General features: G+C 41.2%; 2 protein-coding genes across 2 annotated transcripts; one reads left to right on the top strand and one right to left on the bottom strand.

Moving 5' to 3' along the window:
* Positions 1-28,148: 28,148 nt before the first annotated feature.
* LOC111882800 (protein transport protein Sec24-like At3g07100) lies at positions 28,149-34,263 on the top strand. The gene is made up of 14 exons (XM_023879175.3): positions 28,149-28,322; positions 28,900-30,025; positions 30,111-30,249; positions 30,489-30,679; positions 30,826-30,933; positions 31,037-31,240; positions 31,327-31,558; positions 31,656-31,805; positions 31,924-32,080; positions 32,195-32,322; positions 32,417-32,739; positions 32,855-33,043; positions 33,189-33,425; positions 33,821-34,263. The coding sequence occupies exons 2-13, from the start codon at positions 28,928-28,930 to the stop codon at positions 33,414-33,416; spliced, it is 3,147 nt and encodes a 1,048-aa protein (XP_023734943.1). The 5' UTR covers positions 28,149-28,322; positions 28,900-28,927; the 3' UTR covers positions 33,417-33,425; positions 33,821-34,263.
* A 2,097-nt stretch (positions 34,264-36,360) lies between these two features.
* On the bottom strand, positions 36,361-51,543 carry LOC111882801 (protein SPIRRIG). Its single transcript, XM_023879176.3, has 18 exons — positions 51,000-51,543; positions 50,200-50,269; positions 50,018-50,103; positions 49,742-49,877; positions 49,588-49,644; positions 49,324-49,488; positions 49,056-49,247; positions 48,852-48,917; positions 48,231-48,345; positions 47,068-48,149; positions 45,795-46,494; positions 44,511-45,671; positions 42,728-44,357; positions 39,348-42,542; positions 38,945-39,238; positions 38,353-38,659; positions 38,136-38,282; positions 36,361-38,048 (listed from the first exon to the last, which is right to left on the bottom strand). Exons 1-18 carry the CDS (start codon positions 51,140-51,142, stop codon positions 36,858-36,860), a joined length of 10,737 nt encoding a protein of 3,578 aa, XP_023734944.1. The 5' UTR covers positions 51,143-51,543; the 3' UTR covers positions 36,361-36,857.
* Positions 51,544-65,318: the final 13,775 nt, after the last annotated feature.

Raw genomic sequence — 65,318 nt, forward strand, 5'->3', positions numbered from 1 at the left:
TCACTCTCTCAAATGTATAGTTTATGTCTACAAAAACTTATATTGTTTCTCTATCTACCTTTGGATGTTCAAAGTCTCTAGATTTCCAAATAATCATTTTCTCAAAATGTTTGTATTGATTGTATTTTAAGTCTAATCAAAGAAGATACTATTTAAAGAGTATTTTATTCTATTCTTGTTATTATACTTTTGAATTCATTTTTTCCTACAAATACTTTGGTTATTTACTATGATTATTTCATTTCTAGTTATTATAACAATTAATTCTACAAGATTTGAGATTTTTGTTAAAATACTTATAATTTTAAACAATCAAGCTTAATTAAAATTAAAACTCAATCAACATTTATATTTATGGTATCTGATCCAAAAAAGAAATTTTTGGGTGGTAATAGTTATGTGTGTAGAATTATTTCAAATTTGATTAATTTTGGTTTAAAATTCTCTAAGAAAATTTTGAGTTTTAATAAGTATGATTCAGAGTCAAGACCAATGATTGGTGGGATTAGCATAAGACGCGCATATAAGGACGTAAGTCGCGGTGGCGAACCACAATTATCGTCGGGATGACTCCCCTCTGTTCATCATTATTAAAACAAGTAAGCTTTCTTATAAAATCTTAAAACAAAATAAATCAAATATGAGTAGGCTTTCACGCATATTATCCAAACAATATATTCCTGGTAAAAGTAGTAATGAACAACCAGACTATGATAATAATCAAATAAATTCTATCGAATAAACAATTTGTAATGCTCTGTTTCGAATCGTTTCCTATTACGAGGTGGTGATCGAGGAGTGGGTATTAGCTGGCTTAGAACCCTTGAAGAATTAAGTTTGGGCTCATTTGGAGGTGGATGGTGTATTTTGGATGATGCGGGTGTTCGATAGTATTTTCGGAGAGGATCCAGCAAGTGTCAACACTCAGAGTCGGCAGAAAAGTTATGCCGACAATCGTCGTTCGAACCTGGAATTCCAGGTCGGGGATACGGTGCTCCTGAAAGTGTCTCCCTGGAAAGGCGTCATTCGGTTCAGGAAACGGGGTAAGTTGGGACCCAGGTACATTGGACCTTTCAGGGTTGTAGCCCGGGTGGCAAGGTGGCGTATAGGTTGGATATGCCAGCCGAACCCAGTCAGATTCACTATACTTTTCACGTCTCCCAGTTGCGGAAGTGCCTGGTGGACGACTCGGCAGTGGTGCATTTTGAGGATATTCAGGTGGATGACAGCCTGAACTACATTGAGCGGCCAGTAGCTATCCTCGACAAGAAGTTGATGGATCTGAGGAACAAGAGGGTGGAGCTGGTGAAGGTGCAATGGCAGCACCGCAAGGGCTCGGAGTAGACCTGGGAGCCGGAGGACGATATGAGGGAGCACTACCCCGAGCTTTTCCTGGATTCAGCAGCAGACTTCGAGGACGAAGTCTAAAATAAGTGGGGGAGATTTGTAACACCCGGTTCCTAGTACGTATTTTAATTAAAGTAAACTCATGTTTTGCTCTGGGACTCGGCGAGTTGGAGGCCCAAATCGTCGAGTAGACTCGACTTTGGATCGGCATGATAAGTGACCTGCTCGACGAGCCGGGAAACCGACTCGACAAGTAGGACTGTCTGGATGAAACCCTAATATTTAGTGTTTGCACCCTATTTAAACAACTTATAACACCCCAACACAACCTCACTCATTCCTCCCAACCCAGAGAAAGCCTTAACTCGAACCCTATGCTTCTTTTAGGTGTTCTTAAGCTTTTTGGTGCTTTTGTGTGCATTTGAAGTTGGAAGAGAAGCAGGAAGCTTGGGAGCTCAAGTGGAAGCTAGTAGATCCAGAGGTTTTGCTTCATTCTTAGTTTATTCAAGGTAAAAAGCTTGAACCTTGGCCATCTATCTCTTAGATCTTGTTTTGGGGCTATTTTCCTACCCTTTTTATGAGTTTTGAAGTTATAATCAGATTTTGTGAGTATGTTTGCAGTTACACTTCAGATCTGGAACCATTGAGGGTTCCCGTGGCAAAAAGGTGCCAACTTTATGGCCATGGGAGACCCATGCTTCTTATATACCTATTTTTATGTCTTTTGAGCCAAAAACCCCCATGCATGGACGTCAAAATTGGAACTTTACGTATAAAATGGACCCTATGAGCTCAGATCTATGGTTTTTATGCATTAAGACCCATTATAATCGAATGGATAGTTTTGGACAAAGAGGGACTCGGCGAGTCGCTTGGGTGACTCGGCGAGTCGGGTCGCATTCTCCCCCAAATGTCTTATGGAAATGGTCTTTGGTTGAGTAGAAGGAACACTCATCTTGTTAGGGGTTTGTTATGGACTTTAAGATCAAAGGACTCGATGAGTTCAAGAAGAAACTCGACGAGTTCAAGAAGAAACTCGACGAGTTCAAGGCAATGTCCCAACCACATAAAGACGGACTCGATGAGTTCAAGGATGAACTCGGAGAGTCATAGACTGAACACCTTCATATGGATGAAGAGGAACTCGACGAGTTCAAGGACGAACTCGGCGAGTTGGTTGAAGACGGTCCGATGTGTTGTTGAAGGGACGGGATGGTAGCATTTTGTGGACATGGGGACTCGGCGAGTCGAGTCAACCAGATGTTGAGTTTGACCAAGGTTTTGACCTTGACTTTGACTTGGACTTTAGTGACCCTTGTAAGGGTTATGAGTATTAATTGATAACTTAGAAAAGTTGTCGTTTAGGGATTGAGGTGTCGAGGAGAGTCGATTTTCACACCGCGAACAGTGTAGGCACTACACGACATTGAGATGAGTAGTCTTCTAGTAGAAGTGGGTCTAAGGCACCAATGTCGACCCACTAGTAGTTGATTACAGTTGATATGATTGTCTTTGTGATAATTGTCTGGTTTACTATTACTTGATGTGTTATATGTGCTAGTATGATATGTTCTACGTGATAATGGTAGTAGGAGGGGAATAGTCCCCCAATTCAGTCGTTAGGACCGAAGGGTAGGTTAGACACCCCAGATCTATCTGACAGCATGATTATGATATGTTACACCCCAGAATGGCCTGACATGGGTAGGTCAGCACCCCAGAATGGCTTGACATGGGTAGGTCAGCACCCCATAATGGCTTGACATAGGTAGGTCGGGCACCCCAGAATTGCCCGACAGTATGTATGATGAATGGTATGTGGTATGATGAGGGAACTCACTAAGCTTCGTGCTTAGTTTTTAGTTTTGGTTTCAGGTACCTCTTTAGCTAAGGGGAAGGAGTCGGCAGTGTAGCACCTGGTTTTCCGGTATGTGAATTTTATTTGAGCATTGCCCTAATTTAGCCTTAGACTCGGCGAGTCATAGGGTCCGACTCGCCGAGTAGGGACGGGACTCAGGACGCGTTTTAAGTAGGCGACTCGACGAGTCCATATCCTGGACTCGGCGAGTCACCGCTGCGGGATGAAACCCTAAGTTTCAAGGGTTTGCACCCTATTTAAACCCTCATTCCGCCCCAACTCGTCCCCATTCACCCCAGAACTCCCCCTACATCGTTTTCCCCTTGTTTTCTTGAGAGTTTGAGGTGCTCTTGGTGTATTCTTGAAGGTTTTGAAGTGTAAGAGGTGTAGATCAAGAAGAGGAGAAGGAGATCAGCCATCCTTGTGTCATTCCAACATTTCCTTTGAGGTATAACCCGTTTTCCCCTTGATTCTATGCTTAAAACTTCATTTGGGTCCTTCTTGGTCATTTTCCCAAGGTTGCATGTTCATTATATGTTGTAATGAGGCGTTTGGCCTTTGGATCTATGTAAGATTGAGCTCCAGGAGCTCAATTCTGTTAGCTTTTTGGCCCCATAAGACTTGTTAGCCCTAGATCTACCATTTTGGGACATTTTGAGCCTTATAATCCTTATTGGTGGATATCCACACGTAAAGTTGGAAACTTTACGTGTGATTCGTGTCCTAGAAGCCCAGATCTATGAATGGCATGGTCTGGAACCGAGCAAATCGGTATATTTAAGGAGTGCATGGCGACGACTCGGCGAGTCGCATAGGTGACTCGGCGAGTCTGGTCGCGAGTCATAGAATTGGTCCCTTCTTCATGTGTCGAGTTGAGCCTTGAGTCACAGGGGGTGACTCGGTGAGTTGGGAGCTGAACTCACCCATGTTAGGACTCGGCGAGTCAATGCCCTGACTCGGCGAGTCCAAGGCAATCTTCATAGCTCAAGAACAGACTCGACGAGTTGTTCATACAACTCGGCGAGTCTTAGCATAAAGTGTTCATCGGATGAAGATGAACTCGACGAGTTGTTCATACAACTCGGCGAGTAGGATGAAGGACTTGAATATGGTTAAGAAGGTGAACCCGTCGAGTCGTCGCCTAACTCGACGGGTAGGATCGGGATTCAGGGCAGTCGTTTGGGCAGGGACTCGGCGAGTTGGAAAGCCAACTCGGCGAGTCGGGTCAACTGAAAGTTGACTCTGACTTTGACTTAGGGCATGGTCATGGGTAAAATGGTCATTTTACCTAAAGGACAATTAGCAGTGTTTGATTGAGTATGTCGTGGAAATTGCAGCCGGAGGACTCCCGGAGCAGCAGCAGTCAGTTAGTTCCCGATCAGTTCAGCAGCTACTTCGAGGTGAGTTACCTTCCAGTAGCGGTGGGTCTAAGGCCACAATGCCGACCCACCAGTAGGAGATGTATGGTAGATGATTGTCTTTGTGATATCATCTAAGTTTGCTATTACCTGATATGTTATATACTAGCATGATATGTTGTCTGTGATAGTAGTAAAGTTCGGTCGTTAGGACCGAAGGGTAGTCAGACACCCCAGATACGTCTGACAGTATGTGATGATATGTTTGCATGCTGGCTTGTTATGTTATATGTGATCATAGTAGTAGGGGTGAAATAGTCCCCGAGGATCGGTTGTCAGGACCGATGGGTAGTCAGCACCCCAGAATGGCTTGACACGGGTAAGACGGCACCCCAGAATGGCCGTGTGGGTAGGTCAGCACCCCAGAATGGCTTGACACGGGTAGGTCGGCACCCCAGAATGGCCGTACCGGGTAGTCAGGCACCCCAGAATAGCCTGGCAGTATATATGTTATGTGTTCGTATGGTATGCGGTACGTTGGGGGAACTCACTAAGCTTTGTGCTTACGTTTACAGTTTTGTTTTCAGGTACCTCTGCATCGAAGGGGAAGGAGCCGGCGCGGTAGCGGCACGTCATATACACACTCTTCGGTTTCCGCATTTATGAGATTTACTGGGATTGTACTCTGATATTTGATGGGATGTACGGTTTGGCTTTTGAGAACATGGTTGCTATGTGTTATGGTGTGAACAAACAATGTTTCTTTCATTTAGACAATGTTTTATTTATTAATATTTTCTAAAGTAATATTTTAAAAATGAAATTTTCGGACGTAAAATTTGGGTCGTTACAAGTTGGTATCAGAGACCGTGGCGGACGACAGAGACCGTGGCGGAGATCACCGCCAAGTTTCGGGAGAGGGCTTTATTGGTGCCCCAGTATGCAGGTGACGAGGATATGAGGAGGACTCGTTACCACGATATGCTACGAGCTGACATTCGGGAGCATGTTAGCTTTTCGGCTTGCCCTACCCTGGACTCCATGATTGCCAGGGCTAGGGAGAGAGAGATAGATTTAGAGCACATCCGGAAACGGAAACTTGAGGATGGTCAGGCATCAGGGGCTTCGGGGAAGAAGCCCAAGGGATCAGATGGGAGGCCGAAAGGCCAGTCGGGACCGAGCCGCTGCAGGAAGTGCGGCAGGCCGCACGAGGGGGCGTGCAGGATGGGATCGTCAGGCTGCTACAAGTGCGGCAAGTTTGGGCATATCAGCAGGGATTGCACTGCTCCTGCGACCGTTATTCAGACATCGGAGATGCTGTGTTTCCACTGCAACCAGAGGGGCCACAAGAAGGCCAATTGCCCCATGTTGACAGCTTCAGCGCCGGTGAAGGCGCCAGCTCCAGCGACCCTGCGGATCACGGATGGCCGTCAGGGCAAGGCAGAGGCTCCAGTGGTGAGGAGTCGGGCATTTCAGTTGACTGCCGAGGAGGCACGCGCCGCGCCCGATGTGGTGACGGGTATGATTTCTTCCTTCTATCTTTTATTTTTCGTTGTTATGATATTGATATGTGCTCTGTGTGTATGCATGTGTATTAGGATCGTTCCATGTGAACGGCATCCCGGTTCAGGTATTGTTCGACTCGGGTGCATCCCGATCGTTCGTTTCTCTTGCTCTTAGCAAGAGATTTCATGAGACTTCAGGCGAGTTAGATTGCCCGTTAGAGGTAGAGATTGCCGATGACCGATCGGTGCGAGCATCGAGGGTGTTTCGAGATTGTGTCCTGCGACTGTTTGAGGAGTGTTACCTGGTAGACTTGGTTCCCATTCCATTGCGTGGGAACAAGGTGATTATTGGTATGGATTGGTTGAGCCCTAATGGGGCAGTGATAGATTGCGCGCAGCAGCTAGTGCGAGTCAAGACCCCAAGTGGGGGAGAGTTGGTGATTCATGGAGAGCGGCCGCAGTGTGGACCCACTGTATGTTCAGCAGCGAGGGCTAGGCGCTACCTTCAGCAGGGATGCGCGGGTTATGTCGCGTACGTGATGGACACCCGGGAGGCGGGTAAGGCGACCGTGAGCGAGGTCCCGGTGGTTCGAGATTTTGCTGATGTTTTTCCGGAGGAACTACCTGGGATACCTCCGGAGCGACAGGTGGAGTTCAGGATTGACCTCGTTCCCGGTGCGGCTCCGATAGCCAAAGCACCGTATCGGTTGGCTCCTCCCGAGATGCAGGAGTTGTCTACGCAGCTGCAGGAGCTGCTGGACAAGGGATTTATTCGGCCGAGCAGTTCGCCCTGGGGAGCCCCGATTCTGTTTGTGAAGAAGAAGGATGGGTCGCATCGGATGTGTATAGATTATCGGGAGCTGAACAAGGTAACGGTGAAGAACCGTTACCCGCTTCCGAGGATTGATGACCTCTTTGACCAGCTTCAGGGCGCATCTTGGTTTTCCAAGATTGATTTGCGTTCGGGTTATCATCAGATGAGGGTTAGGGAGGAGGATATGCAGAAGACCGCGTTTCGGACGCGCTATGGCCATTACGAGTTTGTGGTGATGCCGTTTGGGCTCACCAATGCTCCTGCCGCGTTCATGGACCTCATGAACCGTGTATGCAGACCGATGCTGGATCGGTCTGTGATAGTCTTTATCGATGATATCTTGGTTTATTCCAAGACCCGGGAGGATCATGAGGAGCATTTGAGAGAGGTGTTAGAGACCCTGAGGAGGGAGAGCTTGTATGCCAAGTTCTCCAAGTGTGAGTTTTGGTTGCGCGAGGTGCAATTTCTGGGGCACCTCGTCAACCAGAACGGGATTCTGGTCGATCCGGCCAAGGTCGAGGCCGTGATGAGATGGGAGGTTCCGAAATCCCCATCTGAGATTCGGAGCTTCCTAGGATTGGCAGGCTACTATCGGAGATTTATCCAGGATTTCTCCAAGATAGCCGTGCCCCTGACGCGGCTGACGAAGAAAGCCGTGGTCTTTCGGTGGGGACCCGAGCAGCAGGCTGCATTTGAGACGCTGAGACAGAGATTGTGTGAGGCGCCGATCTTAGCCCTGCCAGAGGGCGTAGAGGATTTCGTGGTTTATTGCGATGCGTCCATTTCTGGATTGGGCGCGGTGTTGATGCAAAGGGGGCATGTCATTGCTTACGCTTCGAGGCAGCTCAAGCCTCACGAGGCGAACTACCCGACGCACGATTTGGAGTTGGGGGCGGTGGTATTTTCCCTCAAGATTTGGCGACATTACCTCTATGGGGTTCGGTGTACCATCTACACGGACCACAAGAGCTTGAGGTACCTCATGGACCAGCCGAATCTGAACATGAGGCAGCGTCGGTGGTTGGATGTGGTGAAGGATTATGATTGCGAGATCCTTTACCACCCGGGAAAGGCCAATGTGGTGGCCGATGCGCTTAGCCGCAAGACGGCGCCGATCAGGGACGCCTGTTTGAGGATGACTGTGGTGACTCCCCTGTTGGAGCAGATTCGGGAAGCTCAACAGGAGGCTATCAAGGAGGAGCATCGGAAGAGCGAGTGCGTAGTAGGTCAGGTTCCCTCCTTCGATTATGATAGCCGAGGGTTATTGACACTACACCATAGGGTGTGGGTGCCGTATCACGGGGGCGTGCGCCAGATTTTGATGGAGGAGGCGCACAAGTCCCGATTCTCCATTCATCCCGGGGCGACGAAGATGTATAGGGATCTTCGTCTAGACTATTGGTGGCCCTGCATGAAGCGGGATGTGGCATGGTACGTCGAGCGGTGCTTGACCTGCAGGAAGGTCAAGGCCGAACATCAGAGGCCGCATGGCAAGATGCAGCCGTTGGACATTCCACTGTGGAAGTGGGAAGATATCACGATGGATTTTATCACAAAGCTTCCCAGGACCGCACGTGGAGTGGATTCGATTTGGGTCATCGTGGATAGATTGACCAAGAGTGCTCACTTTATTCCGATTCCGGAGAGCATATCGGCCGAGAAATTGGCCGACATTTATATCAGGGAGGTCGTGGCACGGCATGGGGTGCCAGTATCGGTGATCTCAGACAGGGATGTGCGTTTTACTTCCAGGTTTTGGAAGAGATTCCATGACGAGTTGGGCACTCGTCTGCATTTCAGCACCGCCTTTCACCCGCAGACAGATGGACAGAGTGAGCGGACCATCCAGACTTTGGAGGACATGTTGCGGGCGTGTGTTCTGGATTTCGGTGGTAGCTGGGATACCTATCTTCCTTTGGCTGAGTTCTCCTACAACAACAGCTATCACGCGAGTATCGACCGCCCTCCCTTCGAGATGTTGTACGGACGGAGGTGTAGGACCCCGATATGTTGGGGTGAGGTTGGTCAGAGAGTTATGGGAAGCACCGAAGTGGTGCTCAAGACGACTGAGAGGATACAGCAGGTCCGGAGCAGGCTTCAGACTGCTCAGAGTCGACAGAAAAGTTATGCCGACAAGCGTCGATCCGATTTAGAGTTCCAGGTCGGGGATATGGTCCTCCTGAAGGTGTCGCCGTGGAAAGGCGTCATCCGATTCAGGAAGCGGGGCAAGTTGGGCCCGCGATTCATCGGACCGTTCAGGGTCTTAGCCCGGGTGGGCAAGGTAGCATATAGGCTGGATCTACCAGCCGAGCGTAGCCAGATCCATAGCACTTTCCATGTTTCGCAGTTGCGGAAGTGCCTAGTGGACGATTCTGCAGTAGTACCTTTGGAGGATATTCAGGTTGATGACAGCCTGAACTACATCGAGCGCCCAGTCGCAATCCTCGACAGGAAGTCGAAGGATTTAAGGAACAAGAGGGTGGAGCTAGTGAAGGTGCAATGGCGGCACCGCAAGGGTTCAGAGTGGACTTGGGAGCCGGTAGACGAGATGATGGAGCACTACCCCGAGCTGTTTCAGGATCAGGCAGCAGACTTCGAGGACGAAGTCTAAAATAAGTGGGGGAGATTTGTAGCACCTGGTTTTCCGGTATGTGAATTTTATTTGAGCATTGCCCTAATTTAGCCTTAGACTCGGCGAGTCATAGGGTCCGACTCGCCGAGTAGGGACGGGACTCAGGACGCGTTTTAAGTAGGCGACTCGACGAGTCCATATCCTGGACTCGGCGAGTCACCGCTGCGGGATGAAACCCTAAGTTTCAAGGGTTTGCACCCTATTTAAACCCTCATTCCGCCCCAACTCGTCCCCATTCACCCCAGAACTCCCCCTACATCGTTTTCCCCTTGTTTTCTTGAGAGTTTGAGGTGCTCTTGGTGTATTCTTGAAGGTTTTGAAGTGTAAGAGGTGTAGATCAAGAAGAGGAGAAGGAGATCAGCCATCCTTGTGTCATTCCAACATTTCCTTTGAGGTATAACCCGTTTTCCCCTTGATTCTATGCTTAAAACTTCATTTGGGTCCTTCTTGGTCATTTTCCCAAGGTTGCATGTTCATTATATGTTGTAATGAGGCGTTTGGCCTTTGGATCTATGTAAGATTGAGCTCCAGGAGCTCAATTCTGTTAGCTTTTTGGCCCCATAAGACTTGTTAGCCCTAGATCTACCATTTTGGGACATTTTGAGCCTTATAATCCTTATTGGTGGATATCCACACGTAAAGTTGGAAACTTTACGTGTGATTCGTGTCCTAGAAGCCCAGATCTATGAATGGCATGGTCTGGAACCGAGCAAATCGGTATATTTAAGGAGTGCATGGCGACGACTCGGCGAGTCGCATAGGTGACTCGGCGAGTCTGGTCGCGAGTCATAGAATTGGTCCCTTCTTCATGTGTCGAGTTGAGCCTTGAGTCACAGGGGGTGACTCGGTGAGTTGGGAGCTGAACTCACCCATGTTAGGACTCGGCGAGTCAATGCCCTGACTCGGCGAGTCCAAGGCAATCTTCATAGCTCAAGAACAGACTCGACGAGTTGTTCATACAACTCGGCGAGTCTTAGCATAAAGTGTTCATCGGATGAAGATGAACTCGACGAGTTGTTCATACAACTCGGCGAGTAGGATGAAGGACTTGAATATGGTTAAGAAGGTGAACCCGTCGAGTCGTCGCCTAACTCGACGGGTAGGATCGGGATTCAGGGCAGTCGTTTGGGCAGGGACTCGGCGAGTTGGAAAGCCAACTCGGCGAGTCGGGTCAACTGAAAGTTGACTCTGACTTTGACTTAGGGCATGGTCATGGGTAAAATGGTCATTTTACCTAAAGGACAATTAGCAGTGTTTGATTGAGTATGTCGTGGAAATTGCAGCCGGAGGACTCCCGGAGCAGCAGCAGTCAGTTAGTTCCCGATCAGTTCAGCAGCTACTTCGAGGTGAGTTACCTTCCAGTAGCGGTGGGTCTAAGGCCACAATGCCGACCCACCAGTAGGAGATGTATGGTAGATGATTGTCTTTGTGATATCATCTAAGTTTGCTATTACCTGATATGTTATATACTAGCATGATATGTTGTCTGTGATAGTAGTAAAGTTCGGTCGTTAGGACCGAAGGGTAGTCAGACACCCCAGATACGTCTGACAGTATGTGATGATATGTTTGCATGCTGGCTTGTTATGTTATATGTGATCATAGTAGTAGGGGTGAAATAGTCCCCGAGGATCGGTTGTCAGGACCGATGGGTAGTCAGCACCCCAGAATGGCTTGACACGGGTAAGACGGCACCCCAGAATGGCCGTGTGGGTAGGTCAGCACCCCAGAATGGCTTGACACGGGTAGGTCGGCACCCCAGAATGGCCGTACCGGGTAGTCAGGCACCCCAGAATAGCCTGGCAGTATATATGTTATGTGTTCGTATGGTATGCGGTACGTTGGGGGAACTCACTAAGCTTTGTGCTTACGTTTACAGTTTTGTTTTCAGGTACCTCTGCATCGAAGGGGAAGGAGCCGGCGCGGTAGCGGCACGTCATATACACACTCTTCGGTTTCCGCATTTATGAGATTTACTGGGATTGTACTCTGATATTTGATGGGATGTACGGTTTGGCTTTTGAGAACATGGTTGCTATGTGTTATGGTGTGAACAAACAATGTTTCTTTCATTTAGACAATGTTTTATTTATTAATATTTTCTAAAGTAATATTTTAAAAATGAAATTTTCGGACGTAAAATTTGGGTCGTTACAGGCAGGGTGGCAACATATCACACACATATGATTTCCGCTTTGAGAACTTTGGGATTGTACTTTGACATTTTACTATTTGATGTTATGGTTTTCAAGACTTATGATTTGTGACTTGATGTTTTGAAATGATAGCAACGATAGCAACGATGTTTTCCGTAAACTATTGTTATAAGTAATGTAATTAAACAAAAAAATAAATGGGTCTCGATTTTGGGATGTTACAACAATAAAACATGAAAATGGTCAACATATACAAACGTTAGATGAAGATAGGGTTAATACATTAATTGTTTCCATTATCAAAAACTTTGTTGGAGATCCTATTACGTTTCAAGAAAAAACTTCTAAAATATTAATGAATTTCCATTATAGAAAACTTACTGATTTTAGATGGTATAAAGATAATTATCATGTTAAAGTCTTTTCAATAGGGGCGTGCATGGGTCGGTTTTGGACCCAAACCCAACCCAACCCATAAATGGTCGGTTTCTGGTTTTCAGAACCCAATAGGATCGGTTTCTGTTCGATTCGGTTTCTTGGGTTATGAGGTCGGTTTGGGCGGTTTTTCGGTTTCTTGGGTTCAACTCATACACTGACAAGAAGTTAAATACTTCAAAAAACACCAAATTGAAGTTAAATACTTTAAGAAACATGATTCTTATAACCAAATAGTCTATTATAAGTTACAACCAAAGCCCCAAATAGTCTATTACAACAAAAACACAATCAAGTATGGGTCGGTTTCTTGGGATGGATGGATCGGTTTCTTGGGGCGGTTTGTCGATTTTAAGTATGGGTCGGTTTCTTGGGTTGGATGGGTCGGTTTCTAGGTAAAAACCGAAACCGAACCCGACTTTTCTGTTTCTATAAAATTCAAACCCTAACCGTCGGTTTTGCTTCGGTTTCAGTTTTTTCGGTTTTGGTTTCGTCGGTTTTAGTCGATTTTTTGGTTTCTTGGTTTGGGTTTGCTCACCCCTACTTTTCAAGACCTAACTGCAAAGAAGCTTATTGGAAAGAACGCCTTATTGCTGGCCTTCCAAAATTATTCGCAGAAACTAAGAGAAAGCTTTAATAATCCAATTCCTTATCAAAATCTAACTTACGGAGATCTAATCAATTATATCAATAAAGAATGATTAGCCGTTTGTGCAGATCTTAGGTTTAAAGAAAAACCTAAAAAATATAGAATCAATAGTAAGAATGAATTAGGAAAGTTCTGCCAACAATATTGATATCAACCCTTAACTCGACCATCTACATCAAAATCAAAAAATTACAAGAAAAATCTTTGAAATATTTTAAGAAAAATAGAAAATATAATAATTTAGAAAATTATCATAAAAGAAAAGACTGCTCTAAAAAATATTACAAAATGTCATCTAAAAAATCTAAATGAAAATCAAAAGACATTATTATTTGTCAAAAGACCAAAACAGGACATGGTCATGACAAGCACAATGTTGTCTAGGAACGTACTACGCACACATATAACTAAATAGTATCAGAGGACATTACTATCTCAACATTAACAACAACATAAATTCAACCCATATTTATTAAAACATCATCATCATACATTTATTAAATATAATAGAGGGTTTTAACAGAAATCTAAAAACATTATTGATTTCTTCGATGCGATGATTGATCTTTTCCAGTTTTCCTCGGTCAAAAGAATAATTAGATACAATATCTAGTGCCTCATTGGCTTCTTTTGCTATGAGTTGAAAGGCTCTCCTAATGGACCTTGGACCTTCAGCTCTACCCTGGCGTCCATCGGTATCCACAAAGTTGCAGGTGTTTGAGCTTGTATTGCACTTGTTGGGTTCAGAAGTGGGCATTCAACCTTGATGCGGCCCATCTGGTTGCAGTGGAAACATGTAACACCCCAAATTTCTAAAGTTCAATGAAGGGCCAAAAATGTAAATTTAGGAAAGGAACTCGACGAGTAGGTCCGCTTACTCGCCGAGTCGAAGCAGGATTCTGTTGCGTTTTAAGTGGCCAACTCGCCAAGTCGGCGGCTTGGACTCGACGAGTTGGTGTTGAAGAGAGAAAACCCTAATCCCGGGGGTTGTGCCCTATATAAAGCACATTATAACCCACCCTCAGCCTCTTTGCTACCCTTTTGAGATCCAGAAACCCTAAATCGTGAGTGAGAACCCTTGGAAGCAATTTGGAGCCTTGATAAGTGATTTTGGTGGAAAGGGGCTTGAAGATCAAGAGGTTTGCTGCAAAGGAAGGGTGTAGATCCGGGATCTACTTCAGTTGGAGCTTATATTGGAGGTAATAATCTGTTGCTTGGGCTCTTTTGCATTTAGATCTATTATCATGTGAGATTTAGGGCATTTTTGGTATGATTAAGAGCTATTTCGAGTTAGAGGCTTAGATTTGAGGTTGCTACTTCAGATCTAGGCTTGTTATGGTCCACAATGTCATAAATTTTCAGTCATTGAATTGTTGGTGAAGCCCCTTTGTCTAAAACCCAAGCCCTAGTGTGTTTTGGGCCTATATATCCTTGCTATCACGTAAAGTTTGCAACTTTATGTGAGGGTTAGATTGTAGAAGGGTGGATCTATGGATTGGAGCCCTACATGGCTCGAAAAGCCTTTGAATGGATTGAGAACTGAAGAGACTCGGCGAGTCACATGGGTGTACTTGACGAGTTGTATGAACATGTGCATGGACTCGACGAGTTGGAAGAACAACTCGGCGAGTCTATTGAAGATTTCCTTGGACTCAACGATCCTGTTCATGGACTCGGCGAGTCTGGTCGCATAACCCAACCTCTTTTGGTTTAAGCTTTGGATTAGTGAGTCGGTTGGCGACTCGGTGAGTCGGACAGGATGGAATTCCGAGATCGTTCAACTCGACGAGTCTTGGGGCGACTCGGCGAGTTGAGTTGTGTTGTGGGAGTTTCCTGAGTATAGGAACTCGACGAGTCGACGGGTTGACTCGGCGAGTAGAGTCAACCAGGAAAGTTGACTTTGACTGAGGACTTTGACTTTGACCAAGAGTTGACCAGTTTGATTTCCAAGGGTATTTTGGTATTTATGGAATTGGTTCTTTGGTAGTGTTCTGTGGTGGAGTTCGTGTCGGTGGACGGAGCAGCTTGGTCTTATCTCGTCAGTCGGCAATTGCAGGTGGGTTATCCTCACTATATCGACAGGGTCTGCGACACCAAGGCCGACCCTTTATCGGATGAAAATACGGGTATTGTTTGTTATGTTATCGCTTTGCTAGATCTGCATCCTGGTATTTAGGATGGTGTTATGTTAGTGACCTGGTTAAGGTCGGTACCCAGTATTTAGGGTAATGCTATGTTAGGGACCTGGTTAAGGTCGGTACCCGGTATATAGGGTAATGTTATGCTAGTGACCGGTTAGGTCGGAATCCTGGTTAGGATGTTGATATGCTCTGTGATCTGTTAGATAGTTTGTCTGGTTAACGATTTGTTTTGTGATTAATTGTTTTATGTGCACATGGTTGTTTGACGGGGGTTGGGTTGCGGCGGGTCCTGCTTTGTGCTGTAGGCCAACATACCCAGGGCGGACCGGATGTTCTGAAGGCCCATCGAGCGGTCCGGATAGACTGAAGGCCCCAAGAAGGTGGACCAGACGTGCCGAGGCTCAGAGAGTGGACCAGTCCGACTGAAGGCCCGGTGTGGGCAGACCAGTCATACTGTAGACTCGGAGAGTGGACCAGGTGGATTGAAGGCCTGGTGCGTGTGGACCAATCACATTGTAGACTCGATGTACATGGCTAGACTCGGAGGGTGGACCAGGTGGACTGAAGGCCCGGTGCGGGCGGACCAATCACACAATAGACCCGAAGTACATGGTTGTTCTATTTGTGATATGTTATGAGTATGTTTATATGTGGTTGGTATTTTAGGGGTAACTCACTAAGCTTTCGAGCTTACAGTTTAGTATATTGTTTCAGGTACTTCAGGAGATCGTGGCAAGGAGAAGGCGTGATCGTACCGCTCCTCATGTTTTATGATTTATGTGATATGGTTCTGGGAGATACTCTGATGTTTAAACTAATTTGAAAACAAGATGTATGAACTTAATGGTTTTTGAATTAGATAAAATGTTTTAATTTGGCTCAAATTTTATGGGTGTTACAAAACAAATATGCACCCCATGCGCTCCTTGCGTACAGTTTCGAATGTAATGTCCCTCCTTGTCGTACTTGTAGCATATCAAAGCACGACAAACTCCCTCATAGGATTTCCCACCCTTGTTACGCCGATGACCCCTCTGTCCTCCAAAACTTGAATCGGCGTGCTTGAATCTTTTGGTTGTTGGTTAAGACAGAGCCAGAGCATGCCTCTTTCCCTTTTGTTGGGTTTCTAACTCAATCTATATTCTCGTGGCATGCTCATGCATCTCCACTAAAGTCTTGTATCATTTTTTTGATACGAACTCCCTGATATGAGTCATGAGCATACTCAAGTACCGAGACATTTGAACCTGTTATGAAGATGCATACTCTGGGCAAAACAAGTCCATCTTTGTGACCATTTTGGTGATCTCTGTCAATAATTATGTTGTTTGCTTGAGTGACAAATATTCCTGAGCTAGTCGCTTCCTTTTTATCAGTGGGACATATTTTTCTCTAAACTTCTCAACAAACTGTTCCCAAGTCACCGCGTTCTTCTAAGTAGGTGAATAGTTCTTAGTGACAAAGTTACACTAGTCTTTTGCTCCTAGACGCATAAGATTTTGTGCATATCTAAACTTCAGGTTCACCGGACAAGCACAAGTGTAAAAGCATCCTTCCACATCCGAGATCCGTCTCATGGCAACAATTGGATCCCTAACACCATTAAACTCAAGAGGTTTGGTGTTATTGATCTCTTGGAAGGGCATTTCCTTATCTCTAGCCAGTGTTGCAGCTGAAACAACAACAATGGCAACAGTACTAGCGACGACAACATACCTGTCACACCCCAAAACCGGAACGGCGGAAACGTTCGGGGGTGGAGGACGTCATGTCAAGTATCACGAGATATGTATATGGTAAGCAAGTAATGAACAACCATTTCATTTAGAAAGAAAGTGTTTACAATGTATGTGTTCACAAAACATAGAAGTCATAAACAAATAACAAAATAAGACTTGAAGCTATAATGCTCCATCTTCTGAAGTCCCAGCACGAGCACCTGTCTAATAGTCTCCTGCGAATACAAGTTATTTGAAAGAGTTGATCAGAAATTAAGCTGGTGAGTTCATAAGATTTTAGTGATGTGAGTAAGCTGTAAAAATGTGGTTGAAAATGTATATGTAAAGTACTGTAAGCTATAAGGTGTTGTTTTGTAAAGTTTGCCTGTTCCTCTAGAAAATCATATCTTTTCTACTTAAATTGGGAGTTGAGTAAAATGACACTACAAGCCTTTCTATGCGTAATAAGTGGGTACAAGTTATATATACTTGGAGTAAACAAACAATCGATTATGCGCATCTGCCCTCAACCTACAACCCGACGGGGTACAGTAAGTAAGGCGGATAGCCATATTCCATTGGTTGTTAGATCGTTGTCATATATAACCTTGGTGTATTCACTTGTTACTCATGGAGTTATTTGTAATGGTTCCTTTATATCTAATGAAGAGTTCCTTTTAAGAAAACCTATATTTCTTATAATAAAATATTGACTATGGTGATTACTTTTATAATAGCTATGTTTATACTGCTATATATAATTTGATATTGGGTAGATAGTAGATTGGGTGACCTCGCTGTAAGCCCACATCCAACAGGAACAGGACGTACAGCGAAGAGCACACATCCTACTACCTGTCGGATACTAGTCTTATATAAACATGGTGTATAAACTAAGGTATTATAGAGTTAACTCACTTAAAGTCTTTAAAATTGTACTGGCTTAATAAAATGGATTAAGCCCTTAACTGGGAAATCTCTAGTTTTGTATATCAAAAGTATTGACTTTGAAACGAAAGTTTTGTACTAGAAAAACTGTGCATTGACCCTGTGTCCTATGACCTGATCCATACCTGGTACCCTTATGATGACTTAATGTATACTAAGCATAAATATATATAGATTCGGGTAGATAATAGATTGGGTGATCTCGGTGTAAACCCACATCCAACGGGAACAGGACGTACAGCGAAGAACACACATCCTATTAGCTGTCGGAATCTACTTAACATATATGTATCCTATAGTGTATACATTACGGAATCATAAGGTTAGCATCATGGTTCTAACTTTTTAAAAGTAGCCTTCTACCAAGACTCAATTGTTTTGAAAGTAGTCTTCTACCAAGACCCTACTGTTTTGAAAGCAGTCTTCTACCAAGACTCTACTGTTATGAAAGCAGTCTTCTACCAAGACTCTACTGTTCCTTTATCAACTGAAAAATACATTCTCCCTAGTTTATAACCTATCTCGAATAGAGAATAGATTAACCTTCAATTGTTACCGACACTTTATGAGAGTAATGGGAGAAATGAGTACCCTGATGTCGTTTATAATGACATACGGAGGTACTAACAACCTAAAAACATATGTGTGTTTTATTACGGTCATAATGTGAAAGCTGGAACCCCTACTAACCGCTCTCATGTATGGAGATTGAGGGAACCATACGCGACCCGAGCAAATCCATGCAAGCCATGTATTTCACATTAAAGATAGATCTTGTATGCGTGTTATCATGTTATAGCAAATTTACTTGTTTGTTATGTTCTAATCTGGTATTGTTCTATTATGTTCTGTACTTTTGTTATGTTCTGTTCTGTGTGTGCTTCATTGTACTAGAAGTAATGAATAGCATTATCTTAAACTATACCTATAATAGCTTACTAATGCTCTAACTGGACTGTTACTGAAAAGACTCATTTATCTACAAAGTTATGCTTATACTTTAAAAATGGAGTTTTGTATAACTATAAAGTAACATAACCTTTAAAAGAGTTTTGAAATGTTTTAACAACTTATAAATAACATAAGTAACATTTTGAAAGATGTTTATAACAAACATTTACACAATTATCATTGTGTTCAACTTGTATCCCCCCCCCCTTAAAACAATTAAAATAGTTAAAAGATTCATTACGGGGTATGAACTCACCTAATGTGGGTGATTCAAACGGGTATGCCTGTAAGGATGAGAAGTTCCACGAATGAAGTCCCGAGACACAATAAGTCCTAAATGACATATAAGGACACATATTGACATAAATATAGTGTTTACAACAACTATATGAAAGGAAACACCTTCCGGGACTAGGAAACACCTTAACCAAGTGTTGGAATCACGTGTGATTCAACATAGGAAGGTATAAAGGCACTTATATGAGTTTACTACCATGAGTTCACGGCCCAAGGGAGTTTACGACCGTAAACTCATGGTTACTCATGGGTTAGTGCAAGTTTGAAGTCTAGGGGGTGATTTAAGGACATTAGCTCTACCCTAGGATGAGAAAGACCACTTCTTTTGGCACTTTTGGGGTGTTCACGGCCCAAATGAGTTTACTATCGTAAACTCATGGCCAAATATACTTATGAGGGTCCTAAAGGTCATAAAGAAGCATTCTAAATTCATGCCTAAGCCCTTGGAAGTGTTTGCGGCATCAAAACACCTCTATCTTGAGTTTATGGCCCATGGACCATTTGGTCATGTGTTTGCGGCCATAAACACTTATGGGTGATGATATTTTGATTGTTTTGGGTCCTCGGAACATCAAGGTAAAGTTCTATGCTTGTCTCTTGGCTTATGGAAGGCATTTAGGGCATTTTGGCACCCTAAAATGGAGTTCACGGCCCAAGAACTTCCTTGGCCGTGAACTCACTTCTAGCCTTGTTTCTTAATGTTTTAGGGGTCTAAAGCAAGTAATGGTAGTCCCTAGGTTTAGTCCCAAGGCTTGGAGGGACATTGGGCACACTTTGGCCCTTATAAAGGAGTTTACTCTCCAAGATGTTCTTGGGCGGTAAACTCCCAAATCTTATTGTTTTGGCTTGATTTTCATGTTATGAAGGCATATAACACACTTATATACACTTTAGGTTGAAGTACTCACAGTTGGGGGTGATCGGGTGAAGATCCTTGAGAGAGAAAATCGACTTTTCTCTAGCTAGAAATGTAACAAATGAATCCAAAATTGCTAAATTTTATTTATATAGCCTTGAGGGTTTTTGGTCCGAATACCATTTTTGGACTGTAATATTCCAAACTCTTGAAGGTTTGGGCACTTATTGCAACATATTAAACCCTAGTGTATCCTCTCTCCTGATATCCTCTGGAGCACTAACCTTAAAACACTCAAACTTATCCCAAAAGTTTGATAGTTAGTTGATACAGATTTGACTTCAATTGTAGTGGATGGTTTTACCGAATGGAAATTTTTGGGTTGTCACATCATCCCCCCGTTAAAATGAATTTCGTCCTGAAATTCGCTCTCTTAACGTTACTACTGGGGGTTGAGCTCTTCTGCTTTGTAGAATACTCACTCGTAGACCTGGCAACTTTGCCCTGGTGTTCTTGATAAGATTCATACTTGGTCCATCTATCATTACCTCGCGTATACAAGCCGTATATGATTAAGGTTAGTAGGACTGTCGGATGTGCGACTCTGCCGCAGGTCCACAACCCACGGGGAAAACAGGAGATTGGGCGGAAAAACACATATTAGGTCTGCGTAATCACACTCATATACCACGCTTGCGTATACATTTGAAAATAATAGGCGAGTTGTATTCGTCCATAGCCTCTATGCTCGAACATTGGTCTGCTGGACGAGTGGTATTTCGTGACGGTCTGCGGACATCTGACGATAAGGCTTCGGAGGACAAATACTCTTCACATGAGTACTTCGGGGGTTTAGAATGCGAAAGATAAAGTTTAGGTTTAGGTCGGACCTTCGATACGAATGACGAAAGTTTCGAGAACCTGTCGATCGAGGCGATAGAAACATATGGCTTCAGTATGGTGAAGACCACGCCAACTCATGATGAAAGAAAAACAACGGACTCTATACCGAACAAAGTTTTGGTCAAATGAAAGAAACGTCTGATGAACGACGATGTATCCCTGATATGCTTAGTACTGTACTCCTAGTATGTTCAACAATGTACTCCTTGTAACTGATCTCGAGTTTCCTTTTTCTATTTTGAAATTAACACTCCTATGTATCGTACCGCTATGTGCGCATACATACAAATAAAAGTGCTTTATTTACTGAAGGGATACTTTTATGCCATGATCCCCTATGGTACCACTACTACCGCCCGTCATATACAAGTTGTGAATACTTAAGATGATCCAGGCAGTCGAGTGAGCATCTCTACCTCAAATCCTAAACCAATTAAGGAAAAGGGGACCTAAGCGGAGTCACTCACTCAAAGTCTGCGACATCTCAGTTGTGCACAACCCTGGTGTATATGGTGAGTCATAATAGCTTCTCTAAGGGATCTTTTAGTTATATTGAATATTACGACCTATTTCATCATGTGAGTTGTTATTGTTACTTTTAAGTGTCATCCCCAATTTTAATCTTATATGAATATAAATAATTTTTTTTTAAAAGTAAGTACTATTTTGAAAACGTACCACTACTCGTCGACGACTCCGAGGTAGATTCTCCTGCGATGATCATCAGAATACGCCCATCCGCGCCTGAGTTCTTGATTATTGGGCAGTCCCTCTTAATGTGTCCATTTTCACCACAGTCATAACAGGCTCGGTTTTCTTCAGCTCTGAGGACTTGGGAGATCGGTTGAGCCGGTGCCCTGCAGTAACGGATTGTGTGTCCCTTTTTGTGGCAGTTCAGACACTGCATTTCTCGGCACACCCCAGTGTGGTGAAAGTTGCACTTTCCACACTTTGGAAGGTTTCCAGCATAACGACTGGCAGATGCTGAATCAGTAGGCGTCGTTGCGGCGTACATAGTACTCGCTTGTTGTTCTTGCGGGATGTCTTGTGTTGTTCGCTTCTTCTTTCTCTTATTCTCCGACTCTTGATTATAGTCCTCTTCCCTTGATGACTCGGGAATAGGGACTTTTACGCTGTGGCGGACTCCATGATCGATGAGTCGTTGAGCCAAGCGTTTAGCACTAGCGAACGTGGCTGGGTTAGAAGACAACACATTTCCTTGGGTCGGAGCAGTCAGACCCCAAATGTATCTTTCTATCTTCTTGCTCTCCGAGGTAATCATCTCGGGGCATAGAGCTGCTAGTTCGATGAACTGGTCCGTGTAGGTCACTATGTCTGAGCCGACCATAGTGAGATCCCACAGCTCTTGTTCCAGTTTTTGAATCTCGCCTAACGGGCAATATTCTTCCCGTATTAACTCCTTTAGGTTTTCCCAACCTATGGAGTTTGCCACTGATAGGGTCAGTGACTTAACATGGCTGTTCCACCATGTTAGGGCCTTGCCATCGAAGGTGCAGGCAGCAAACTTCACTTTGCTTCCTTCAGGGCATAAACAGATTTCGAAGACCGACTCTGTTTTCTCGAACCATTGCAGGAGGGCAATGACTCCTTCAGTCCCTTTAAAGGACAGTGGTTGACATCTGGTGAAGTCCTTGTAGGAGAACTCTCCCTGGCGCACAGGGACCTCACCTTGAGTAGAATCGGTAGGCGCTTCACCTCCACCTGTACTGGTGGAGTGATATTGTGCCATGGTTGTTGCCACAGCCTCGGCCACTGCAGCGTTCAGAGTCGCTGCATCAATTTGTGGAGAAGGTATGGGAGCTATCGGAGTAGCGTGTCTGGGTGATCTGCGAGGAGGCATCTTTGCTAAAAGAAAACAAAGATGAGACAGAATAAGTCTATAGCAACGGACACAAGTTGAAAGCTGAAAAGACAAAGTTATCCTAGTTCTGGATGTATCAGGTCCTGGCTTCCACAGGGTTCTAAGAACAATTCATAAATGAGTCTATACCTAATAAACTCTATGAATTCGAAATAACTATCCTCGAATGAATATCTGTTTCCTGAATAACTGTTACCAGTTGCATGTATGAAAAAAAATTTCTAACACATGTAATGTGAGCAGTGTTTCCACTCGCTCGCTAAATTAACCTAGTTAATATTTATTAGTGTGACGCGTAAGACGTTTTGGTTACTTCGGCTGATCTTTCCTTGAAAAACTTCTCATGAACTTGTCCTCGCTCATCCTGAACTCTTCTGTTGTCTACACGGAGGAAGTGGTTACGTTTATATGGGCTTGTCGTGCGAGAATGAAAGTGACTAAAGAATCTATGAGCTTTAAGGTAACTTTATGGGGTGATCCTTACGGAATATTCCTATAATTATACTAGGTATACCAGTTGGTATTGTATATAATTGAAGATCAAATAGTCCTTCGAACAATTGATCCCACCTCAACACTACTTCCTTAAAAGGAATGGATAGCGAAGCGTCGGTCACAGATTCTATGTCTATAAGGTCTTGATTATGTATAAAACTTTATGAATATACCTTGTAAGATTATAGACCTATCCGCTAGGGTCTTTTAAGTTATCACATAAGTTATGTATCTGGACTAAAATACTCCTATAGTATCCTAACGTAATGTACTTGTTATGTTCTAGACTTGTTATCGTGCTATTGTATCATAGAAGGGTCGATGTACATTGATTTTTCATATATAGAGAGATTCCCCTGTATAGCTAGCCTACTCCCATAGTACTCTAACTCTAACTGTACTTGTTATGGCGTTCTCTTGACTGGTGTTCTGGTAAGTTTTAACCCTGTTGCAACACCACATCATTCCCAAACAAATGTTGGTCACATCTCGAATGAATATAGTTGATCAGGCTATATTGATCCTAGCTAAGATTACATAACTGCTCGGGTTGACGACAGTGCCCAACCTTTAAATGCTTTTAGTTCTGTTCTCCTCGTGATCCTAGTTCTATTATGTACATGTATGAGCAAGTAGGTATATTTTTATAACTTGAAGTTATAATCTAAAATATATCATTATCCAGAGCACTTAAGTCCCATTGTATTTATAGACGTATATCTTTTATCGGTTGATACACTTAGTTCACTATAAACAATGCTCTGATACCAATCTGTCACACCCCAAAACTGGAACGGCGGAAACGTTCGGGGGTGGAGGACGTCATGCCAAGTATCACGAGATATGTATATGGTAAGCAAGTAATGAACAACCATTTCATTTAGAAAGAAAGTGTTTACAATGTATGTGTTCACAAAACATAGAAGTCATAAACAAATAACAAAATAAGACTTGAAGCTATAATGCTCCATCTTCTGAAGTCCCAGCACGAGCACCTGTCTAATAGTCTCCTGCGAATACAAGTTATTTGAAAGAGTTGATCAGAAATTAAGCTGGTGAGTTCATAAGATTTTAGTGATGTGAGTAAGCTGTAAAAATGTGGTTGAAAATGTATATGTAAAGTACTGTAAGCTATAAGGTGTTGTTTTGTAAAGTTTGCCTGTTCCTCTAGAAAATCATATCTTTTCTACTTAAATTGGGAGTTGAGTAAAATGACACTACAAGCCTTTCTATGCGTAATAAGTGGGTACAAGTTATATATACTTGGAGTAAACAAACAATCGATTATGCGCATCTGCCCTCAACCTACAACCCGACGGGGTACAGTAAGTAAGGCGGATAGCCATATTCCATTGGTTGTTAGATCGTTGTCATATATAACCTTGGTGTATTCACTTGTTACTCATGGAGTTATTTGTAATGGTTCCTTTATATCTAATGAAGAGTTCCTTTTAAGAAAACCTATATTTCTTATAATAAAATATTGACTATGGTGATTACTTTTATAATAGCTATGTTTATACTGCTATATATAATTTGATATTGGGTAGATAGTAGATTGGGTGACCTCGCTGTAAGCCCACATCCAACAGGAACAGGACGTACAGCGAAGAGCACACATCCTACTACCTGTCGGATACTAGTCTTATATAAACATGGTGTATAAACTAAGGTATTATAGAGTTAACTCACTTAAAGTCTTTAAAATTGTACTGGCTTAATAAAATGGATTAAGCCCTTAACTGGGAAATCTCTAGTTTTGTATATCAAAAGTATTGACTTTGAAACGAAAGTTTTGTACTAGAAAAACTGTGCATTGACCCTGTGTCCTATGACCTGATCCATACCTGGTACCCTTATGATGACTTAATGTATACTAAGCATAAATATATATAGATTCGGGTAGATAATAGATTGGGTGATCTCGGTGTAAACCCACATCCAACGGGAACAGGACGTACAGCGAAGAACACACATCCTATTAGCTGTCGGAATCTACTTAACATATATGTATCCTATAGTGTATACATTACGGAATCATAAGGTTAGCATCATGGTTCTAACTTTTTAAAAGTAGCCTTCTACCAAGACTCAATTGTTTTGAAAGTAGTCTTCTACCAAGACCCTACTGTTTTGAAAGCAGTCTTCTACCAAGACTCTACTGTTATGAAAGCAGTCTTCTACCAAGACTCTACTGTTCCTTTATCAACTGAAAAATACATTCTCCCTAGTTTATAACCTATCTCGAATAGAGAATAGATTAACCTTCAATTGTTACCGACACTTTATGAAAGTAATGGGAGAAATGAGTACCCTGATGTCGTTTATAATGACATACGGAGGTACTAACAACCTAAAAACATATGTGTGTTTTATTACGGTCATAATGTGAAAGCTGGAACCCCTACTAACCGCTCTCATGTATGGAGATTGAGGGAACCATACGCGACCCGAGCAAATCCATGCAAGCCATGTATTTCACATTAAAGATAGATCTTGTATGCGTGTTATCATGCTATAGCAAATTTACTTGTTTGTTATGTTCTAATCTGGTATTGTTCTATTATGTTCTGTACTTTTGTTATGTTCTGTTCTGTGTGTGCTTCATTGTACTAGAAGTAATGAATAGCATTATCTTAAACTATACCTATAATAGCTTACTAATGCTCTAACTGGACTGTTACTGAAAAGACTCATTTATCTACAAAGTTATGCTTATACTTTAAAAATGGAGTTTTGTATAACTATAAAGTAACATAACCTTTAAAAGAGTTTTGAAATGTTTTAACAACTTATAAATAACATAAGTAACATTTTGAAAGATGTTTATAACAAACATTTACACAATTATCATTGTGTTCAACTTGTATCCCCCCCCCCCCCCTTAAAACAATTAAAATAGTTAAAAGATTCATTACGGGGTATGAACTCACCTAATGTGGGTGATTCAAACGGGTATGCCTGTAAGGATGAGAAGTTCCACGAATGAAGTCCCGAGACACAATAAGTCCTAAATGACATATAAGGACACATATTGACATAAATATAGTGTTTACAACAACTATATGAAAGGAAACACCTTCCGGGACTAGGAAACACCTTAACCAAGTGTTGGAATCACATGTGATTCAACATAGGAAGGTATAAAGGCACTTATATGAGTTTACTACCATGAGTTCACGGCCCAAGGGAGTTTACGACCGTAAACTCATGGTTACTCATGGGTTAGTGCAAGTTTGAAGTCTAGGGGGTGATTTAAGGACATTAGCTCTACCCTAGGATGAGAAAGACCACTTCTTTTGGCACTTTTGGGGTGTTCACGACCCAAATGAGTTTACTACCGTAAACTCATGGCCAAATATACTTATGAGGGTCCTAAAGGTCATAAAGAAGCATTCTAAATTCATGCCTAAGCCCTTGGAAGTGTTTGCGGCATCAAAACACCTCTATCTTGAGTTTATGGCCCATGGACCATTTAGTCATGTGTTTGCGGCCGTAAACACTTATGGGTGATGATATTTTGATTGTTTTGGGTCCTAGAAACATCAAGGTAAAGTTCTATGCTTGTCTCTTGGCTTATGGAAGGCATTTAGGGCATTTTGGCACCCTAAAATGGAGTTTACGGCCCAAGAACTTCCTTGGTCGTGAACTCACTTCTAGTCTTGTTTCTTAATGTTTTGGGGGTCTAAAGCAAGTAATGGTAGTCCCTAGGTTTAGTCCCAAGGCTTGGAGGGACATTGGGCACACTTTGGCCCTTATAAAGGAGTTTACTCTCCAAGATGTTCTTGGGCGGTAAACTCCCAAATCTTATTGTTTTGGCTTGATTTTCATGTTATGAAGGCATATAACACACTTATATACACTCTAGGTTGAAGTACTCACAGTTGGGGGTGATCGGGTGAAGATCCTTGAGAGAGAAAATCGACTTTTCTCTAGCTAGAAATGTAACAAATGAATCCAAAATGACTAAATTTTCTTTATATAGCCTTGAGGGTTTTTGGTCCGAATACCATTTTTGGACTGTAATATTCCAAACTCTTGAAGGTTTGGGCACTTATTGCAACATATTAAACCCTAGTGTATCCTCTCTCCTGATATCCTCTGGAGCACTAACCTTAAAACACTCAAACTTATCCCAAAAGTTTGATAGTTAGTTGATACATATTTGACTTCAATTGTAGTGGATGGTTTTACCGAATGGAAATTTTTGGGTTGTCACAATACCGCTCATCAAATAGAGCTATTAATTCAGTCTTAATAGTTCCAAACATTTCTAGAATCATTTCTCTTACATTTGCTAATATTGTTACCTCTATCTAATCATGTATATCAGTCAGTCTCGCTCGGACATGGACCGTCTGATCCAGAACCAAAATCACCTGCTCTAGTGATCATTAACATGTTGAAGATGGAGATATGAATAGTTTAATATGAATTTCAAACCCTTTATAGTTCCTTAGTGACCTTGTGACTTTTCTTTATTCATGTATGGATCATGTGCTTCCAATAGTACAAGCCTATACCACCTTCCACAACTATTCATACAAGATCCAAGAATTTCCCTAATGTTTCCAAGTCACCACGCTCTGTTACTGTTAGGCCTTTTCGCATACCTAGTGCTACAAGGGCCTAATTACTCACGTTCCTAGATTTTCTTCTAGGACTCCTGCTACTACACTGCTATTAGCCGAGGGATAACTTCTACCAATATTAACTAGTTATCTGGCGAATACGATTACATGTCACCAAAATCAAACTATCTGTCGACAGAAAGATCTGACACAACAACAGTTAGACTCAGACGATAGCTGTGCGATAACACCAAATCAAACAATCTACAAATATTTAATTTTGAGAGTATGCAACCTAACGTACTTGTCAAATAACTAATTAATATCAATATAGGTTATGAACAACAATTAACAAGCAAATTCATAGGCTATAAAACATTTTAAGTATTAGACAATTCTATTATGTAATTTCTAAAAAGATCCATAGCCTATGATAATAAAAAGAATTAATAAGTAAATTTACATTATCCTAAAAGTAATAAATATATATTTTTTTTCAATATTGAAAATTAATCCTTATAAATTTAAATTATAAAAGTTCTAAAAAGCACTTAATTTTTTAAAATATTCCCATAAAAATCAATATATAATACAATCTTTAATATTATTTTTTTTAAATAGTTCGTCGTTAATAATTAATAACCAGGAAAAGGAGAAATGCTATTTTGGTATTGAAACGAAGACGGAGAATTTGGTAGTTCTTCCGAAATCCAAATCACCGTCCAAGTATCAGAGAACACTTGTAGTCGACGTACTCATCTCCATCGCCGATCTCCGTCGCTCTTCTGCTAGATCTCTGCGATCAGGTAATTTCTTTCGCGTAACTCTCGGCGACACTACCGATGTGTTCTTGATTTCGTTCTTGCTCAATTCTTAACGAGATTCAACATTTGCTCGGAGTCTTGTTGCCTAATTGACGGATACTTGGCTTAATTGCACTAAAATTGAATTTACTGGTGAAGATCAGGTTTAGGTTTATGGATTGACCACTAGTAAATTGAGAAATTCGATTTTGTTGTGCGTAATCTATCTTCATTCATATTTGCAAGCCTTGAATTAATACTGGTTCTGTTATTTTAAACTGTCTGTTTGGATGTCCAGTTCAATGACAGGTGTAGTACTAGTATCAGTAAGCTAACTAAAACATGAGAAATTTGATTTTAGTTGGAATTGAAACTTGTTTAGTTCAGAAAGCGAACTTATTTGCTTCTATTATGTGTAAGCCATGGGAAATATGATCCCAGGTTTAGGTACATGGTGAACTGACTACTATTTCATGACAATTCTCATACCCCAGTATCACCGATTCACTGTAGCAAAGCTTTGCACATATTGCTATTGGCTTTATCCACAATGACGTGCTTCAGTTCCATTTTCTTGCAGATCACTTACAGAAGCCAAACAATAACCTATGGGGACTGAAAATCCCAACCATGCAAATAACTATCCAAGGCCAGCTGCTACACCTTTTGCCCCTCCTCAAAGCAACACACCTTTTTCATCATCTCGTCCTGTAGCTAGCTCTGCTTTCAGGCCAATGTCTCCCCCAAGTACAGCACCATCTTTTCCTTCTGGGCCTGTGGTTGGACCAGAAGCTCCTGGTTTTAGACCCATGCAAACTGCTAGACCTACTCCTCCATATGGCCCACCAACCACCGGACCTTTCCAGCGGTTCCCAACTCCACCATTCCAGGCACCTCCACCACGTACTTCACCTGTTGGACAACCAATATTGCCTCCAACAACAATCAGACCTCCAAGTTTCCAAAATCATCAACCCCAGATACCACCACCAATGCCTATGGGTTCTCCACCTCAAACCATGAATGGTATGCTTTCCAACTCAAATATGCAGCAACCCCAACCTTCAATGGGTCCAGCTCATCCTGCTGCTGTCCGTGCCACCTCATCATCTCCTTGGCCTGGCTATCCGGGTATGCAGAGTAACACAGCAACACCAACAGCACCAGGAGGTTATGCTCCACCTCAGCCCACCACATCCACCCCCTTTCAAGGTGGTTTTGGACCAACCCCACCCCCACCAGGAGGTTATGCTCCACCTCAGCCCACCACATCTGCCCCCTTTCAAGGTGGTTTTGGACCAACCCCACCCCCACCAGGAGGATATGCTCCACCTCAGCCCACCACATCTGCTCCCTTTCAAGGTGGTTATGGATCAACCCCACCGGTTGCATCTCCTCTAGGAATGTATGTAGGAGGGTCCACACCTCCAACGGGAGGTATGCAAGGATTGGTAGAAGACTTCAGCTCACTTTCTATTGGGTCTGTCCCAGGATCTTTTGATGCTGGGCTTGATACTAAAGTGTTGCCAAGACCATTGGAGGGTGATGTAGAACCAAGTTCTTTTGCTGAAATGTATCCAATGAACTGCAATTCTAGATATCTGAGGCTTACAACTAGTGCCATACCAAATTCTCAGTCTCTTGTTTCCAGGTGGCACTTGCCTCTTGGAGCAGTTGTTTGTCCACTGGCAGAAGCTCCTGAAGGGGTGAGCATCTATACAGTCGGAGCAATTACAATAAAAATATAATCTTTTTTATTATATAATGTTAAATTTATTTATTTTTTCTCAGGAGGAAGTGCCAATTGTTAATTTTGCCACAACAGGTATTGTGCGTTGTAGAAGATGCCGTACATATGTGAACCCTTATGTGACTTTTACTGATGGTGGAAGAAAGTGGCGATGCAATATATGTGCTTTGCTCAATGATGGTAATAATGCTTTAAATCCATTGTAACAATATATCTACTGTTTCTCATAACTGAAAATGTCAATATATCATCACATAGACTAAATGACTATTGAGTAGGTTCAAACTGACAGCCTAAACTACCAACATGACATCATCAAATCTAACATCATAACAGCGAGACTAACAAGTTCCCTTTTAACAACTGAGGTTCCTAATATGGTCATGCTAATGCTAATCAATTTCTGTCATAATGTACAGTGCAAAATGACTATTTTGCCCATTTGGATGCCACCGGAAAAAGAGTTGATTTAGATCAACATCCTGAGCTTACAAAGGGTTGTGTGGAATTCGTTGCTCCAGCTGAATACATGGTGCGACCACCAATGCCACCACTATACTTTTTCCTGATCGATGTATCGATATATTCCGTTAAAAGCGGAATGCTTGAGGTAATGCCTGTTGTAATCTTGATATGTTTATAATTATTTATATATATATATATATATATATATATATATATATATATATATATATATATATATATATATTTTTTTTTTTTATACCTTATGTAAAATATCATGTATATTTTTTTTAGGTGATTGGACAAACCATCAAGTCTTGTTTGGATAAGTTGCCAGGCAGCACCAGAACACAGATTGGGTTCATAACTTTTGACAGCACAATTCATTTTTACAATATGAAGGCAAGTATTAAATGGCCTGAAATTCTCAAAACATGTTTACCTTTTCTCTAACATTTTGCTAACTGATGTTGAACTTTTTTTTTTTGTTTGTTTGGATTGGCAGTCATCTTTGACACAACCTCAAATGATGGTTGTCTCTGATTTGGATGATATATTTATTCCGTTGCCAGATGATCTCCTTGTGAACTTATCAGAATCCAGAACTGTGGTGGATGCATTCTTGGACAGCTTGCCATCCATGTTTCAGGACAATGTGAATGTGGAATCTGCTTTTGGGCCTGCACTTAAAGCAGCTTTCATGGTTATGGTTAGTTTCCTCAGTCCTACACCACTTAAAAACTTGGTAGTCTGTATTGACCATTGACCATCATAGGCTTTTTTTGTTTGATGCAGAGTCAACTGGGAGGGAAATTGTTAATTTTTCAAAGTAGTCTTCCATCACTTGGTGTGGGTAGGTTAAGGTTGAGAGGAGATGATATTCGGGCATATGGGACAGATAGGGAACATGCTTTGAGAATACCAGAAGATCCTTTTTATAAACAAATGGCTGCTGATTTTACTAAGTATCAAGTTGCAGTCAATGTTTATGCCTTTAGTGACAAGTACACTGATATAGCTTCGCTAGGTATCTACTCATATTGATTTATTACCCTTAGTTAGTTAACTTACTTTTTTGTTTTTACTCGATAAAAAAAAATATTAATTTATTGTTTTGTTTTTAGGTACTTTGGCGAAATACACAGGTGGTCAAGTCTATTACTATCCAAGCTTTCATTCTGCCATCCATAAAGACAAATTGAGACATGAGTTGGCTAGAGACCTCACTAGAGAAACTGCTTGGGAAGCTGTAATGCGCATCAGATGTGGGAAAGGTTAGTCTCAACGTGTTTTTGGTGGTGGAACTAATTTGCAATTCTTTTGACAGATTTCATTGCTTTTATAAAATCTTGATGAAATTAATTTATTTTTGTTAAATTGTGTTATATATAGGAGTTCGTTTCACTTCATATCATGGAAACTTTATGTTAAGATCCACAGATCTATTAGCACTTCCAGCCGTTGACTGTGACAAAGCTTATGCAATGCAGTTTGCTCTTGAAGAGACATTACTCACAACTCAGATTGTCTATTTCCAAGTTGCTTTATTGTATCCTTCACTTTTTCCAAGTTTCCACATATTTTGGAATAAATATATAAAAAATATAACCAACAAACAAGAATCTAATTGTTTACAAATAAAATACTTAACATGAATTGAAAGACACACCTCATCTTCGGGTGAAAGACGTATCAGAGTACACACTGCAGCTGCATCAGTGGTTGCTGATTTAGGAGAGATGTATCGCCAGGCAGATACCGGTGCCATTGTTTCTTTGCTTGGTAGATTAGGTAACCAGATTTTTTCTTTTTATTTTTTTTTTAAGAAAAAAAAAAAGAAGAAGTTATATAATAGTATATTTAAAATTTTAATTATGTGTTGTAGCGATTGAAAAATCTTTGTCGTACAAACTGGAGGAGGCGCGTAACGCGATCCAGCTAAGAATCGTGAAAGCCCTTAAAGAGTATCGTAATCTGTATGCGGTTCAACACCGTGTGGGAACACGCATGATCTACCCAGAGTCATTAAAATATTTACCTTTATACGGATTGGCTTTATGTAAATCAACAGCACTTCGTGGTGGCTATGCTGATTCACAGCTTGATGAAAGGTGTGCAGCTGGTTTCACCATGATGGCTTTGCCTGTTAAAAAGATGTTAAAGCTTTTGTACCCTAGTTTGTTACGTGTCGACGACTTTCTTGTCAAGGTAAACTTTTTTTTTTTTTTTCTCATACTTCAGTCTTGCTATACCAACAACCCATAATAACAACGTAGCTATATTTTAAAAATTAAAATAAAGTGTGTGTGGGAGTTATGTGCAGGGGAGTGGACATGGTGATGAGTTTGAGAAAGTTTGTAGAAGACTGCCACTTGCTGCAGAGAGCTTGGATTCTCGAGGGATTTATATATATGATGATGGTTTTCGTTTGGTTGTGTGGTTTGGTCAAATGCTATCCCCTGATATTTCCAGGAATCTGGTTGGGGAAGATTTTGCTACAGATTTCTCAAAGGTTTTTTTTTTTTTTATTTTTTTTATTTTTTTTTATGTATCTGTTGTTATATTTATACTCAAGTGAAGTCACAGATGTTGTATTTAAAGAATAAAGAGTAATAGTATGTATGAGGTTTATTGATTTTAGTTGATAAAAAATTCAGGTAAGCCTTGGGGAACGTGATAATGAGATGTCAAGAAAGCTGATGGGGATACTAAAGAAACTTAGAGGTGCAGATGCATCGTATTATCCTTTATGTCATGTTGTGAGACAAGGGGAACAGCCTCGTGAAGCTTTCTTTTTGCTTTCAAATCTTGTTGAGGATGCGGTTGGTGGTATGAATGGTTACGTTGACTGGATACTTCAGATACACCGATCAGTTCAGCAATAATCCAATCAGGTAACAACAAATACCAATCTACTTCCATTAATTTTTTTTACATTTTACTTTTGAAAAATCAATGCCATACATATACAAACCAATTTTCGCTGCTATATTTATATTTTATTTCGGTAGATTTTTCAATGTAATCGATAGAAATGAAAGTAGACCAAAAAGAAGAAGAAAAAAGGGTGGTTGAAGAGGCTTTTTTGTTGGTAAAATACTCCTTTTGCTCAAACCTCTTCCGTTTTAGTAACTGGAACAGAAAACTACCCAAAGCGTTTTATTAAAAAAAAAAAGGTCAAACTCAACCAAAATGCAACTAAAGCGCTTTTTTTTTAATAAGTAAAAAAGTTATGGTTGTTATATAACAATAACAAGACATGTTCATGTTTTTATATTTTAACAAACAGGAAAAAAGTTTGCAATTGGTTTTACTACTTAACCAAGGGCAGAAGCAGATTTTGAGGTAAATTGGGTGGGGGAAGAGATGTAATATCCCTACAACCTTTTTGGCTAGGTTGATTGTTACAACAACAACAAGAAGAAGCTGGTTCCATAGAAGAAGAAGAGAAGAGAAGAGAGAATGGTTATGTCAAAGCTTTCATAGACTAGTGCTATATTTTTCCAAAAACCCATCTATAGTGTTTTAATTTGTTTTTTTTTTTTTTTTTTTTGTGATGAAATTTAACCCTTGATAGTTTTTTTTTTTTTTTTTTTGTAATTTTGATTTGTTTTAGAAAAGTTTTAAGGTGGTGTGGTGTGTGTATACACAATAGACATGTTTGTATATTTGGGTTGAATACTCGTATTTTTATTCCTAAGCAGTGGAACCGAATTCCTTAGTTGACCCACCCATGGTATGGCATCAACCTCACCATACTTCCTTTTTTTTCGTAGAAAAAAATACTATATGTTATTTATGTGTTCTTTAGTGGTCATTAATTCTTTTTTCATAAATCATTCTTGTTCTTGGTTGAGGCACTATTAGCATTTCTTTTGGCCTTTTGCTATGAAATGATCCACTTCGCTTTAGGGGCCAACAATTGGACCAAACTGGACTTGTTGATGCTTATGGATTCTGGGGCCGATTCCGGGTTTGGGTACCAGTTTTCTGGTTCTTGTATCCACTGGCCGTTACAACTTTATTTGTATATGGTACAAGATGTTGAACCCCTACTAAAAGTTAGTTTTTTTATGTTAAAGTTTTATCTCGAGGCTTAAAACGAATATGTTTTTTTGTTTGACTGTTCATTTAAAATAAAAATGTATATTTTTATTGTTCATTTTAGATAAAAAAAGAAAAAACCGTGATTATTTATCCTAATTTTGAAGGACTTTAAATCAATGAATATGAAATAAAAAATGACACAGTTATAATCTAAAATCATGTGTAAATTCTAAACTACACGATGAAAAAAAAATGTTAATTTGATTTCAAACAAATGAGATATACATGTTCTAAAATGTTTATAAAATACAAATTACAAAAAAACTAATTATCAAGCATTCTAAAATTTTGGTCCAAACCAATTTGCACTCAAAACCGGTTGGATTGAAACTGCAAAAAAAAAAAAAAAAAAAAAAAAAAACAAACAAACAAACAAACTGAATTTGGATAATAGATCTCCAGTCTTGGTACTAGTCCAAACGCTCAACACTACTTCGCTCTTTTTTTGTGAAATGATGCAACTTAAACACCGAATCTCTCGTTTGGCAAACTCACATTTTCTTTTTGTATACATATAATTGGCATTTCAACAAAATTTATGAGACTGTTAATTGTTCTCCATGATCTTCATTTTCTCTTACTATGTATATATATAATTATATACTAATATATCATAAAAAGGACCGACATGAATTTCCTTAGAAACGACGTAAAATCTCATTTATCAATGATCATACATTTATTCCAACTTTTTCATCGTGATTTATTTGGTCCTTTGAACCCGTCGAATGAGGGAAAGAAAGCAAATTTGCCAAGGCTAAGTGGTTAAAAATACATTTCGTTGTATACGTCTGTTGAAATGCTCTCGAATAGTCTTTTTCCAATCCATTTCTCCAAATGTAGACGGCAACAGTTGTGTGCCCCATACATTTACTTGTGCTATTGAAAAGGCATTGCAAAAAGGAGATCTGTTTGGAAGATAGCTAGGGACTTTGATCCAGTAATGCCAGAGATTATCGGTCAACTCTTTCTTTTGCTTAGGTAAATTCTTTCTATCCTAGACTTCCTTAGGGGTGTTAATATCTTGTTGTCTCTCTTTAATGTTCATGCTACTCATAAAAAGAATAAAACAATGAATTGACTTATCTCTTTTGTGAAACTCCTCTTGTTTAGCAAAAATTTTCTTTTGTTGTCTGTGTTAAAAGTCATAACATCATATTTAAGTCAAACTTAACATTTTATTAGTCTTGGGTTGTATTTTGTTAATGTCTATTTTGTAGGGTTAATATGGTAAGTTTCTGATGATTAGTTTTGTAAGTATATTTTGGCTCAAGTGTATTTCTTGTTAGATTAGTATTGATGTGGACTGCAGAGCATTATTCTCAAAGATGTAAAGGAGCACAGATCTTTTTCCTAAATGGGTCAGGTATTCAATCTGTTCTTGTAATCGTATTAAATTAGGACTGAAAGTTATGTTCCGAGACTCATTGATGTTGGGAACATCGGTTTCTTGACTTTTTTCACATGGCTTCTCCGAAAGGTATCTTTTTTTTGTTTCTAGATCCTTGTAGATCTTCATAGATTTTTTCGATCTGGAGTTTAATGGATTAGTGACGTAACCTGTGACAAGGCTAATATGTTTTTAATGTTACACTTGTCACCCATTAAAAGATAAAATATAAACCAAAATCAAACTTTTTGATGAAGTCATCAACTCTAAAATAGAAAACAAATAAAAAAAATATTAGGTTGGTTTGCTTGGCTAAAAGCCTAAAACACATGTACGAACTAAAACAAATTGATTTTGTATTGATAACTCATAATCATACAACTCTAAGAACTAACATAACTTACAAAATCGAAAAACAATGGCAACTGTACATCCCTAGTCAAAACCGGTGCATATTACACTCAACAACATGTGCACCACTCATAGTCATCCGAATCAATGCATGCACATATTTCGTGATACACACCACTCACATCGGCTTCAACAGCATCCACCCCTTCTATGTACAACAAATCATTCATTCACCAAACTTCAAAATTACCGATATGCCCCCCAAGCCAACCCCGAGCCACTTCCCGCCAGATCTCTCCCACCTGAACCAACCCCGACCCTTTCTTGTCCATCTCCGCCAACCCTTTTCGTGCTATCTTATCGAGGATGGACACCATAGCCCAGCCCCAAACCATTTCAGGCTCTCCACCAAAAACACAACTCAAGTCACATCTCGTTGGTTAAATAGTTAATAATATCCGAATCAATCCACATCACATCACCCCCATTTAATAGAATTCCTTAAGGTCTCATCGGGCAAAGTCCAAGAAAACAAATGCCCATCTGAATCACCACTCAACAACAACTTCAAGTCACTTGAAAGATGAAGCGCAGTAACTGGGTGGTTATGCCCCTTAAGCACCTTGTGCAGCACCAACGTATATTCAGGCACTTTACCCCCTCTAAGCCCTAACCCACAATGCACTTGAGCAGAAGGATGCTTGTGGGCAGTTCGGGCAGTCTCCGAACAGTTATGAACCATTTGCCATACCTTAATCCCCCCACTTTGATGACCCGATATGTACCAGTTCGTTTCCACCCAATCGGAAAACGTACAAGTCGCCACCGACAAAATCAAATCAGACGGAAGCTGAGACGTGTTCACCACCGCTAGACAGTCTCCGTTCACACTCCAAACCGCCAGCAAAACACCGGCAGCAGTCACGATTTCTCCGGTCAAATCGTTCATGTACAGAGCAGAGATCGGGAAAGGGAATTCCGGAAGCTGCCGGAGAAAAACTAACGAACTCAAATCCCACATGATGACAGTGCAGTCGTCGGAACCGCTGACAATCATCATGTAGGGTTGGGAGACGTAGATCCGGGTGATCTTAGCGGTGTGGGCGCAAAGCGACTGCTGTAGATTTAAACTTCGTGGTGCGCGGGGCCCACCGTAGCTTCCAATCCGCCAGACGCACACCATCCCGTCGTAGGCGCCGGTGACTAAGAGTTGACCGTCGTGGCTGGCACTCGCGCACTGGATCTGATGGCCGCCGTGAAGGTTTTCATGGGTGGATAGGAGGCGGTCTTGATCGTAGCTCATGAATCTTAAGCTCCGATCCGGGAAACCCCAGGCGACGTATTTGGTGTAGGTTCTGGGCTTGATAAAGTTGTTTGGGCCCACTGTTAGAATCTTATCGTTTAGGGTCACGATTTGGGCGATTGGTGACGTCATCTTACGGATCTCGTGTGGGTTGAGACGTGGGGAGAATTTGAGGGGATTAAGGGGGTGTTTTCGATCGGTTTTTCTTTTCACGTGAGGCCTGTGGAAAATCTGCTTCGGTGTTTGACCGAAGTGGTTAATCTGAGCCAGAATTGCGGCTTTCATCGAGGGATCGGCTACTGCGTCAATGTCTACGCTCCCCTCGTATGTGTAATGGTAAAAAACATTAACTGCTTCCTCAGCCGCCTGTTCAAAAAACCCAAGTGAAATTAAATCCCCTTATCATTGAAATTATCATTATTATTATTATAAAATACACACACACAAACGCACCTTCCCTCGTTGTTTGTAACCAAATATAAGATCGATCCAGTGATGCAAATTCTCTGAAACATAATCAGATTCCAGAGCTTCTCTATGCTTCTTGATGAACTCTCTAGCACTACCTTTGGCCCAAGGAGGCAATCCAACATCTCCAATCTGGGGTTGTTGAAAATTATTACATTTGCATTTATCAAAACTCAAAATAATAATAGTAATGAGAACAGACCTTTTCTCCAGATTGTTTCTCCCCGAGGTCAAGATGAAAACGGTTTTCCAAGAATTCTGGCAGATAAAAGAATTCTGGGATCAATTCCTTAACATCTGAGGTGTTGGATTTTCCAGCAGCACTTGACCAAGTATCATGTATGTTATGGAAAAGTCGGTCAGCATGGTCAAACTGCCCCCCCTGAAGCTTTTGATTTTCTGAACTAAATGGTGGCAGCCTTATCAGATAGAACAGCACGATTCCGGCACTAGAATAGTGAGACCCGTAATGAAACTTGGGAATCTCTGGATCATCCCAGCTCTCAAACCTGACACCAACAAAACCAACCCACCAACCCCATTACAAATAGCAACCTACTTTCATTTATTTCTATTACACCAGCTTTTACTGTATTTATGAATTATTATTTTTCCTTATTAAGCCATTATACTTTCACCTTTTTTTTTCTTATTTAGACATTATACTTCGAAAGACCTAATGAAATTACATGACATTGCTATATCCTATAAATGGGGTAGATTTTCAAAGTATGAAAGTGCATTGCTATTTCTTGCATTTACCCACACTTTACTAAAAAATAAAGAAGGCCAACCTTTTCTTGAATTCCAGTTCCCCCTCCATTGTTTGGCATCCCATAGGCTTGTCAAGCTTCCGGAATGTTTCCGGATTGGTGAAGTCCAAATTCTCATTCTCATAATCCGACAAAATCCAAGGGAAAACCGGATACTGAGTAAGATCACTATACCCCCGGCCCGCAAGTGTATTAACATGCATCAAGTACTGGAAATTACTAATTTCCCCATTTTGCCACATCTTTGAGAATGATTTCTCCATAATCTTAAACGTGCTTTCCTGTTTCACAGCCCCTGAAATTGTCGGGTCCAGCCTACATATATTTTAAACAAAACAAATTTCCACAGGTCAACAACAAAAAAAAGAACGAATAAAAAGAATTTACTTTTATGTGGATGAAAAAAAAACACAAACATACATACATGGTGTTTTTTGGAATATTGATTGCATTCAGATTTTTAAAAACTTCCTCCCTCTCTTTTTTATGGAAAACAAGAAGATCATTACATCCATCCATGCTGAATATTTCAACAGCAACAGGACGTAACTGGTAATCACGTTTTGATATCTCATGGACAGTATTAACCTTCCACATCCGCCATAAATGAGGTACATTTCTACTATTAATCGCCTTGTCCCTCCCCCATGCTCCACTATTGTGGGCCCACGCCCTTCCCCCAGCGGACACTTTCCCATTCGTGTCCCATGACGTCATCGAATTTGTCATGCTTGAAGACGCGTCTTTTTTAACCCCCAAAGCGCGATCGATAACCGAGATATCATCTTCACTTTCTTTTTCACATATGCATCCGGAATCATCGATGTAGAAATTCTCGATAATGTAAAGGGAACGTTCTCCTATTAGAAACACCCCATCATGTTTATCAAGACTCACGACTCTTTCGCAATTATATTTTGATTTTATTTTCTCGTTATGTTCAAGATAAGGTCTAATCAAATACTCCCCGTTGTCACTTACTTCTTTCTCAACTTTCTCCTCTGTTGTGATTCGAATGTTTTCAGAAACTATAGAAGCGTCCCTTCTCAATGAAGGTGGAGCAAGTGTATTTGATTTGATACTGAATTCTGCAGCTGAATGTACGCTTGCTTCATAAACACTATCATCTCTGTCTCTTCCATCATTCCACCCGATTCTAGTGGACCCCCCCACGTCTTTCACATTATCAGATTCTTTAAAAACCGAATCATCATACAACTCCTCATCAAACAACTCATGAGGTAAAAAATCAGACCCACCGAGGTCAATTTCGTCTTTCTCCCTAGTCAATAAAAACTCTCTTCCACCTTCAAACTCCCCGTTTAAAATCGTTTCAATCATGTCGAATTTTAATTTACACCGTTCGATCTTTTTCCGCATTCGATACGGGCCTTCGATTGGACAAAGCTGCCAGTTGGGCTCTTCGATTGAAACCGATTTGAGAACTGGGAAAATACCACGTTCATGTACAAGCTGTTGTAAATGTGTTTGCCATTCACTTTCAGCATGGAGCACCCATCCGTATTTATCTTGTCTCACAACTCTCAATTCTGTACACATTTGATCACAAACCGATTCCAATGCGATTCTTCTTTCGTTTATTTGTTCCCAATGTCTTTGGTCAAACTTTCTCGACTCCTTTGACTTTTTAGCAATCTCTTTTTTCCGACGAGCATCCATGTTTTTTATTCTAACTCCCGGGAACTTTACAGACCCCGAGATATACTGGACCCACATGATCACAGCACCTTGTTCTAACGTCTTGCTAACAAGAAGCTCAGATGTGTTAAACCAATCAAAAAAAGACGATGTTGTCCCTGTCACAAGTCTGTCAAAACCACCATGAAAAGCATCCAAAACCGGGCCTTGGCTCGGTTTCGAGGCCAGAAGGTCTTCCAAAGCGGTTTTTCGGTAAAGCAGAAGATATTTGAGAATCTCAACAGCTGAGTTTTGTGCGTTTTGTCTATGATCATGTAAAAGAGATGTTAAGTTTATACACAGACAGCAATTTAGATCATTGTCAGGGTTACTAGGGCAGAAGATTAATCGTTTATGAGCCACAAGTACTTGCAACACTGTGCTGATATCAATCACTCCATCTTCAGATCCATGGAAAACCAATCTTTGTTTCTGTTCGATTTGCAAACCCAGGCGTGATAAAAGTTCATCTTCTCCAACTGAGATCAAGAACTGTGGGTGAAAACAGTACATAATCGTTCGATTCATGTTTTTAAACATCGAAAGTATATAAGCATCCAGTTGTTTTGATCTCCCTATTGATAAGATTCCTTTCCCGGGTGGGCCCGCTTGTTCAATTCTACCGTCTTTATTTGCTAACTGCAGCATCGACAATAAAAACTCAAGGGTTTTAAGTACACCGGAAGGTTCCGGAAACGCGCCCATGTAAACACGGTCAACAATCATAACACATAATGCATCTAAATTCGATGACCATCGCACCTTGTCAAGTTTCTTATCGTCTTCTTCATCGTCACGTAAGATTCGTCTTTCTAGAAAGTTCATCAGTCTGCTAAGACACAAACCTTGAAAAACTAATAAAGATTCAGCATCAATGTACAAAGGACCGTTTTCCAAAATGGTTTCGATTGCTGGTGTTGCTTTTAATTGGTCAGTTACAACATCGGAAAGAACTTCTGCCATGAAATCCAGAATGGCAGTTGCTCCTGCTGAACAGGGCCCACCTCCATAACCGGAATCATCTGCATCAAGTAACAGAAGTGGGTTGATTGGGAAGTATGTGTCTGTGGGATTTTGTAGTTGGGTTGTTCGTTTGGGGTCTGAAGATGTATCGTATTCGTTTAGAGATAGAGTCATGGATACAGAAGATGCCATGGAAGGAGATGGAGCTAACTTGGGTTTTGATTCGTTGGGACTTTGCCATGAACTCATTGCAAAAAGTTGTGATGAAGATTGTGCTTTGTGGACCCCGGTGGTTTTTTCAGATAAATATGGAGAATCAAATATGTTTAACGATACACAACTCAGTGAACTTCCTTGGCGAGTAGTTTTGCGACCATGGAAACTGAAATCTTTAGTGTCGGATTCTGTAGTGGACACTTGGTCAACTACTTCAACTGGCTTGTCTGATTCCGGGGTGGTTTTCTGATCATCTAAGCTGAAAATTTTAGTGTCAGATTCTGCAATGGACACTTCAACCGGTTTGTCTGATTCCGGAGTGATTTTCCGATCGTGGAAACTGAAATCTTGAGTGTCGGATTCTGCAATGGCCACCTGATCAACTTCTTCAACCGGCTTGTCTGATTCCAGAGTGATTTTCTGATCATGGAAACTGAAATCTCTAGTGTCAGATTCTGCAGTGGACATTTGATCAACTACTTCATCCGGCTTGTGTGATTCCAGTGGGGGGGAGGTTATGTTATTTGGTTGATATCCATCTGAATTGGTTGTGGCAGCAACAGGAGCATCTTCAGAACTTGTTCCTGGAGGGAAGCTTCCAAGACTTATGGAGGTTTTAGAATAGTGTTCCTGATCAAGTGGCAAGCTATTGTGAGAACTAGGACTTTCATCACACTCATTTAGATTTTTGTCTTCTGACTTCACTTTCAGCTTTTTTGCCATCTTCACAGCATGAGCTGACCTACAATTTACAAACACAAGATTATTAAGGACAATTTACAATGTTTAGGTTAGAAGTACATTCTAATTATGTATATAGATGCAAGTATGTTGCTATTATGGGTAAAATATAAATAAAGTAGGTTGTCATTCCATATAATCATCCATGACATGATACACATACAAGCCAAGGGGAAGATGTAGAACCTGACACAAGAGAAATAAAGATCCACACACTTCTCAAGAAACTCAGCTCTCCTGCACACAGCAGAAAAAGGAGGACAGATTTTGGCAAGATCAACCATGAACCTAAGGACAGAAGTTGCAGCAGCAGGAGCAGAAGCATCTCCACCCATAAGCCTGGCAGCATAAGTTTTGTGCATCAAAGCTTCACCCTGAAGCTCTCCTGTCATCTCTGTACATGCATCCACAAGCTCTGCAACAAGCCCAGCAGCACCGGTTTCATAGGCAATCATTGTTCGAATGGACAGCCTATCAAATGTGGATTTTGCCATAGCAATCACAGAATCTAAAAGTTCTAGAAATTTCAACTCTGTATGACTTCCATCACTTGGCATAAGGGCATGAAAGTCCAGCAAACGAACTTCAGGTAATCTTGGATAAACGGGTTTCCCAAATATGAGACAAAACAGTATGTAATATATATCAGGGGAATCATAGAAGCTAGGAAGCACCCTCACCAGACCTTGGTACCCGCCACCTGTCCGAAACTTGACAGAAAAAGTAGGAGAAGAAGTGAGACACACACCAAGAAGAGTCATCACCCACCTCATAGTTGTAGGATGAACTGCTTCATCAAAAAAGTAAGTTATCAACTTGGAGGAGACAATCTTATGCCATTGTTCAAGAAGCTCTTCTGATGTAATGGTCACTACTAGATCAATTAGCATCTCAAGCAGCATGTTTCTAACAATAATGTGTTTCCCCATTGACTCTCTTAATATCTCATTTCTTGATGTCAGTTCCGGTGGATCAAAGGTCATGATCACAAACCTAACAACATGTTCCAGTTCAGAAACCAAAAACCCATCTTTCAAAATCACTCCTACAAGAGTGACTAACTTTTCTAACACAGGAACTTCAACATCACCCCTGTGAAGTGTCACTAACAGATGCTGAACGAGGTTTATCCTACGCAAAACTGTAAGATTATGGTTTCGATACCAATGCATTGAAACTAGATTTTCAAGAAATCCCAGAAGGGAAATTTGTATTGGAACTGTTGCTGCTACCCACAAAGTCCAATCTAGTAACAGATGTTCAACCATATCTGGATTTGAAAGAACAACACAGTTTGATGTTTCTGTTGGTAAGTCAACATTTATATCGAGTTCTGAGATATGACTGAAAGCATCTTTATTCCCTAAAAAATCATCCATATCTCCATGTGAACCACCAGAAGAAGCATCATCATGAAACTTAGACAGGTCCTCAAAGCTGGCATTTTTGACAGGCTCAACAGGTGACATATTATTAGTTTTTTCCAACTTTTTTGGTCCATGAAACGAAGCCTCACAAGCAGCTATCTGGAAAAAGATGTCGAGTGAATGCATGTCGAATAGTGACATTTTTGGATGTAGTAAAAGTGCTAGCAAGTGGTATCCTCTATATGATTGCATGTCTCTGACATTCTGAGGATTTTGTTGAAGTGCACAAGAAAAAAGTGTTAGCGCCATATGCAGCATGTCTCTTGTTTCAGCTACTTGAACAAGGGCTAAAATAAGGGCTATTCCACCAATGGGACGCATCATTTCGCCTATTGTAGAATGTTTGCATACATAAATATCTCCATGAAGGCGTCCATATCGCGGTATACCTGGAGGAAGAAAACACTAGTAAAAATATCGACTATGAAGATGATGAAGTTGGGTTAAATTAGGATTTATGTCATAATTGGATGTTAAATCATGTTCATGACATAAGCTCTTCTTATTTATATGTATAAGTCATCAATTTATAACAAACGAACCTCCGATTGGAGAAGCAGCAGCTGACAATGGATCAACTAAATTGAGCATTGACAAGGTTCCGGATACTTTGAAAGCTTCTGTACATGTTCCATCGAATGAAAATATTAATTTTTTTCCAGAAAGCTGTAGCGAGAAATTTCTTAATATTTCAAGATCCCAAACAATGCCACTGCGATCGGTTTTAGAGGTGTCTTGCTTATTAGCACTCTCGGGCTTCTGTGTGTTAGAAGAAGAAGAAGCCAATGCCAAATCAGTTTCAAGGGAATCTAAAATGGACATACTTCCACCACCACAAGCCTGGTTTGGGAGAAACTGTAACAAATTTGTGTCTTGGAAAAGACCCCTATACCCTCTGCCGAGAATATACATAAAGAAAATAGAACCAGGTGTCAATACTTCTTCAAACAGATAGCAAGACCGGATTTTCCATGACAGGTCACTGACCCTTGCACAAGCAACCGGTGTCCCGATTGTTACTTGGAGAGACTTTCCAGAAGATGTTGGAGAGTAGCCTAGTCTACCTGTGTGTCTAAGTTTTCCATTAAGATACACATGTGAAACACTAGCTTGAAATAGTCCAGCTAGTGCATTTGGTTTGCTGTGTACCACAGCAAGATGATGCCATCTGTACTCATCTATATCTAACCCTGAAAAAGATAATGAAGACGAATGGCTGGTTGCTAGGGTTAATGTTCCATCATCTTGAAGATAAATCTCTGCATAGAATGTATTGTTACTACTAACATCTGTCCCACCAACAGAGAATATCCGCATCACTTGTTGACCTGTTGTTGTGGCATCTGATTTCAACAAGTTTTGATACTGAAACCAACAAACGAATGAGTAACCAGCAGCAGGGGGCCATGACCTCTCACCTAATGGTACTTGAATACAAGCATGCCCTGATTTGCTCATATCCATCTCTATAAATGCTGCAAGAGGAATGTTTTCTGAATCTGTAAACCTCTCCATCATATCAACAAGAGTCTGACCCAATTTCATCTGTTTCACTTGCAAAATATATCTTATAATCACTCGCAGCTCTGCTGATGTCAACCTATAAGCCCCAAGTACTTCAATGATTCTTAAAGCATGGGGAAGTAGAGAGGATGAACCAGAAAGAAAAGGATATATTGTCTCAAGGAGAAGCTCCACACAACCTAACAAAAAAATAGAAAGGTAGTTTATCAGAGATCGGATTATTACAAGTTAAGTCATCATCAACTATTTTAAAAAAAAAAATAGAATGAGAACAACAATCCACAAATTATGTCCAAAAATACCTGCAGAGGTAAGGCTTTCCTGGTTAAAAGAGCCAGCACGAGCAAGTTCTTCTAGAAGTTTTAAAAACTCCACTTGAAGTTTTGGGCTAAAAAGCAACAATAAACGGATGAGAACCTTCACTGCAGCAGCATTATATATGTGGTGCTTATCATGATGAACTGATGCTGATGGTGTGATTATTCGGAAAGTACTAGAGACGTTGTCAAGATCATCAGATGCTTCACTAGCTTCTGGTTTGAAGGAGGGTGGAAGGAGAATCTCAAGAGCAAGTTCAAAGAACAGCTGCATCACTTGCTTTTCATACTCCATACAGATCAATCCAGATTCGGATAGAACATCACAGAAAGTATGTGAAGATATAATCGCATGTAGTTTTGTTCTATTAACAGCATTGTTGGATGTTCCACAAGTTATGACACGTAACATATATGTGAAAACTTTCATGCAGACTGTTGATGAGGACTGGCTGACGTGGCCTTTATCTCCATGGAAACTATGAAGTGTTGTTAGGATAAGGGAAAACCCAGAGGCTTCACCAAATACTCTTTGTGCAGAGCTGTTGGCTCCTAAAACTCGCCATACAGCTCCAAAAATATCACATTTTGCATCATCTGTTAGCTTGTATTGAGATCCTGAAGTGCTGATTACCATTCCACTCTTTGAAGCTTCAACCAGTGCACCCAATTCATCTGGATGAGCCTATGATTGAAGATTACAGATTTGATCACTTATTAAGTTCCAATCATAGAAATAAAAAGCATGCAAACCAATGCCTTAATATTCAAAAAAAAAATATATGATGCGTCCTATATATAACTTGAGTATACAAATAAGGTGTTACACCTACACATGAGGGGTTAAAAGCTAGTAGAAAGTTAGGGACTGATTCTTTTTTTTTCCATTAAGTCATGTATGGGTAAAGTGGTTGAATGGGTTATGATGTCGTAAGGATAAAGTGATGTAGAAATAAAGTATTTTTCTTTTCTAGACTGAATAAACCGTCTGAATGAGACTAAATGACCATTTTACCCTTACATACCAAAAAACAAATCACAGTTTTAACATGAGTGGAGTTCATGGGAAAAAGACAAAAAGGTATAAGGATAGTGTCTTAATCTATTAAGCCGCTTTTTTTTGGCTTAACCCATTAAGTCATTCTTCCTAGATTAAGTCAAAGCGAACAGTCATGTAGAGGTGTCCAGTTTAAGTGCCAGATTATCTCAAAAAGAAACAGTCCCTTAGAAAAGCTTAACAGAAAGAAGCATTGCCAACCTGTGCAGAGTCCTCAATGATTAAGCATGATAATACCCTTAGGACGCCAGCTCGGTGGACATCAGATGCCAAAAAAGGAAGAGCAGTAGCAACACCATCACCAGAACGAAAGATGACTTGATTATGTTCAGCTTTCCTCAATAAAGAAAGCACACAATCCCAAGCAGCTGGAATTATGCATTCAGCTTCAAAAAGAGGAAAACTTCCAGAGCCAGAATCCAATAACCTAGGAGACGATAGAATCACATCTTTACTGTCTAAATGTTTCATGAAACCGTTTGGGTTGGACTTCCTTTCCATCTCATGAGGGCTATCATTGTCATTTTGCTCTGGGCCCACAAGAAACGTGTGCTGTTTAAGATCATCTAATAAAACATCCAGCACACCAACTTCCCGTAAGAACTTTTTGTACTGTTGATCAAATGATACAAGTTTCACAAAGAATGATAAGATGGTGCGCTTTAATTCGGATGTTACTGGTTGTTGCAACAAGCAGCAAAGTGAAAGCAGCTCTTGCTCTGGTATGCAATTTACAACAGTCACTGCATATTCAAGAATCTTGAGGATAATTTCTTGAAAAGAAGAAGGGAAGCCACCCATGTTTAGGATCAAAAGGGGAACAGTTCGCAACTGTTGACATAACATGTAGTTTTCAAGATGACTTGAGAAGATTTTGAACATTCTATTTAACACCTCAGCCTGAAGCTCCCTGCTATTTGCTTTTAGAAATATGTCCTGAAGCATTTGGACAGCATCTAGGTCTTTAACTTTGTAAGTGTCATCAGGATTTAGACGGTTTTTTGTACCCTTTGACCCAGGGGTCCCGGTTGACTCGGTTGCGCCTGTTTGAGCTAGATTAACAACAACATCAAGCAACCTGGAAAGTGTGGGTGTGAGAGACTCCGATGAGGTGTCATAGGTGTCCATGTCATTTGTTGATTTTGACCCTTCTGAATCGGGATTTTGTTCAGAGTGACTAATTTGAGAACCCTGATCTCCTGAAAGAACTAATGCAAACTGAATGAGAAATTGGTATCCATGAGCATTGTGAATGTCTTCCCTGAGCCTGATACCACCAGCCTCTACAAATCAAAACTATGACCAGTCAGGGCTATATAATCATCAGTGTACAATTACAAAAGAAAATAAACCATGTAACTTACCATGTCTATATGACAACTCCACACACTCAAGCAACAAGTCCACAATACCCATTGTATAAGCAGGGTCTCCAGATTCAGGACTAAAGCCCTTCACGCCCATTAACAGTACTTTTATCTGCACATGACATATAAATTATTACACATATCAGAACTATCAGACACACGGGTAATAATGTTTGTCTGAATAAGTGTTGTATACATAAGGTATGTTTCTTTTCTAGACTGAATAAACCATTTGAATGAGAGAGACTAAAGGATCATTTTACCCTGACATTCCAACAAAAAAAAAATTCATAATTCATCAGTTCTATAAAAATATTCATCAATAATAACATGAGAAGATGAATAGGTAAAGCTTAAAAGGTTGGTGTCTTAATACATTAAGCCAGATTGAGTAAAAAGAAACAGCCATATATAGTTGTCCAGATTAAGTGCTAAACCAATAAAGCTCATTAAGTCAAAAAGAAACAACACCTAAGAGCATATAGAGTAACTGCTGTTCAAGCAGGAATAATATAGTGGCTAACCAACTACTCAAATCTTGACACATGGCATCCACAGAAGTCTTAAGTTCAAATAATCAAAAAAAAACGACATGGTTACTCAAGAATCTTAAATTACCAGCTGGTGCTTCCTTATGTAGGCAGCAGTGCTTCCATTGTCATTGGCCAGAAGAAGACCCAGTACCTGGATAAGAGGGAAAGAACAACAACTATATGAGGTTAAAATTAAGACAGAATTTGTAGTCATGAAGATGATGGTGACATTGACAATAATTAGGTGGTGGGTTGGAATTGGAATCTATACAAATGTTTTAAAGATCACCTGCATTGCATGCCTATGGAGCTGAATGGTGTGCAAGGGGACAAGACCTTCCTTGTATCTTGAAAACAGAACCAAACACCCATTGGCAACCACCTCAAAGAGCTGCTTTAGAGAATCATCTTCAATCAAACCTTGAGCAGCTGCAGAATGGCTTGCCAATGCCTTCATGATATGCAGAATACTGCCCTCTACCTTCAACAACAAAACTAACCATTAGCAAACTTATCAATTTTTTCATTTAAATATAAAATAATAACAAATGGCATACCTCAAACCGCTTATCTGGAGCTACATTCTCTGTTACCTCCGAATCCTCCTCAGCGGTGACAACATGTTGCCTCACATTCCCTCCATCAGAACCCAAAAGAGCATCAAGAATATGAACAAGACAACACATGATCCCAGAATCAAGGAGAGACTGTTTATCAATAGGCTGCAAACAATGTAATAAAGATTCATTATTGAGATAGAGATAAAAATTAACTAAAAGCACAAAATTATTTATTTCTAAAAAGGAAAGCTTAGGACATACCCCGGAAACAAGAAATCCAACTGCATGTAACAGATTTGAACCATACAAAATTCCATCCTGTAAAAGTCAAGCATAAATGTATGTACACATAAAAACCAAGTTCAAAACTCCACATTGAATAAGCAGATGAGAAAGACAGAAAGAGAAAGAAAACCTGAGTATCCTCAGAGAAAAAACTTATCACACTTTCAATCTCTAAGGATCTTGTCTTATTGCTAACTTTTAACCTTTCGATATCTGAGACAAATGCTCTACCCACCACAAAAGAAAATATGTGTGTCTCTACTAACCTGTGGATCAACAAGAGAATTACAGTTATTTCCTTTATCGTATTTAATCACCAATTCTACATGGTTGTAGAGCAATTTAATGATTCTTAATTAAAGAATATCAAGGCAATATAAAAGAACAAGGGTAGTTGATTTCATACAAGGTATTTAACTGTGCTATGTTGGAATGCTGCTCTACTAATCTACAGAAGACATCAATAGTGACATTCAAGGCTTTTTCCTTCTCCTGCATGAACAAATGGAAACCATCAACCACATTCAGCAGTTATTCTATAATTAAATAATGATCATGAAATGACTTATAATTGAAACATGCACCAACCGTCTCTGAAGTCGATGTTCTAAACTCTTCCCAAGATCTTTTGAAGTCCAATTCCAGTTCATATCTTTCTCTGCATTAACCAGGTAAAAATAAATGAGATACAAGGTGAAGCAAATGTTATCCTGAGTGACTGAGTGGTTTACAATTTACATTGATAAACAAATATCTAGAAATTAACATTTAAATAAATGATTTCGCCTTAATAGGCAAGAATACTCCATCATTCGCCAAAATTCTTGAACATGACCAAGCATGTGAAATTATCATTGAACTTGCATATGTGTTCAATATATTTGTTTTGACATTAATGTCAAGACCCCACAAGCACACAGTCACACACAATGAAACAACTACATATATCTCATAACCCTTGAAACCACATCCATCTCACATAAACTGCAACCCTTTATAGATGAAAAAAAAAAAATGCAAGCAACTTGGTTTTGTCGTTTTGAGCATTTACCATTTTCATTATGTGGGTCATGTGGAATGATAGAAAACAAAGATGTGAGTATTCCATCTACATTTTGTTGAGGTTATAATTCTTAAACCATCTAGTTCCCTTCCTTTATTGTCCAGGATTTTCCAGTTCCAAAACATCAGCCAAGCACTTTAGTTTGTTAACTTCATATAGATTACTACAGGAAAAACAACTCAATTCCAGGATACCTACTGCTCCGAGTTCTTGACAAGTAAAAATAAGATGCATCTCTTTAAATGATCAACAGACATCATTTCCATACTAATGTGTCCCGTAATTGAAAAGAAAAAACGGGAAACAGAAAGAAAAAAGAACTGACCTTGACAAGGGGTCATCGTAGCTTGAAGAAGTGGCATTGTTACTATTCTGGTCAGGATAAGGGGATGAAGAAGATGCAGCTGATGTAGGCGCTGATAATCCTACCTTATCTTTGATGTCTTTAAACAATGATACCCATTTCATCGTTTTAATTAACACTCATCGGCCGGAAAATAAATTAAACAAAACAACCAATCAATTTAACGGCACACCAGCACCGATTATATTTAATATCCGGAGGATCTCCGAGCTCATAAACCCTCCGTCAACTAGTTTCAAAATCGGGATAGAAAAAATATCGAAGTGAGCTGATCGATCGGAATCAATTAGGGAAAAAAATAAAGAAATCAAGATCTAAGATGATAATATTCAATTCTTTTTTTGCTGATCTGTCTGCTAATTTTTCCCCAAAATCAGTGAATCACATTGCCTTAATTTACTCGTGTTTTAAGATTTTCCTTTTACTTTTGGTGCCCTAACTCTAAACTCCGAATGTTTTTGGACGGCAACTCCACGCCTCGTTTCTCGCTCGGTTTTTCTTTCTCTTTCTTTTCCGCCGCTTAAGATTTTGAAATGAATAATATCTTTTTTGCCACTAAACTTCTCCATAATGACAAAATTGGCTCGTTTTTATGGGAATTTGATTAATCTAACCCATATAAACCAATATTTTAATAATAACTAGATTTGAAGTCCATGCTCCGCATGGGCCTTTGGTTTCGGATTTGGATGTCGCTATTGGTTGTTATCTGTTTTCGGATTTGGTATGCCTGTTTCGTTGTTTCCCCTTCCTCTTGTCTCAAATATCATTCTACCTTTTCTTTCAATTCGGCTCGTGTCTGCGGTTTCTTGCCCATAAGCTTTTGGGATAGAGGGCCCAGAGGAGTCCTCACGTGAAGGCTCCTGCTATTAAGCCTTCGTCGTGCCCTGGGACATCCAGCGTAACGTTCGTGAACCTCGTGAAATATTCTCTTACCGTTCCTCATTCTTTTTGTTTGCAACTGATAATGGAGTGTAAGTCGCCTTTATACTTCCGTAGTTGCATGAAGTTTGTGAGGAATAGGTATTTCAGTTGCCCAAAGTTTTATATGCTTCCTGGTCGGAGTGTTTTGAACCATGATCCGACGTTGCCGTCCAGAGTTGTCGAAAAGTATGTAAACCATAATCGTTCGTCCAACTTGAGTGACGTCATCGTCCAGTTGTATGTATCGATGTGGCTATCCGGATTTGTGGTTCCATTGTAGGTTTTAAGATTGGGGAGTTTAGCTATGTTTGGAATTTCGTAGTCTAGCAGTTCCGTCACACCCCAAAACCATGAACGACGGAAACGTTCTGAGGCGGAGGACGTCATGTATAGTATCACAACAATGAAAAGTAGTAAACAAGCAACAACATCATCCATTGCATTAATAATATAATTTTAATACAAGCGTGTTCTGTCAAATTATAATAGACACTAAAGTATAAATCAAAATGAAAGATGAGTCTTGAACGAGCACCATCTTCTCTGAACCTTGCATCGGTACCTGTCTATGGTTGACCTGAGGATACAAGTTATTTTGAAAGAGCGTATCAACTTTAAAGCTAGTGAGATCATACGTATTTTAGTGTCTTAATCTGTATGTAAGTATTTGTATGTATATGAAATGTAAGTATGAAAATGTTTTGAACATCCTAGAAAGCCCTGTGCTTCCTACTGAGAGCAGCCTTCTACCAAGGCATCTAGTATTCGTGTGTGTCTCATTTAAGAGTGTGTATTTTCCCAAACTCGACTATCATTAACCAAAAATATAGTTTCTACATTACCGTGCATCGTGTGAATGTTCACGAAGTGAATGTAATGGGAAAAATGAAACAGTACTATGGTGTAGTATCAAATAACTACTACCGTACTAACTACCTTAAGTCTATTGTAATCTTGAAAGTATTGTAGTATTTGTAATAAGTGACTACCGTTGTACTAACTACCATAAAACAAAAAGGTATTCAATGTAACATGTGATCGACTTGTATCCTGCTACCGACTCTAGTAAAACGACGATGTAAGACGCCGTAAGAAATGACATTTGGCACCCGTAGACTTGCAAGTCCCACTGTAGCGAGCAGCAAGGTGTAGGATAGTCAATCCAGTATAGATCTATACGCAAACTCATACGCTCCCCAATTAAGGAGATTCGGGATACAAAAACGGTCATGGCAGGGAGTGCCATGCCCCGCTTAATGGTTTACATAACTGCATAAATGTACATGTAATGAATGTGCTAACTGAAAGGTGTACTCTTTCTCTGTCTAGCCTGTATGTACTGAAATGTTCTATGTGTGCTAGCTGTAATGTATGTTCTCTCTATCTAGCAGGTATAGTAATGTACTGAAATGTTCTACGTGTGCCAACTGTAACGTATGTTATCTCTATCTAGCATGTATAGTAATGTACTGTGCGTACTAGCTGTAATGTACTGTATGTATTACTCGTACTGACTCATGAATGAACTGACTCATTGTATGTTTCATTGTTCTAGTAATAGTAATAGTATCCTCCTGTGCTACCCCTATGGTAACTTACTAGTGATGTAACTGGTACGTATGAACATGGAAGTATACCCTTGCTACCCAAGGGTACTGAATGAACTGGAAGAACCTTTATGACTATATATGTACACATGATATATAACTAATATTTAAACGACCTTCGGACGGGTACCCGATATCTCACCAGACCACATCTCAACGACGAAAAGAAAATAGGGCGGGCAGGCCTTCCTAAGCCTTTTAAACATTGCTTATATAATTATACATACATAGACATGCAATTGATAATATAAAAGCATAAAATAAGTTTTGTAAAACCTTTGAACATGATTACTATCTAAGAAAAGATCGACTTGATGTCAATCTATAAAACGGGTTGAAAGTAATTGTTTGATAAAACAGTCTAAGTATAAAGAAACATTTGTTTGAAACACAATTGTAAATGGGTTTGAAATGAAACATACTGTGTATAAAGAACAACTTAATAAGGAGTTTTAAAACCTATAAAACGTTTATGAAAATCATTTGAAGAAGACTGTTTGGTAAAACAGCTAATGAGTAGTAAATCATTTGAATGTTGCTTATTAATCACATATGATTGATATAATAACTATCATGATTCTACTTGTACCCCCCCCCCCCATAAAGCATTTAAAAACATTAAAACATTGATTAAGGGGTATCAACTCACCTGCAGTGAGTGGTACGAATGAACTGAAGAAGTAGGATTGCTAGGTGTCAAGTGAAGTCTTGAACACACTCTATGATCCTAGTTAACATATAATATCACATATATGTATCAAATTAGTCTTTGAACAACTAAAAAACAATTCAAGACACCCTAGGACATGTTAAACACCTTTAACAAGTGTTATTAGCCTCTAGGATTGCATCTAAGTGTTGTAGGGACAACTTAGTGTGTGAAGGGTTCAAGGAAAACTCCATAAGGGAGTTCACGGCCCTAAAGTCATCAAAAAAGGAGTTTACGGTCGTAAACTCATGAGTTTACGGCCGTAAGATCATACTTACATGACCAGTTGATGTTTGAGGCTCTATAAGACCCTAAGAAGCATTTCTACTTAATAGCATGGTCTTTAGAAGAGTTTAGGGCAACTTATAACTCCTTTGAGGAGTTCACGGCCCTTCGACCAAACCCCTTGGAGATTACGGCCGTAATCTCCCTTGGAAGGGTGTTTTTGGTGTTTTCAAGTCCCTAATTTAACTAAGAACTAATCTAGGCTAGTGTCCAAGGCTTTAGGGGAGTTTAAAGCACACTTTGGCCCTTTTGTTTGGAGTTCATGGCCTGGAACTTCTTGGGCCGTGAATACCTTACTCTTGGTGTTCTATGGGTGTTTTCTAGTCCTAAACACATTAAGGTACAAGTCTAAACTAGTTGCATTGCACAAGGAAGGGACTAGGGCACTTTTTGCCCCTTAAATAAGGGTTTACGGTCCAAGATGTTCTTGGGCCGTAAACTCTTTAATCTTGTTGTTTTCCTATGATTTCTAGTGTATTAAGCACATAAGAAGCTTTATAATACCACTAGATAGAAGTACTCACTTTCCGGGACGAAAGTCCGAAGATCCTTGAGAGAGAATTCGGCTTTTCTCCGGTTGGAAATAGAACTAATGAAAAAATATGGCTCAGAATCCTATATATACTCCTGGGATTTTTGGCAGAAAATATTTTTATTCAGGCATTGAATTCTAATATCAACGAGCTTTGGAACAACAGAGTTGCACAATACCCTAGTGCATCCACTCTCCTGATATCTCCTTAGGTGTAAATCCTGAAATACTCAAACTTATACCAAAAGTCTGGAAATTTACTGCAACTGTTCTAACTTCTATTGACTTTATATGGTTTGCACATAATGGAAATTTCGGGTTGTCACATCATCCCCTTTTTAAAGGGAATTTCGTCCCGAAATTATAATTTAGGTAAGGAAGTAGACATGAATGATCGAGTCATGAGGTGGAAACTTCCTTGTCAATTGGTTCTCACGCTCATAAGTGAATTCGGGTCCTCAGTTGGTATCCCAACGAACCTTCACTAACGGGCGACGGCGCTTCGTCCGCTTGACCTCTCAGTTTAGGGTCACTACGGTTCTAATACGAAGGCGTGGATCTCGTCAAGTGGACTTACGAGAGTCCTAACGGAAAGGTATGGTTTCAAGATCGAGACGCGAAGGGTAAAATGTACGTTACTGAGTTCGCGGAGTAGGTCTAGTTTGTGAGATACAGGACCGTTTCTGGTAAGAATCTCGGAGGTCCTAACTATCTTGGATTCAGCTTTCCACGCTTTACGAAGCGTATTAAGCCATTCCCAGAGAGTGTAACGCCCGCGTTTCTAGGCTAGGCATTTTCGTTGATATAATAGTCTAGGTTAACCTTTGTAACCCGTTTTGAGATAATAGAAGTGTATTTTGTGTTTTGTGCTTAATTGTGTGTCTTAATGTAATTAAAAATAAAAATAAGCGTCAAAATAAAATATTAGATAAAGCTGATATCTATTTATAATATTATAGTAGTTGGAACGAGGTTTCCGAATATATAAAGAATGCCAAAATTCGAGTTATAACGAAGAAGTTATGACCTGTCGAGGTTTCGCGACAGAACCGGCAACGCTGAATGACATAAAAAGTGAAATTTACGTTAGAGCAATATTTAGCCTTAGTAATCTAAACGAAAATCGTAGAGTTCGTTAAACCGAGAGCGTGCATAAAAAGAACGCCCAAATCTGACTTCGTATGAGGAAGTTATGATTTTTCGAAGTTTCGACTTAGCAGTATGCAGCCCGAATACTCGATTTGAGATCGAGTGGTTTATAGCCGAAACAATCTAAATGAGGATCGAAGATCTCGTTGTTAGTAGCGAAACGATGAAAAGTTAGGCGAGAACGGATGTCGGACGAAGAAGTTATGAATTTATAACGAAGTTTTCCTGTCCGGGCCTACTAAAAATAAATAATAAAAATAACGTCAAAATTAGCCGACGGAGTCTAAACGAAAGTTGTAGAGCATAGTCTCACCTACGTGTGGATATAAAGAACGTCGAAAACGGAGTTCGTATGACAAATATATGAATTTTCAAAGTTTATTAAATAATTAATATTTAAATTTATTTATTATATCTGATATTATCCGAAGAGGAGTCACCGGACTTATCCGGATTACGCCCAGCGTAAGGCGGTACGCCCCGCGTACAGCGAAGCATGATGCGTCTCGCACTCGAGTGATTTCGGATACGTAAGCCATGACGACCGAGGCAGTACACCCCACGTAACCTCGTACGCCCAGCGTACTGTGAGGCCTCAGCCTCCTATAAATGGGATGCAAGGGTTCCGTGCATTCTTGCTCATTTCTTATATTTTTCGTGCCGAAGCTCTGCATGTAAACCCCCGAAGCCATCCCGGCACACCGAATCTCATATCCAATTTAAGAAGGAAGTTTTACGCTCCCGAGATCCCAAGAAATGCGATTCCCGAGCCGAAGCTCTGCCCGCGAGGAGTTCGATTTTTGTGAAGATCTTCCAGATCTACGGAGAAACAATACTTCTGCAAGTCGTAGTGTTGTCTGATCATCTTCTGATCAAGTGAGTGTGTAGTTACTTTCTTCCAACACATATTTATGAAGCATTTTATACAAAATACGTGATATGTGTATATATTTTGTTCTTATATGTGTGAATGTATATTCACTCTCTTCTATCTCATATATATGATTTATTCTCTATGAAATACGTGTTATGTGTGTGTGCCTCATCTGTTATGTGGAATATGTATTGATTAAAGCATGTTATACATGTTTTAAACTATGTATAAAAATGTATATTTTTATCTACTAATATGTTGGGTAGAACATGGGTAGATAGTTGGTGTGTAATAAACAAATGAGAGACCTCGATGTTGTTTTGATTTAGTCGTCTAGCGGAGTTTAGATGACGACCTCAGACTTTTCTAGACAGTCTTGTGGAACACTAGCAGGCTCGCCACCTGTAGGTGTTAATGAACTTGGATGTTCATTCGTTGTACTCCACCCCCCCCCCCCCCCATGGTTGCCTTATTTGACATATATTGCCGAGAAACCCCCGAAAGCATGTGTTGTCGCCCCGATGAAATATTCTTAGACTAGGTCCCTTGTGTTAGTTATTTTAGGGACATAAAGTGAGAATAACGGGAATGGGTAATTGGGTTATTGTTGGTTGATGAATATTAATTTAATTATTTATTGTGGGTTGAAAACCCTATATGCTCACCAGGCTTCCAAGCCTGACCCACTCGGTTTCTTTGTATTACAGGAAGTGGCGCGAGGGCATAAGATGGATAATCATCAAGTTGTTTTGTTTACAAGTTTGTATATGTATATATTTGTTGAATGACTTGTAATGTTATCGTTTATGCTTTATGGTCTGTATCGGAACATGACATCCCGGGTTTTGATTATGAAATGAAATTATATTTCTTCATGAAATGTTTTGATAAAAAATCTATTTCATCATGTTTTGTTTTTGGGAACAAATTCCGCATCTCTTTTAAAATTAAAAGGATTTACTCTGAAAATGTTTAAAAAGCATAAATGTAACCGGTCTTTTATGTCCGAGATTCTGGGGATGTCACACAGAGTGAGACTTCCTAAAGAATTTGGTCTCTCACTTGGAATTCCAAAGGTTCTTTCTCTTACTTATCTTCCCAGTCAAGGGCCACCCATTGCTGGGTCAAAGTCGTAAGGGTTTCTGGAACATCCCAAAATTCAAGACCAAAAGTTTCTTTTTAATAAAACACTACTTTAAGCAAAGACATCATTCCAAAACATAATCTGAGTATAAGTTTTCAAAACACATGTTTATTATCAGAGTAAACATTCCCAAGCTGACAAATCTATGGTGTGTGCCATGCGATCACCCCGAGCTCCTCCCTCCGCTACCGGAAGTACCTGAAAACAAAACTGAAAACCGTAAGCATGAAGTTTAGTGAGTTCCCCACCTTACCACATACCATGCAAAACCACATACTGCACATACTGGGCCACGCCCGCTATCCTGGGCCTCGCCCCCCCCCCCTACCTCGGGCCTCGCCCGATACAACGGCCCCGCCGCTCCAGGCCCCGCCTGGCTTCGAGCCCCGCTCGGATACAGATCTGTTTCACTTAGGCCTTGCCTGTCACAGGGCCTCGCCCACTAACATATAATAACACCTACACAAATCACATAAGCTAAACACATACTGAGGATCTTGTCCTAAGGCCTCGCCTATCCTTGGGCCCCGCCCCTGACCTGCTACTGCTGAGTCACGGACCCCGTCCATGCTCCGACTAGTAGTGAGATACGGGCCCAGCCCACACTCACCCCTTTCCTGACTTGGGCCTCGCCCCTGCTCTGCTGCTACTAAGATGTGGAACACCATCCACACTCTGCTATTGGTGAGATACGGGACCTCGCCCGCACTCACCTCCCTACCAGGCACATACAAGTATCACGCAGACAACAAGTATAAACTACCACATAACCATTCCTTGGGCACCCACCCTCTATCATTGGACCTCGTCCGAATGTCATACTAGCATACTGTTCCTAGGGCTAACCCCCGGGTCTTCTACTCATAACTACATGGGCCGGCATTGTGGCCATAGACCCATTCATACAAAGGGAAACTCACCTGATACTGCTGAACTGCTACTGCTAATCCCTTTGACCGCTACCTGACCACTGACTCCGAACTGTTGCTCCACTAGCTCCCCGAGCTACCAATATCAACATAACACTTAGTCTAACTGACCTCCAAAGGTCAACCAAGTCAACTCTTGCCAAAGTCAAAGTCCTGGTCAAAGTCAACCTTCCAGGTCAACCCTACTCGCCGAGTCCACTTACTGACTCGCCGAGTCCCTATGCTCAAAGTCCTTCCAATCACGACTCGACTCGCCGAGTCAGCCATTGACTCGTCGAGTCTACTGATTCCCGAATCCTGTCCTATCCAACTCACTGAGTCCTTGCTCGACTCGCTGACTCGAGTCTTAACTTGAAGGGTTTGGGGACTACGCGACCTGACTCGCCGAGTCTAAGAACAGACTCGTCGAGCACACGACAATCTTCATCCAACTCGCCGAGTTGTTCATCCAACTCGCCGAGTTCATGCCCATCTTCATCTGACTCGACGAGCTGTTCATCCCACTCGTCGAGTTCCTCCTTATCTTCAAGCTACTCGCCGAGTCCACTCGAAGGACTCGCCGAGTCCATTAAGATCTACTTACATGCAGAGGACTTTCGAGTCATGCATGGACTCCAAACTGTAGATCAACCCTTCCCAAGCCTATTCCCCACGTAAAGTTGCAAACTTTACGTGCAAGGATGGAGATCTAAGAAAAATGCACCATGAACTAGGGTTTAAGACCAAGAGGCTCCAAAATGCACCCAATGGCTGATACTTTACGGGATTCTAAACCAAAACAAGCATGGATCTGAGGTAGCAACCTCAGATCTGGACCCCAAGCTCGAACTTGATCTTAGACATGGCCTAAAAGCCCCAAAACTCATAACCAAAGAAGATCTAAAGGAGAGAAACGAATTAATACCTTCAAATGCTCTGAAATGTTCCCCAAACTTCGGATCCAAGGCCACTCCTTGATGCTTCAAAGATTCCCACTTCTTCTTCTAAATCACTCAAAAATGGCTAAAAGCTTGAATGAGCACAATGGAGGCTTAGGGTGCGGCGTTTTGGGTGTGAGAGACAGTAAAGGAGCCCTAAGAAGAAGATTGAGACGTTTAAATAGGGTCCAAGCCCCGGATTTAGGGTTTTCCTCGCACAGACCAGACTCGCCGAGTCCACTTGGCCGACTCGCCGAGTTGGTCACTTACTCCTCGACCCGGATCCCGCTCCGACTCGCCGAGTCCCTCCTTGGACTCTCCGAGTCGACCCCTAAACTTAGGGTTTTCTTCCCTTTCTTGGTCTTCAAAACTTTGGGTGTTACAATTTCTGTAATTTGCGAGGAGTTCTGAATGAACTATGATAGTAGGTCTGCAAGACCTAGAATTTGGCGAATTTCTGTCGGCGTCTCTGGTGTCGACAAATTCTCAACGGTTTTGACAAATTGAAAGAGTACTCAAAAATTCTCACATCACTAATAGTGTGTCTTAGGAATCTGACTCTTCAATTTCAAAACTCGTGCTTAGAGAACTTCGCGAAAGTTCCTCCGAGGGTAATGTCTCCATGGGTTCCTTCTTACTACGAGGGTAGATAAGTAAGTCATTACAAGGAGAATGACGAACTGATCCAAGTAAGAATGGCGTACCCTACTCATTCAGCTCATGAATATTATGGGCGTATTGGTCCTATCCAAGGGGTATCACTACGGACTCGAAGTGTCCGCATCGAGTTCGGAAGGTAATCTTCAGGACATCCTTCCCTTCACACTCGAACTGGTGATATTCGGATTTCAGGTCCATTTCTGAAAGTAGTTCTTTCCTTGCATTTGCTCAACCAAATCAGCTATGCGAGGCAGAGACAACGATTTCTAATGGAAAAATCTTGACGGAGTCCTCGATAGCCGAGGTACATACGATGCAATCCGTCGATCTCTGGAAGAATAAGACCGGAGTTCTCAAGGGTGAGAAGCCTAGTCTTCCAATTCTATTTCTGTGTAGTTCGCTAAGTTGTCCAGGTTGTTCTTGTGTCTCCGTAGGTGTTTAGACTGTAGGGAAATCTGTTTACAGAAGTCGTACTGGGTTCTAAGTTTGTTCACGTGATGATGCGATTACTCGTAGTCTTGGGCAGTCTCCGTCCTGAAGTTAATATTAGAATTCATACATGGTTCAACGATCACAATCTCGTGTATACGAGTCGTATATAATTAAGATTGAAAAGGTAGTCGAATAACTGATTCTTCTTTAAGCTCACATGCCATCGAGGAAGAAGAAGTTAAAGTGGAGTCATCAATTCTAAACCTGTAGAACCTTGATTATATATCACCCCTATGTATACATTCTTCAGCGACAGGTCAACCGTATGGATCTTTGGATTGAACTTGACGTACTGTACGAGTGGTACTTCGGGGATTTCTTTATAAGCGAAAGAAATATGAGGTACTCCATGCATGTGTAACGACCCAAAAATCACGACTAAAAATTTCTTTTAAAACATTACTAAAAATGGATTTATAAACAACGTATCATAAGGCAAACATAACTTTTGAGTATTAAATTCAAAACATAATAGCATTATCAGAGTCAAACATTCCCAGGCTAACTGACTATGGTGTGTGCTCTGCAATCTTCCCGAGCTCCTCTTTTGAAAACCGAGTACCTGAAACCAAAACTGAAAACCGTAAGCACGAAGCTTAGTGAGCTCCCCCAATCTACCACATATCGCACAAAAACATATAAAGCACATATTGGGGCTTGCCCACTGCATCGGACCGAAGTCCAGACTAACGGGGCCTTGCCCCCTACATCGAACCGAAGTCCGAAGCTGACATCGGACCAAAGTCCAAAGCTGACTATCTGGGACCTTGTCCCCTCCATCGGACCGAAGTCCGAAGCTGACATCGGACCGAAGTCCAAAGCTAACTGACTGGGGCCTTGCCCCCTCCATCGGACCGAAGTCCGAAGCTGACTATCTGGGACCTTGTCCCCTCCATCAGACCGAAGTCCGAAGCTAACTGACTGGGGCCTTGCCCCCTCCATCGGACCGAAGTCCGAAGCTGACTATCTAGGACCTTGTCCCCTCCATCGGACCGAAGTCCGAAGCTGACATCGGACCGAAGTCCGAAGCTAACTGTCTGGGACCTTGTCCCCTCCATCGGACCGAAGTCCGAAGCTAACTGAACACAGCATAACATAACATATCAACTGGCATAAACTCACATATACTGCATACTACATAGGCCGTAGCCCGGAACACATAACACATAAATCCTGTTTGAGCCACGAAGGCATCAAACATACTAACTACTGTATCAGATCAACATCCAAAACTACTGCTAGCTAAACGGGCCGACATTGTGGCCTTAGACTCGTGCCTACTGGAAGGAAACTCACCTGAACTGCTGAGCCCTGCTGATAAACCTCTGGCTGCTACTCGACAATCCCCTGAACCACTGCTCCTCTAGCTCTCCGAGCTATCAATATACATATAACACTTAGTCTGACAGTCAACTAGGTCAACTCTGGTCAAAGTCAACCTTCCAGGTCAACCCTACTCGCCGAGTCTTCCTAAAGACTCGCCGAGTTCATAAGCTCAGGGTCTTTCTTATTCGCGACCCGACTCGCCGAGTCAGTCCATGACTCGCCGAGTCCAACTAGTTCCAAGTCCTGTCCTGTCCAACTCGCCGAGTCACCACCGACTCACTGATTCGAGTCTCAACTCAAACGGTTTAGGGTTTCACGATCTGACTCGCCGAGTCCAAGAACAGACTCGCCGCGTCCTAGACAATCTTCAACCAACTCGTCGAGTTGTTCATCCAACTCGCCGAGTCCATGCCTAACTTCTTCCGACTCGACGAGCTGTTCATCCTACTCGTCGAGTTCCTCCTCATCTTCAAGCTACTCGCCGAGTCCACTAGAAGGACTCGCCGAGTCTATCCAGTCCTCAATCCATGCAGTGGCTTTTCGAGCCAAACAGAACTTCCAACTCATAGATCCATACTTCTAGGGCCTATCCCCCACGTAAAGTGGCAAACTTTACGTGTAGATTAAGAGATCTATGCTCAAAACACACTAAACTAGGGTTTATGGCAAACATGCTTCTTCAACATACCAAGGGCTGATACTTTAGGGGATTCAAGACCAAAACCAACATGGATCTGAGGTAGCAACCTCAGATCTGAACCTCCAACTCGAATTGGTTACAAATCATACCAATAATGACCAAAACTCACACATAAGAATAGATCTAGATGCAAAGGGAGTCCAATCAACAGCTTATTACCTCCAATTGATCTGAAATGTCTTCTCAATCTCGGATCTACAGTCCCTTCTTGCACTTCCAAGGCTTTTCTTCCTTCTCCAAGCTTTTAGTGCTCTCTTCAATGCAAGATCTAGCTCAAAAATGGATATGGCGGCTAGGGTTGATGTTCGGGGGGGGGGGGGGTAAAGAGGCACTAAAGGAACCCTAGGAAAGAGAATGAGACGCTTAAATAGGCTCCAAGTCCCGGATTTAGGGTTTTCCTCGTTCAGACCCAACTCGTCGAGTCTCCTTGGCCGACTCGCCGAGTCGGTCGCTAACACCTCATCCCGGATCCCGCTCGGACTCGCCGAGTCCCTCCTTGGACTCGCCGAGTCTCTCCTTAAAATTGAGGTCTTCTTTCTTTTCTTGACTTTCCAAACTTTGGGGTGTTACAACTCTCCCCCACTTAAACTAAACTTCGTCCTCGAAGTTTGCTATGATCAACTGCCTGCGAACTGCCTCCAACTCTCTGTCTGGAAAATCCATCACCCTTTTGCCCATCACTCCGGCCACTCACAGTGCCGATCACTACCGATAGAACATACTGAATCCTTCTCTTTTCCATAATTTCCTCAACGTTACTTCCTCCGACTGAAAATCCTGCTGCCTCCCATCCGCCTACCGGATGCACTGAGACTACTCTGGTCTAACCAATCTCCCTATATCTGAGTTACCGGACTCCCACCGGTCACTACACTCCATCGCAAACTCCTAGTCTCTTCCAGCGACTCCTGAAGATACTTCGACTATCTATAACTGTTCTATCTATTCTGCCGCTCATACTGAAACGATGCTGCTGGAAACAGCTTGCTTATATCCCATCTGATTACTCAACTCCTACTACCTCGAGCCTTCCATCCTGAAAGAAAGGCTACCTGCCTAGCTATCCTTACAGATCACTTGCACTTGGCAGAAGGTTCAACTGATCCTGCTGAGAGAGACTTGCCATTTCCAAATCAACCAACTATACCGTCAGCACTTGCATTCCAACACAAAACTAATACTGACCCAAAACCCTGAAACCTTCCAAACACTGAACTGCCTGCAATAATGAACATGCCAGAAACACTAAACTGCCTGAAACGCTGAACCGACTGAAACGCTGAACGGCCTGAATCACTGAACTGACTGAAACACTGAGCTGCCTAAAACACTGAACTGCCTGAAACACTGAACTGGCTGGAACACTGAACTGCCTGAAACACTGAACTCCAACCCAACTGTGAAGTCAAGGGACTCCTCACTTAGTCGCTTCCACGACTTCTGAACACAATCTTCCTCTAGGACTAGTTTCCACTAGTTATCCTGTCACTGTGGCTCTAGCAACCTTCCGATCCAACCGATCGAGTTCATACGTCACATCCTGACATCATCAATTCCACGACTAACAACATGATGGCTCCCAGACTGACGGTAGCCCGCAACATACCCGAACCCCAACGGTCCACTGCGACTCTGATCTCATAACTGATGTGACGATCTATAGCCCAAATTGCTGACTTAGCTATAACTGATCCCTTTGGGAAATCCGGAATCTAACCCGTGGATTCCCATATCCTCACTACTGCACCCGAACTGGTGGGTACAACTGCTTTCCCGCGTCTAACACACGCTCATGCTACCTACCAATCTGATAAAAGGCTGCGACTACGCTCACGGACTTACAACTCTCTAATACTATCTGGCTGCTAGTGGATGCTACGGCTACCCCCGCAGACTTACAACACCACTACTACTATCTGACTGCTAGTGAATGCTACGACTACCCCCGCAGACTTACAACACTACTACTGCTATCTGACTGCTAGTGAATGCTACGGCTACCCCCGCAGACTTACAACACTACCACTATCTC

This window comes from Lactuca sativa, chromosome 8 (assembly GCF_002870075.4).
Source record: "Lactuca sativa cultivar Salinas chromosome 8, Lsat_Salinas_v11, whole genome shotgun sequence".
Classification (NCBI taxonomy): domain Eukaryota; kingdom Viridiplantae; phylum Streptophyta; class Magnoliopsida; order Asterales; family Asteraceae; genus Lactuca; species Lactuca sativa.

Coding starts and splice junctions, on each gene's coding strand:
- LOC111882800 (XM_023879175.3), top strand. CDS start 28,928: ATGGGGACTGAAAATCCCAACCATGCAAATAACTATCCAAGGCCAGCT. Junction 31,559..31,655: donor CACTGATATAGCTTCGCTAG/GTATCTACTCAT, acceptor TTTTGTTTTTAG/GTACTTTGGCGAAATACACA. Junction 31,806..31,923: donor GCGCATCAGATGTGGGAAAG/GTTAGTCTCAAC, acceptor TGTTATATATAG/GAGTTCGTTTCACTTCATAT.
- LOC111882801 (XM_023879176.3), bottom strand. CDS start 51,142: ATGAAATGGGTATCATTGTTTAAAGACATCAAAGATAAGGTAGGATTA. Junction 48,346..48,851: donor ACATAAGGAAGCACCAGCTG/GTAATTTAAGAT, acceptor TGTCATGTGCAG/ATAAAAGTACTGTTAATGGG. Junction 48,150..48,230: donor GGAGTTGTCATATAGACATG/GTAAGTTACATG, acceptor TTTGATTTGTAG/AGGCTGGTGGTATCAGGCTC.